Below are 72,089 nucleotides of genomic sequence, written 5' to 3'. Positions count from 1 at the left end.
AGAGCCTTGCTGCTCACTGCAGCAAACATATTGCACCAGAATCTTCTTCAGGAAACACCTTCCTCCCTGTAGCTGTTTTCGGCTTTTGTGTAATTGAAGACTGGATCCAGCCTACTTACTCTGTAGTAAGTGCAACTTACTACTTGACTGCAACATTTGATCTTCAGCACTAGTGGTCAGACGAAGTCCCGAAGTGCCTCATTTTTCTCCTACATCTTTTCCATGACATATCAGGGCCTGCTCATGGATATTCCTGCATCTACAGAAAGATGCCTGACTTCTCATGCGTCTGCAAAATAGGCAGAAATAGTCCTAGAGAGTTTGTGTTTGTTTTCTGGGGCATTACCAGAGTGTCTTCTGGATCAATCCTTAGTATCAATTATATTAAAACCAGCTTGTATTATTATTATTATTTATTTATTTATTTATTTATTTATTATTATTTTATTATTTACCCTCACAGAGCTCTTGTACAGAAGGGTGAAATCTGTTTTCATTTTCTTCCCTCCTCTCAGCACAAGCTGCACTCAGTGTTGTTCAGAAGCAGAAGAGCACATTCAGTGTTTCATAAGACATTTTTTTTGATTTTGCACAGTAATTTCCTTTCATTTTTCATTGGCTTGGAGGGATAGGCTAATTCAGTTAGAAGGGGAAGGCTGTGGGTAGTCTCTGCCCTTCTGACTACGTAGTGAGGAACATAAGCATGGATGGGGGGAAAAAACAAAGGCAGGCCTGTTTGTTTGTTTGTTTGTTTGTTTTCTAAAATGTTGTGTTTTAGCCATATCCCTGTAATGGAAGGTAGGGCCTATACCGCAGTGTTTGACATACTCACCTGACAGTGGGCAATACAAGCTCAGACCCCTACAACTCCCTTTAAAAAGCCTGTCACTGTGATAAAGCTAGCTTCCCTGGATGTGGCAGAATTAGGGTGGATGAGGCTCTACGGTGACTTGCACTACTACGACTGAATGGTATCTTTGCTGGTATCTGGTATCTTTGCTGATTTGGTTGTCTGTGCTGGCTCTGCTGCTGCACTGATAAACCCTTGTGACCACGCACCTGGCCCTCAACGTTACCTGCCACTGATTTGAGCAGAAGGTAGACATGTAACTACCTACCTCAGGGTCTAGGCCAAGTGCCTTCTTACGCTTATCAGTACATCTATTCACTCTGATAGTAAGCTTTTTAAAGCATTTCAAAAGGTTTGGGGGCATTAATTTCCTTCAAGGGGGTAATGCTTTTCTCTGGTGCTTTGATAGAGGTAAAACATGTTTATTTATTTATATATAGTTCCTTTGATAGGAGGTAAACATGTTTATATCTACAAGTAGCTTGAGGGAGAGAATTATTCTTACAATGTATGAGCAGAGGTTGGTTTGACAACAGTCTCCCATCTGATAGGAACAGATATCTGCGGTAAAAAAAAAAAATGTTACACTGGGGAGCATTGCTGAAAACATAGACCTGTGATGTGTTAAACACAGTTCAAGTATTCATTGTGAGTGGAATCAAATAAAGCTTGTTTTCATTTCTAGAATGTTTTGCATCAGCTGTATTCCTGCACCTTGAGAAAAGGGAAATGAGTTTGCAAAGCATCCTCTTTTCTGCTGTTGCACAGAACAGGGCTGCCTCTTCTTAGGGTTGACTCAGCGACTGCTTTCTTCACTGTCTAAAATCATTCTCAAGCCAGTGTCCAAAACCAAAACACAGGGTGCTGGGGATGATCAAAACACGGTTTGATCCCAGCAGCACAGTATGATCAAGCTGTGTGTTCCCACTGTGAAGCAGGAAAGGGAAGAGGGATTTGGATCCACTTTACAAGTAGTCAATGTTTCCTTGAGAAGGGAGGCAAGTTATTTAGATGCTAAAATCTGAAATAACATTTTCATTTTTTTACTTAAGTAAAAGTGGGTTCTTAGCCTTGGTGCAATCACATAAGCAAAATTACAGAAATGCAGAGAACTTCACTGGTGGCTCCTCTACCTAATTAAAACATCGATTTTCTCCTGCTGTGTCTGGTTGGGAAAGGGAAGGTTTTCATCAGTGTCCAGTCTTCCTGTGACAGACAGTTCAATGCCAGGCAGTTGGAAGAGAAGTATAACCTTCAATTGAGATGCAAAAGTTTCCATTTAAATTCCCGTGTATAGCTTAAAGATTTCTTGCCCCTGCTGCCTGGCTGTTTTGAAGAAGGTGTGCAGGGAATCCTTAATTAGTCAGGAACCAGCTCTCCAGCTGCAGGCACCTCAGTTGCTTAGGGCTACTCGGAGGATCGATAGCCAAAAAGAGGAGTGAGACAATGGCGTCAAGCTTCCAGCAGATGTCCCTGCTATGCAATAATGCTCTTTATATTTGACAGTAACCCACAGATTCATATAAAGCATATTAACCTTTTGCAGTCGTTATCCAAATTCTTGTAAAGGCATAAGTCATGAAAATGGTGCCTCATTTTTCAATGCAGTTTGTTTAATTCTCTTAACATCTCCATTTCACTGAACCCTTGTGAAATCATTTTGAGGTTAACAATGAAATTATTATTTCCCCTTTCATTAATACAGTTGCAGTGATAACAGCATAACGTAACCCAGCAGCTGTCCAGTCTACAAGTGAGATGAGATTTTCACAGGTCCCTCTCCCACTTCTCTACTCCAATTTCAGTTGGTCTGCATGCTGATAATGGCTTGCTATGATGTGAAAGAAAAAGTGCAGAGATCCCTTTTATTTAAGGGACAAGAAAGGTTTGGCTGGCTAACTGCGAGCTTCTCTTTTTGCTTCACCACAGTGCTGTTCAGGGCCGACATTGCAAGGCCACCAGCTGAATGACTGCCATGAGATCAGCTGTGCAGTCCCCAGCCATCAGCAGCCTGGTTTAGGGGGCCTGAATCTTGGCGTGGATTCATGTTGAGGTCTGGAGCACATCATTCAGCTTCTGCTCAGCTCAGGTATCCTGTGCAGAAGCAGGGATGGCCATACCATAGCGAATCTCAGGGCGACAGCAAAATGGATCGCTTGTACAACAGTTTGGTGGAAGCGAAGTGCTGCAAAGTACAACCTGGAGCAGAAGAAGGAGGATGCAACCGGGAGTCTCATAATCTGCATGAATCATGGTGGTGATAATGATAATGAACAAGAGTCTCAGCAGTCTCCCAGGAGGCCGTTTTCTCATTCACATTGTTGCTGTGTATATGAAATCCATACAGATGTCAGTCAGACTTGTCAATTTTTTCTATTAGGAATGACAACAAAAGGATAAGCAGAGGAATGCACTCAAATACAGACACTTTAGCTGAGTTCCCCAGGCCAAGGAAAAGAGCTTTTGCAACATGTTTGGAGAAAGAAAAGTCTGTTCTTCTTTTTGTGGGGTACTGACGCTAAGGATGCAAAATATTAATTTTATGGTGATTCTGTTCTTTGCTTGAAGGCATCACCTGGAGTATTTCAGTGGGCTTGTACACTGGCTAAGAAAACTTTTGGGCCTTCCTGGTGAATCAGTGACACAGATGATCACTTTCAATTATCTCTTATAAATAGTGTTATGGTACTCTAGGAGCAACCATGTCATGCCATGCCTATTTTCATGGAAGAGTTAGTCCCTGGCCTAAATTATTTCTAATCCAAGTATATGAGAGAAACACAGTTAAAAGAATAGATTGTTCTTCTTTGCACAGTGTGAAGTGGAGGAACACAGCAATTAAATGACTCAATGACTCAGGAACAGACAACGAGCCTGGAGGCCAAGTACAGTTTGGAGCAAGATGTATCAAGCACCACTCCAGAGAGCTCACTACAAAATCATCCTTCTTCCATTCTCTTAAGAAAAGGGATTCGTATCAAGGATGGCCAGCAAAGACCTAATGGGAAAGAAATGTCCTCGTTTATACATTTCTCTTTGAGCAAAGTGGTAATGGCATTTCCTAATTGCCTTTATAGTACGTCTGTCCTGCAGAAACCAGAGTTGGCATTGTTGTATGAATGTCCAGCATACTTCAGTGTAATCAATACATAGTTCAAATACGACTAAGATGTGAGCAAGCTCATCTAGCATTATACAAACTCAGCTTGGTTTTATTTCCAAGTGCAATGTGTGAAACCAATAGCACTTGACAGCATATCCCACAATGCCTCTTATCTACTCTAGCCCATCTGAAATGGGGAAAGAAATTCTGAGAACACAGAGAAAGAAAACTCAGGCTCATCAGCCTAAGTCACGGTCCTTGGTGTTGCTTCATACCTTCCCAGCACCTCTGGTCAATTGGCGTCTGCTTTGCATGAGTCTTTGCCTGTGCCAAGGCTTGCAACATACCTGCAGGGTTCTTAAACCTATTTCTGACAATGCTGATGGAATCATTCCGACATTAGTCAGATTACTTTTACAAGACAAGCAAAGATGTTAGCCACGGCATGTCTTCTTTTCTCAGCGTCATTCCCACCACACTGTCATGTGAGTAGCAAGTGTCTGTTTCGCCTGGAGAAAAGTTTGTTGAAAGCAGATACTATGAAGTGAGAGCCATTCTGGAAAAAGACTGCTTTGCTGCTGAAAATGATCCATCCACTGAAGCAGAAATGAGCCTTTCTGTGCAATCACAATAAAATAAAAGCCCTATGCCAGCTCTCTCTCTCTTTCTTGAATGATTGTGCTGTGTATAGGTCTGCTGGACTGCATCAATACCTTCGTACAGCCAATAATTCATCCCCATGCTTTTGGCTCTGTCCTGCTGCTCAGATATGCGAGTGCATGCTTTTGCCCATTTGAAAAATCGGCTACTGCATATGCAGACACCATCACAGTAGTAGACTTTAAAAGATATGTGAAATCTGCATGCCAGCATATTTGTGGGCACTGAGCCCTTAAGCTTCAGAATATTTTTGCAGAATACAAAATACTGTTAAAAATGCAACAGTATGTTTATGTTGTGGCACTAAGAAATGTTTTTGACTATGTGCAAACAGTCTGATTGGGCAGGGGCTGCCTTATTTTTATTTTTGCTCTTTTAGCACAGCACAAAAGGGACTGTGGCTGTCAGTATGCCTAGGTGCTCCCACAGTACCAACAATAAGAATTAAACAGTAGAGTGAGGGAAGGGAGGGATTTTGCAGTCTCAGAAGTATATAATAGAAGTATATTAATTTCCACTGAACTGTTGGGCCAGAGAACGTATCTCTTCATATGTTTTGGACAAGCCCCAGATATATCTGGTCTCGGTATAACAGCTCTTTTCTTGCTGTCAGTCAGTCCCAAAGTGAACAGAGCTGACAGATGTCGATTCTTTCAGATTTTCCCTTTCCTAAGGACCTTGACAGTTTCAGATGCAGGAACAACAAACTTAGTTCATTTTTTGCCTTACCTGTTTACTCCCACTACAGCTCTCTCCTCTCTCTCACAAGGAGATGTAGATTCAGTTTGTATCAAGCAACACCAATGCTTTATCCTCACTTCACTGAGAAAGATCCAAGAAACAATACAACGTGCTACCTGTCCTTATGTCTCTGCTGTTTGCTACAGCAACCAACATCATGCTTCATTTCAGAAACACATTGGTATGACAGGAAAACTGTAGGGTAGATATAGATATAAAACAATACACTGCTCAAAAAGAATGTAGTTAGGTGGCAGATATGTATCTATAATACCTGCAACATGTATATTAGCAAAATAAAACAAAAGCAAATGGTGAAGAAAGGTTTTGCAATTTCAGTGGTAATAAATAATCTGAACTGAAAGATCTCTGCCTGAATCCTTATTGCTATTAAATTCATTGAAAGCAAAACGGGAGTTTTATATCATGCAGGGTATGCACACAGAACTTTTTGAAGCTGTATTACAAATTCTTGCTGAATCTAGGGGAAATATGGCATGTCCAGATAGTTCCAAAGGGAATGTGACTGGGAGCCAAATGGTAAAACCTCTTTGGTAATTTGATTTCCTACAGTAGATCTTCCATAAAATAACATTGAAGTGACTGTTACCTGCAGTAACTGAAGGCTGGTAATTCACTGCCATTCCATTTCTTCCTTCTGACTTCTGTTTGTGAGTAGGGATATTATGGATTAGCCTGCTTCTGTGTGACTGGTGTATATATTTTAGTTTTGAATTGTGGAGCCCTAAAACCTAATCAAGACAAGCAAAGCACAATTATTATTATTTATTTTATTTTATTTATTTATTTATTTATTTTCTTCTGGAAAGTTAATTAGGCAAAAGCTTCACTAGCTTAAACTTTTCCCAGTTCTCAGAACTCTTTTTTATTTTTTTTTTTAATTTTTTTTTTGTGTGTGTGTTTGTGTGTGTAGATTGATAGATTTTAGCTCAAATGTATGATAAACTGTTAGGAGCAGAGCTCTTCCTGTAGAAGGCTGTCCTGAGAAAAATGCAGTTTAGTTTACGGCCTATGATAATCTTAATGAGATAATTCATGGAGGGTGTGTCAGGAAAATCAGCTTACCATCTCTAATGCCATTTTTAAACAACATATATTATATATCATATACTATATATCTTCTTTTTATTCTCTTTTGACAGAATTATGATGCTTTCTTTGTCCTATACTGAAGGATAGCAGAGGCAACAGAGAAAAAAAGAAAGTTTTATTTTTATACACAAACATTTTAAACAACTTTGGGGAAGTGATTGCTGCTGGGAAACTGATCCACATCTCTGCTTCTCCAGTCCACCTTCTCCATCCACCTTGGCCCTCTACAGTCCTCCTTGCACCCAAGCTCTGTGCCGCAGACAGCTTTGCAGATGAAATGCACTGACTCACCCGCCTGCCCCTCTGAAGGAGCACACAGTCCAGTAACAGCGTCTTCCCGTCCCATTTGGGAGTCCATTATTACTCAGCAGTTAACCAGTCCTTTGCAAACCCATCTATGCAATGATATTTAGAACTAGATGAAATTCAAAAAAACAGTTTTAGGAAAAAAGCTGTTCACGGTGAAGGAAAAAGACTGTATTTGTTGGATAGTGCTTTAACCACTGGCTGTTCAGCCTGCTCTAACCACCGCCGTGCCTTTCCACATCTATTTTCCACCTCTTATTTTTTTAGATATAGAATAAATGGTCCCAGTCTGCCATTACATTTAAGTTACTCTACGTGACTAAAATATTCTGCTTTTCTATCTGAGCAGGCACTCTTCCATACGAAGAGCAAAATGGATAGAGGATCACGGTCATTAGAGAAGGAGAAGCCATATTTGACTGGAGTCCATCATCCTGTAAGGGTATGCTATAATACCATGACAGAGGCTGTATCAGGTATTAAATTGATATCAATACAGAATTACCTGAAACTGTAACAAGAGACAGCAGCCCAGGTGTGGATTTCCCACTGGCGTGATAGCTGGGGACTGCCAGGAGCAAGAGGCCCTGCACAGGCACCGGCGCCACTCAGGCCTCGCTGGTGTCAGCCCCTGAGCCTAGCCCCACCGGACCCAGTGCCATGCCCTGCTCCGACTAGGAATGGGCAGATTCCATCCTTAGGGCTTGATCCAAAGTCCATCGGAGGCGAGGGGAGTGTTACCTTTGATTTCTGAGGAAATGGCAGCCTGTCACCCTGCCCCTCGGCAGCTCAGCCGCTGGCCCTGCAGCCTTGTGGAAGGCACTGGGTGCCTGGAGGTGGCAGATCCTGTGCAGGCTCTAAAGGTGACTCTGATGTCTTGCTGGGAGAATGAAAAATCCCATGGCATGTTTGCAGAGAAAGGGATATAAACCTTTTGGCACCCTGACTGGATCCAAAATGACATGGATGTTTACTACTTAATTCAAATTTCTCCTGCATTTTAATCGATGCAGCTTTAACTGATGTCATGCTTCCCCCAGACTGAAGAAGGCTTTGACACAGCCCTTTAACTGTCTGTTCCCTTACTTCCTCCTCCCCCCAAGTGTCAGGTAAAACATAGCATTTAACAGTGTGTGTTAAATTTGTACTGCACATTATACAGTAGTGGAAACTGGCACTGTAGAAATATCCTCTTTCATAACTATTTTCTGTAGATGTTTTTCATCAGAATATGAAACCATGGAAAAGAAATGCTTTTACACTCTACTGATGGAGATATAATTATGAGACAAGGAATATCTTTAGTGAAGTGCTTCAAACTCTCACAACATTTTTTTCTGTCAAAACGCTTGCAACAAAAATACATTATGCCAGGTGCCCTGGTTTCATTTCTGCATGCACTCTTCTCAGAGGTTTCACGTAGCTCAGAAATGGAAAGTCAAGCTACAAAGCATACATTTGCTGCTGATGGGCACAAATTCAGGGGTAGACTAATAAAAATACCACATTTCTTCTCAATACAGTATACATTTCCAGTGCTGAGTAAATACTAAACACAATGGCTGAGATACCCTGTTACTAAGGCAACCAACTCCCATGTTATCTTTAAATATATATATATATATGCTCCCTATGCTATTCAATAAAAATAAATGAATAAATAAATAAATAAAAGTTCCTGTCAAGATCTAGTGAACTGAATTCTTGATGAGATCTGTCTTATAAAAGACTAAATGTTGTGGATGCCTCAGACTGGACTTTCAGGTTTACAATAAGAGTAAGCACAGAAGCAAATACAAGGACTAAGGTCTTCTGATTTGCAGAGTATTGCCCCAGTTGTACAGAATAGGTGTCAGGACTAAACTTTTCTAGGGTTTATGCATGCCGTTACTGCTTTCACAGAATTTGTGTTATAATGTTCCATAGCATCTCCTTCTGAGACAGCTCTTTTTGCTCACTATATTTGAGAGACCAACGTATGTCTCAACTATGGTAATTCTTGTTACTAATAAGCCAAAGCAAGGAAATTTCCAGCTGCATGGAGTATAATATGTAGTCTCTTAAATCTTGCTGTTATTTTCTGTTTCCATATACATATTTTCAATAGTAGAATACAACATATAATAAGCAAGTGTGTACTCTGAGAGTAATTAAGGCACTACTTATATAGTAGTTCTTGTGCTCACTCTTGCTCCCTCTCTTTAACCCCAAGAGAAAAGTCTGTCTCTTCTCTCACATCATGCAGTAATGCCAGAAGGTCCTTATCCATGTCCCTCAGTAGCTTGGTCTCTCTCCATGGCTTGAGTCCAAGTAGTTTCATCTTTTTTCTAACATCTTAGAGGTGACACCATTCTGTCCCCATTTTTAGAAAACACCAGTGATACATCAAGACTGAGAAGAATCCTTACTCCTAAAGAAGCTGTTCCAGAAGAATCTCTTCTTGAAACCTCATTTCTTTCCCAGCCTTTTGAGATGTTTCCTGTGTGGTTGTAATGTCAGTGCTTTGAATTAGGGAAACCCTAAATTCCAAGCACAATTGATGCATTTCTTTGGCCAGTTACCCCCCAACAGGGATAATAGTATTTTATCACCCTTAAATCCAAAAGTTAAATGTGATGCCATCCTGCACAACATTCTCTAGGTGATCCTGCTTGGCAGGGGGGTTGGACTAGATGATCTTCAGAGGTCCCTTCCAACCTCAGCCATTCTGTGATTCTGTGATTTAACCAAAGTGCTCAAACCCAATACATAACAGCAATGTAAATGAGGTCTGTCCCATACAGTCCTTTCCTTGCTCACCAGCAGATGCTGGAGGAGTGTGCCCTCCCCTTTGAGGCCTCTGTCCATCCAGAGTTTCTAAACAGCCCTTAGGCTGCACTTCTTCCTTTTCAACAACAATAATCTTCTTGCTCTCAAAACCTTCAGGGAATGTGGATTACACTTGCATGGAAATGGGATTTTTAGTAACAAGTGGCCGAATCCTGAGACGTCTCCTCTAAAGACATTTGTGCTTCAAGTGAGGAGGAAAAAAAAAAAAAAAAAAAGCCTGATCCCAGTAAGGAATCTATTTCTAAATTAATAATAATTTTAAAAGCCCCTCAAGTCTGACATACTTTAAAATACAAAGTGACATTTGAATGCATACTTTGGGTCAGACTCTGGTGCTCTAAGGCACGTTGAGCACTGTTTTACTTGCAAGCAGTTCCATTAATTTCAGTGACCCAGTTATGGAGTAAGACACCACTCAGCAAGAGAAAAGAAGTTAAAAATCGGCCTGCAGTATTTGATGGTAATTTGATTTCTGTACTGTCTCCCAGACCCAGTCACCCCATTCCGCTTTCACCACAGCGCAGCGTCTCTTTCATAGATGCTGACATCTCTAGACGGCTGTCAGCCGGTGTGATGAAGAATATTAGAGTAACACTGTATCTATGTCAATAAAGCCCATATGCATCCATTCATGAGGAGGGTATTCTTCCAGCTATTCTCCTAAAATTCCTTGGCTTTTTTAAGTTTGATATTCGGGTTTCTGTGACTATGGTAACTTCTGTACATTTGCATATTGTAGGCTGTGCAGCCACAAAACTGCATTGGAGATAATTGATTTTCTCCACAAAGTAATTCGGTGCTCTTCACTTCAGAGATCATCCTTTGGATTATCGACTCCTTATTATCAGTCATTTGCAAAATTATTGCCATGGCTGTGAGGTTCATAGCCCTATCAGACTTCTGGCTTCTATTCCTCAGGGTTTGCTTCTTGACCTGGAAGGTTTTAATCCTCTTATACTTGTTAAAAAACAAACAAACAAAAAAACTAGTTCTGCTGGCACCATCTCCTGTAAGGCTGATATTTCAAATCAGTTCTTTACCAACACATGCTTCTTGCTTGCCGTTATGATAGCTTCAAAAAATGTTACAAAGAGCTTGGTCAGTGATGACAGTGTTGATAACCTCTGTACTCTGCGGAGTACTGACCCACTGCAAGGAGAGGAGTGTTTCCAAATGAGAACAGCATATTAGCGAATAAGTTTGTGCTTGCACTCGACTACACTATCACTATTTTTGGTGTTTCACAGTTGGACTAACACTTTGTTTATAATAGCTCCACCCATTTTTTGTTGTTTCAAATTAATTTATAACACCAGCATAAAACCTCACTGTAGGCTAAATAGTACATACACTGCCTGCCTGCAATTAATTGAATTATTTAGTCCAAAATTTTCAAATGATCAGATTAACCTTCAAAGATCCAGTGGGATTTTTTTATTTTTTATTTTTTGGTGGGGGGAGGATTGGATGATCTTTTAATGACAAAAGGTGAATTTTTTTTTTTTTTTTTTTTTTTTTTTTAATATTTTACCCATCGTCTTGATAGCTGTTTACCTCTTAAAGCACATTGTTTCTTTACGTTGATTTTCAAAGTATTTAGGACTTCACAGAAGTGGTAGTGGTAATGCAAATGTAAGAGAATATTTGAGTTTAAGGTACTGCTATTTCTCTGTGTTTTCATGCTATTTTCATAGCAAGAAAGTGCTGTTTATCAGTGCAGACGCTACAGTGTTCAAACACTGCAGGTAGCAGTAGCAGTGACTCAGTGCTTCCATTAGCATCTGTGGTTTCCCCTTTGGGGCCTTTGATGGTTTCTGGCTTACAGTTAAGGTAATCATTGAGTGGGAAGGATCTGGTTTAGTTGTGCTGTGGTATCTGACCTAGGCAGAGGGGTGAAAATGATGAAGCTACTGTGATAGCTTCCATGGCAGTAGTCTGTTAGCTTCCATGTTCCATGTTATTTTGTTTCCAAATCCAGCTCCAGCAGCTCCCTGCTGAGCTCATCATCCTGTGGGAAAATGACAGCAGAACTGGGACCTAAAAATGTAGGTACAATTTTAATAATGTCCCTGTCATGGTTTCCATAGCACTGGGGAAAGAAAGACTGATATGGAAGCATGGTGTTTTGGGACAAAACAATAAGGGATGTGACTACCAAGAACTTTTCTTTCCCCATATAGTGTTAATTTCAGCAATATTCATGCACATACTCACACATATGTTTATACACAAGCCTCTCATTTTTCTCTGAATGGTTTTCTGTTTATGGTGCCTCTGCCCCATCTGTATATGAGGGACTCCAGAAGATCCCTATGTGCTGGAGAAGGATTCTGAACTTCATTGGTTTAAGCTAGCCCTGACAGATGAGTGTCTATTCTCAGCCACATATTTCTCAGGTAGTGGCAATTCTGCAGTCTTCTCAGTAAACTTGTTCCGTTGCCTAACTTTTTAAATAGTTATAATGTTTTTCTAGTATTAAATCTAAATTCCCCCTTGCTGCATCTTAAACCTATTACTTCTTGTTCTGTCCCTGTTCTTTAATGAGAATAATTGGTCTACGTCCTTTCTATAACAACCCTTTACATATTTGTAGACAGTAATACTTCCCCTCAGTCCTCTTTCCTCTAGACTGAACAGGCCCTGTTCTCTCAACCTTTTCTCAGAGGTCTTATTTACTAACTCTTTAATCATTTTCGTTGCTCTCACATGAACTCTCTCCAATTTCTCTGTCTGTTTTAAAATGTGGTGCCCCAAAATGAATGCCGTTTTCCAAATGAGGCCTAGCAAATGCTAAGTAGAGCAGAATAATTATCTTGCTTGTTAAACATGAAGTATTCCTGAACATGGCTCTCACCTCTTCCCTGAGACCTTGGTGATCTTGACTCACATCCCATCTATTATCCTTTATAATCCCACAGAAAACAGGAGCTCTTTAATACAACATTTAGAGCAAAGAAAAACAAATTAACTTCCAGCTTCTGAATTATCCCCCTTTCCAAAGGAGAGGCTTTACCCTGCCCACCAGCTTACGCTGCCGACAAGCATGAAGAGGTCTCAGAGGCTTTGAGGTCCCTCACCCCGCGGCGCAGGTGCTCCTCACCACAAGACATCATGTTGCTGTCTTGCGCCCCTCCTTCCCACACTTGAGCGGGGCTATGGCCTCCCACTCCTTCCCCTCATGGTCCCCCGAGGCCTCTCTTTGCCACCACTGTGTGCTGCTGGCGGCAAGCCCCGTGGTGGGGACATGTTCCCCACGTGCTGCTGATGGAGACCAACGTTCCCCTGAAGTGCCGCAGCAGCCTGGGACAGTAACAGCTGCCAGCCCTCGGCAGGTTTTGCTTAGCATGGAAGTTTAAGCTTGGATTTCATTCTAATGCAGGTGCGCAGCTGGCGATTTCACCACTGTTTCCCCATATCACAGCACTGCTCACCATTACCGCTCAAGTGCAACCACATGTTGAGGCCAGGATGGCTGCTAAAAGCCCAGGTCACAGGGTGGTGCCTAGGCAGTGCTGCCAAGGGCTCACCTGCAGCTTCAGCCACCCACCCAACAATTTTAGTGAAGATTCACCATTGCTGTTGGGCTGCTTTGTACCCCACTGGGCATGCACAGCTATCATAAATCCAGGAAATACCAATGAATCGGGACCATTGTGTTTGAAAGAAAAAACAAACAAACAAACAACAGCAACAAAAATCCCCAAACAGAACAAAAACAAAACCCAACACATTCATTAAAAAGTAAAAGAATGTAGCCACAATAATGCACAGTTGCTTGCTTCTTTTTCAGATTGAAAAATGAGTTTGCACATTGGTGTATATTAAAATACACCTCCTCATGCTCCTAATTCTGTCGTGTTGTGATTACTACCGTGCTGCATATAGAGTGCAGGCTTTTAGCTGGGAAGCACAAGGCTTGTGTCTCATGCCACTGCTGGTTTTATTTTTGTTTGTTTGTTTATTTGTTTGTTTGCTTTCTTCTGGATCATCTTGAGGTTTGATTTTTAAGAGTTCCCGTTTAGCTGCTTGGGGCTGTGCAAGCCCTCCCTTTTGGCCTGCCAGAAGTCAAGCCTTGTGTCTTGCCCATCTGTCTTCCTAAGTCCACTGCAGCTCTGGAAACCTGCAATGAGCAGATGAGAAGAAGAGGCCTGGGGAGGGCTGGAGAGCTGCAACCAGCACGCTAGTGACAGAAATAGTAATTGGAGGATTGGAGGAGGAAGAAAATGCTAGTTTTTTGAGTCACACCCAGGGAGTGGAGGATGCATTTATCTTAATTCAGAAATGGTTACCAAGGGCAAGATTTCTTTTTTTTTTTTTTCTATTTTTTTTTTTTTTTGTCTGTGCCCTGTGTGCTTGAGCATCACTCCTGAAGCTTGTTTGGGCACTTAGTAGAAAAGGTTTTTCAGGAACTGCTCTGGACATTGTGGCACCGCAGTGGGTGGATGCCTTGCAATGGTAGGCACCTTTTCCAGGCTCTCTTGCAGGCAGGAGCTAAAAAATCCAGATCCTGCCCCAGCTTTTCCCTGGTGAGGGCTGGCATGCTGATGCCATCAGAAGGAAGCCTGGAGTCTCACTTTAATGCCAGCTGCCACCATTTAGCTTTGGAGCCTTTACCAAAACATTATCTCTTTCCGTTACAACGTACACATGATGCAGGGACAGCAATGCTTTCCAGGAGAGCTGTGTTACATGCATACTGAAATGTCTAACAGATTTGGGGCTGGACCCAGCCCCCACACCCCACCCTTCAGACATCCCCTTTGCTTTTGCTGAGCTTGGACTCAGCCCTTGAGATCCCCCGACTGAAGGCACTGCTGAAGATCACTTCTTTCAGAGACCAAGACCCTATCTGCTGACACACCAATTTGCCCGCAAAGAATTAAAAATGAATGAATTCTGCAGAAATGTTCCACTTTCAGGCTTCGAGGGAGAGTGCAAGCAGCACAAATCCACCCACCTCCCCGGCCCAGCAGTCAGCAGGGGCACTGGGCCAGAGCCTCTGCTTTGCTGAGTCTGTGTTTGCCAAAGCAGGATGAGGCACTGGCTATGGCTTCCCCTCTCTTTGCCTGGCTCCCAGCCCAAATTGCAGACTCCAGGGACCCGCTCCAGCATGTAGCATTTAGCAACAACTCCCAGGCCATGGCCGCAACGAACACAGGCCGACAGTGGTGTGAGCCACGTGTTTCCGCATGCCCTTCTTTCTCCTCCTTATCTCTGCCTCCCCTGCCCTTTAGAGCAAAAGGGGCAAAGGAGCAGTGGAGCACCTGGAGGCACGCATCGGTGCTGGCGATCAATCATGCGTGCATGCAGGTAACACAGCTCTCTGTTACCTCAGCACCTCTTAAGTGATGCAGAGAATGTGCCCATGATTTATGAGGCTCGTGCTGAGTGTAGCCGGCATCATAGACTGCTACATTTTTCCAGATCTGTGCACCAGTATGCTGTTTAATAGACCTCTAGCATAATGTGCAGCAGTAGAGCTCCGTACCTTGGAGCTAAAGCTGAGGAGACAGGAAGAGATGAACAACACAGTTGTTTTTCATACTGCACACAGTGAAATTACACAGGAAGTAAGTCACCTCCTGAAGAGACCAGATACCAGAGTTATCTTTCTCAGTTAAGTTCAAACGAGTGATTAAATGCCAGATAGTTAGATCACGTACAGTAGATACTCCGCAAGTGCTTTTCTTGCTAGGGAACTGACCACATAAGTTATCTTTTGATTTGAAATATCTGAGAAAGTGGAGTTATAAAAATCGCTACTGCCAATTTATTTTCTGACAGGAGTAGAAGAAACCAGCTTTGGTTACTACATAATGTATTAAAATACCGTGGCTTGTAAATAGCGCCTGAACATATGAGGACATGGTGTCTGCATTGCTCCGCGCTTGACTGATGAACTTGCATGGCCCTAACAAAAACCTCATGCACTGAGCAAGGAACCGCGACACACAAACCCAGCTGACCACAGTCTGCTCTCTCTTTTGGCTTTGCAATGAACTGCCATGGTGTGGGACGCTGGATGCACATAACCCGACTGAAGGCAGGAGCAAGGCTCCTCAAAATTCTGCTCAAATCCAGCATTTCTGTGGCATTTTTTGTTAGTGAGGGTCAATATAGCTGTCAGAGGAAATCCTTCTCCTGGGGCATTCTCTTGCCATCCAAACACTGACCCTGTTCTGTATCAATTTCAACAGCTAAGCTAGACAAGAGTGGTCCCCTATTGCTACATAACAAATATCTCTAAATCAGATCTTGTACACAATGATTTATTTATTTTGTTTGCCTTTCTGATTTTGTCCCCCTCATTTGTCACCAGATAGGAAGTAGCATATTACTCATATTTAAAGGATAAATTCAATTAATTTTAAAGGCCATCCCACTCTGTATCAAAACCTTTCCATTAATCTGAGCAGCTGTTGGCAACTTGCAATCCTAACTACTAAGGGCAGCCATATGGAGAGAAGGACTTATGCTATACATATTTGTCCCATTTCTAAACTCTGATTATGGAGTTTAGCAATTTCCTCTTTGCAAAGATTTGCCTCCTCCAAAAAGTACATGCCTGAATATTGTAATGGTATGGGGCTTAACTGGAACTGATCACCTGCACAAAGCCTTTCTCCACAACTCTAGTTTCTTCATAAACAGGAAAAAATGAATGTATCATAGCAGAGTAAAGTTGTCTGCACGGAGACCTGGTGCAGTATTACTGCCCCACATGGACTACTTCATGAAGTCAAGCCTTACATAAGGCCCTGACACCTACAGGCTCCCCACTCAGTGGGAAGTTTGGGGGAATTTCTTCATGGGCTCCTGCTCTTTCAGACTCCCAGTATTAGCACAGTTCAAATTCTCTGACTCAGTGGAATAGAAGTTAAAAATAGAGGGGGCTGTGATTGCCTCTGCCTAGTGTTCTGGGCCAGGGAGAGAAGCAGAAAAGCTGTGTTCAAATCAGCAGCATACTAATGTGGTTCTTCGCTTTTCGTCCTTGGTTACTTCTCTGGTTGCTGTCTGAATGCAATAAAGGAACGAGAAACACCACTGCCTACTGTTTTGAGTTCACATCAAAAGTAAACCAAGCCAACTTGGCCTGTTTCTCTCCAACCTTATAAATGATAGAGATAACTTTTGTAGGATAGGAAGGGATCAAATAATTGTTTTGATACCATGCGCCTTTGAAATTCAGTTGGCCATGTCTACTTTGATACTCAGTTCTTAACAACTTGATAGGCTATCCATAACCTTTTCTAAAAAATCTTTGAAGTATGAGTGGGACAGGAAGCCCCTTAATCATTTAGAGACCAACCCCAAAAGCAAATTCCATCTAAATCCACCTATTCCTGTTAGCAGGACTTGGCGCAGCCACTGTGTCTACTCTCCCAGACCTTAAAAGATAATTTATAACAGAACTTTGAATGTTTCCTGGCTCAATGCATTTTTTAATATACTGGATCATTTGCATCAGTGTCTCTGTTCACCTTATATTTCATGAGCAAGTAAATTGTGGAAGGTTAACCTTTTCTGTTAAAAAAAATAGGACTTTATGTGGAAGTCAATATTGGCACAGTCTGTGAAAGAACTGTGTCTCAGCTGTCTGGGTGAATGTTTTGTCTGGCCTTCCTTGCAATTCATTGGGTTGTATTCAGTATCTTTTTTCCTTTCTTTTTATTCTTAAAAAAAAAAAAAAAAAAAAAAAGAGGAGTTTCACAAACTAAGATTAGTATCAAATTTTCTAAATTGTCAAGTCATGCTCTGGCTAGTTTTTTCCCCTCAATAGTGCTTCGTGCCATGGTGAACATTTATGCTTACAGCACCTCCCTCCTGGGTAATTTATAGTATTTAAAAGCTCAGATGATCTTGTGGACTTCTTGGTTCCTCAGTGCTTAAGTGGACTCTTGGCTCCATAACAGTGATTCCTGATCTAGCAGGCATTTGTGTGCTGCTGCTGTGCTTGATTGCTCCCATACTCATCCAAGGACATAACTAGCAGTATGAAAGATTTCTCCAAAGACCGATGCTCGCAATTAACTGAATTACCTCAACAGGGTGTAGATAGGATAGATTTAAAGTGGAACCTGTTACTGTGCCAGTGGCTGGATGACGATCCTGCTGTGCCAGTCGAAGGAGAAAGAAATCCTTCTCTGCCAGTTCTCAATGAAGGAATTCTTGCTGTGACAGCAGATCTAGCTCACATGCTTGATTTAATGCCCTCAATTACCATATCTTTGTAATTATCATCCATGTCTGATAAGTCTTGTGGAAACTATCAGGTCTTGAGTAGAGGATCGAGGAGTATTGTAAGAATATAATGTCTTGAATTGATCCTTCTGTTTAATGTTTCATCACTCTGCTACCAATTGATCATTCTTTGAATAAAATGATAGCATAGCTGTATGCCAACACTTGTGATTCATTTTCACTTAGCTAATCAAAATGTTGTTTCACAAAACTCTGATGATGTTCAGGATGGCTTTTAGGAGGTATTACCTTACTCCAAGCTGGCTGATTCAGATTGTCTGTTTCTTATAAGTCTACCAGGCTAAACACCATGATTTACAAGGCAGATTTTCCTCTTGCAAAGAGTTCTGATGGAGGTACAAAACTGTTTAATTGCAAAGTTTTTCAGCCAGTGAGAAATTGTAGTAAATATATATATATTTTTTCCTGTTGAAGGAACTGCAGCATCTCAGCATATCCTGGATCAATAACTGTACATTTTCTCTTTTTACAATAAATTTAAGGATGAGGAACAGATTTCTAGCCTGGTCCATACAGATCAACCATTCATCTTTAGCTAACCCTTACAAGCATCTCTTTCTCTCTGTCATGCTGAAACCATAATGCTAAGATTCAAACACTGACTTTCATTGAGGAAGGCTTCTTTTAGCACTGTCAACAAAGTAAAAGTAAGTTTTTGACTCCTTTAGCAGTCATGAACAATGTTCATATTTGTAGCTGAACTTTGAAAGCACATACCCATCAGCCAAGGATCTGACTCTTTCTTGTGAAGATTAGTTGCTCTTTTGACTGATTTAGTGCTAGTAAGTCCGAGTAGTGTAATGGAGTTTGATGCTTGCTATATCAACAAAATGGCAACTAAAGATCACCTTTAGGAAGGTTTGAGCTCTGAAGCAGGAAGGGGCAGTGAGTCCGGATACTGTAATGTAGTTAAGAGACATTGTAGTTCTGAGTTTGCAATAATAAGCACGTGTTTCATAGGCCTTAGGGACACACTTGAATTTTACCCAGAAAAAGAAGCATTTTCCTACAGTTTTATGTCTGGTATAACTATGTTCTCAAGTTTTAGCATAGTTTTTGATATTGCATGAGCCTCAGTAGCAGTAGCATCAGGAAAATTGCACTGTAGCACTGAATGCTGTCTGCCTACAGCAAAGACAGAGTTTATAAAGGACACAGAAGGCACAGAGCCCCTGCTAACCTTTTGTGAATATATATATATATATTATTTTTTATTTTTTTAGTACACTCCAAGAAAGTAATCTTTTTCCCCCTAGGTCATTTTACAATCTTGGATGTTTTCTTTTCTAAAGAGAGAAGACACCACTGTAATTTTGTAAGTACCATCAGCATCAAAAAGACTCTAAAAGCATCTGTTAGGGCTAGAATTGTGATTCATGATGTCAGACACCTCCTTTCACATTAACAGCCTCTCAAACCCAGGCAGGTTGGATATCAGCCTGACTCAGTGGCTGGTGTGGACAGGCTGATTGTTGTGACTCAGTGGTTGTGGCTAGAATGGCCACCAGACCGGGTCATGTAAAATGATCAATAATTGATGCTGGGTTTTGTTTTTGTTTTTGTTTTTGATGATCAATGTAATTATTAATATCTGATAAAACAAGCATTCCTCTAAGTCTAATGTATTTTGGGCTGTATTTCCATGAGTGGAATTACAAATTGCACTCACTGGAAGTTGCATGTGTCTGCCTCTTTCAGAGACTGGTATGTTGGACTTCTCACCAATTGCCTTTGCTTTCTACAACATTAATGGTTCTTTGAGTTAGTGATGCTTGAATAATTCCAGATGAGAGCTTCCAGTACCCACGTGGTAACATTTCTTCCTGATTAAGCAGAACAAGTGAGCACCTGATTGACTTTTACCATAAATGCTGACATTCTGCAGCCAAAGGGGAGAGGGAAAAAAAGAAAAAGAAAAACACTTTGATAGTGTTTAAAGCATACAGGCCATTTTCAGCAAGGATTTCCATTTCAAGGGATTTGTTAGTGTAGTCTTGGATTAGCGTATACATTGAAAGCTCTACTTAGGAAGATTTTCATCCTCTGAGGCACAGACGTACCACAGCTCTTTGTTGTTCTGAATCCATGATTATATGCTGAATAATGAATATTTTTAAAAGCTTTATGCAGCCACTCTGTGACACCTTACCAATTTCATCCATTCTGACATTCTCGCTCTAATTTATGTTGTCATTTCCTAAAATAAAACTTTCAGCAAAGACTTGTAACTATTTAGAAATTCTTCCATCCCAGGCAACTGAAGTGCTGAGATGCTGATTAAAAAGAAAAAAAAAAAAAAAAAGCAAACGGTATCATATGCTGATTTTGTTTTAGAACAAGCTGACTAGCTGCAATTGAGGTTAATTGACCTTTATAATGGATACACAGGACAGTACTAAAGCTATATACATAAACTGCAAGTTTATTTGAAAGCAAATTGTGTTAATTGACATTCATTGTGCTTTCTGTTGTTTATTGCTAGTTACTTATGTGAATAGTTTGTTGATATTATAGATAGGGCAAACATTTGTTTCAGATAAATAGGATTTTCAGTTGAACAGGTTTTAATTAAATGATCTCCTGTACTCAATTTTGAAACTGTGAATTACTGTACAGTATGTAGTTAATCCTGTTATCTAGGATCTTAAATTGTTGAATCACGTCTCACACAAATTTGTTTATTTTTGGCAAACAATGTCTAACATCTCTGACAGTTGTGCAAGACTTAGGTCCTTCTCCAGAGTAAAATATGAAATTATGGTGCTGTAGGAACTGAGTTTATGCAAGAATTATAGGTGGCTTGTCCATCTCACAGGACAAACCAGAGCTGTAGTAAACACGTACTCACTGTTATATTAAAAGCATAAGTCAGAGTATAAACATCTGCTCTCATACATGGGTCCTATTCTGTAGACGCTCAGCTGTTGTCCTTCCTCTCACAGACCTCACTAACCACTTGTAGGGCCTCATCAATATAATTGTAGACTTAATGCTTTTCATAACATAGAGTATTTTATGATTCCTTAACTAAGTCCCACGTATGTCCACAAATTCTATACAAACCAGTTGATTTTCCCATTTTATTTCCTAATGAAGGGAAACCATAGCTGACAAACCACACAACCACTTCCATTAGCGATAGCTTTCCCTTCATTTTGAAAACAAAATGGAAAAGTACCCTCTCCGAAGCCCCAGATAGAAACCTTTTCTAGGGTAAAAAGTATGTTTTGCTTAACAAAGTTGAAGTGAGCAAAGATTGTTAATACATTTTATCTAAAAATGAAACCAAACTAAGAAGGAAGGTAGATGTCCTGCGGGAATGCTCATAGTATTCATTCACTGGTACTGAGCTATCAGTTACACTAAAAATCTTCTAGATCCTTCTGATCCTACTTCACTGTCTTTAAATAGTCACATAGCTAGGCATAGTGAAGAAAGTAAAATAAGTATTTGCTGTATATTTTTTCCCCACAAAAGTATTTAAAGGGAGATAACTACTCTTCTGGTAAATTACATTTTATTTTAATATGCCAGTCTAAAAAGTGATGCTAGTCATTCACCTCGAATTAGAGATGAGACCAAACTTAGAAGGAGATAAAATATTCAGGTAATATATAGAGAGATTTCTCTAAAAGCGTGCAAGTTCCTCAGTTTTGTTGTATTCATTTTTCTCTAAAGCATATTTTCCCCACACGAGTGGCTTTCTCTTACTGTTTCTTTTACATTTGTACTCTGTAAAGTGTAAGGTTATTGCTGATAGTATTTTAAGAGGTGCTTTCCCTGGAGGATTTTTTTTTTTTGATAGCCGGCAAGGGACTGCTCTCAAATATGATGGTGAACATTTCAGAGAGATTTGTGATATAATGTATATCACAGACACAACTTACAAGTACCTTGTTTCTTTTCATAGTGAAGTGGTAAAAGGCTGGGGCATCCAAAACAGGTCAGCAGCATCGAGCTGAAGGTGCCTAGAAAACTGAGACAGCAGAAGCAGCACAGGCTGGCTGTCATGACGACTGAATATATTTTGCTGTATTACTTGGGTCTCCAGTCCAAACGTGATCCTACCTCATCAACTAACTCTTAATGCTTGTATGTTAGTTTGCATTTAGGGTAACTGTGGTTTGTACAGTTTGGCTTCTTCTGCAGGAAAGCTAAGAGCTGGGAATGATTCATGTCGAAGTCCTTCTGCTTTCTCCCTCAGCGATGTGGACATGACTGGTAGCCAAATAGTGCCAAACAGCTTGCCCACAGTCTGGCAAAACTGCCCCATGGCCTTGCATGTTCTTGACCTTGCACAGTGGTTCTACACCCTTGACGTTCCACCCAAAAGACATGCATGGCACATGACAAGAGAGCCATGTGTGAGAGCCATATGTGGAGATCTCCAGAAACTATTGACTGAGGAATGGGGACAGTTATTCTGGAAAATTTGGGTTCTCCAGCTTCTCCAAAGGGAAACTAATGGGATAGTGGTAAGGATTCAACTAATCCTAACTCACTGCAAACACAGAGGACCCATGGAGAACCAAACTTTGAAATCTGAGATCTCTGAATGTGGATCATTTGAGGAAAAACAAGGTATCCCACAGCCCTGGGTCAGAGCACCAGTGAGTGGGAGCATTAATGTAGTTGGTTGGCATGGGGCATGGGCCTGAGGAAGTGAGGACACATGGCTCTGCCCAGTGAACAGATGAACTGTGGGACACCAGCCAAGTTCAAATTGAGCAGCCAAGGTATGTGGACTGGTAAGGCACACCACTTCCTCTCCAGCCCTTTAGCCCCTCATTTACACATGACTTCTGTCACAGGCAGATTTTCTGTACTCTTGCTCTCACCAGACAGATCTCATGCTTACCATGAAATCAAACCAACATCAGACCAAACTCTGCCCAACCAAAGAAAATGAAATGACCTTCTAGCCTATCATGGACCTCCTCCCACCTACTTCCTTCTTCTAGAGAATATGTATTTCCCAAGAGATTCAGGTTCATTATAATGACTGCTGTTTATTATGTGTAACTGATGTAACTGCATATTTACCAGTTGTATTTCCTTCAATATATTACTATCTCCCATTCCCTTTAGCTATGTGCTTGGAGAGGCACTTCTTGGCCTTTCCCAGACAGGAAGAAATAAAAGATTTTACACCGCTTTCGTTGGTGTTCCAATGAATAGACAAGCCCTTTCTCTAGGGCCAGGTAAAATACAGAGGTTGACAGAATCACTGGCTGATTGTCAATCTGCAGCAAGGATGCTAGCTAGAGAATGATCTGCTCATTACCAACAAGGCACCAAAGATCAGGGATGCAAGTGAACATGTCATGCAGCAGAAACTCTTAGAACAAAAGAAGACGCTTATACCCATCATAAGTAACATTCCCGGAACTGACCAAAAACCATCATTGCACAAAGCAGTTATACAACAACTACGTAGCCAGCAGGCATCAGAGAGTGATGCAAATAACCTCTTCAGTGGCTAATGTAACTCAAAACCTCAACTTTGAGCTGTGAAAAGGAGGCAGAGGTTTTGTCATGCTGTCACTAGACATGATGGAACCACTTCCCTCTAATAGTAGAGAAGGTGCAGCCATTCATCATGATGTATGAATCAGTTGGGAAACTGCCATCAAGACTGTATTAGGTTTGCTTACAAGGCACCAAAAAGGTCTGTTTCCTCCATTATATGTTTATATCACAGATTTGGGAGGAGGAAGGGGCAGAGAGGAAAGGCGTGTGTGTGTGTCTGTGGACTGAAAGAGCTATACTGACCTTGACCTGATGGAACAACCAGTTCCCAGGGAAAGGGTCAGGTTGTACTCATCCCATTAACCTAGTGACATCCAGAAACTAGCCTGCCTGGTCCACAGCAGCTGAGGTATCCCTTTTTTTTTTTTTTTTTTCTTTCTTTCTTTCAATATTGTCTTGGGCTCTCAGCAAAAACAAACAAACAAACAAAAAATCTGGCATGTGTTGCCTAGAAAGGCTGTGTGATTTCCAGTCCTTTAATAATTTGCGACTGCTGGACATAATTCTGAGCAAACAGATCCAGCTAGACTTGCTTTGAGTAGGGGGTTGGACTAGAAATTTCTAGAGGTAACTTCCTGCCCTCATTGTGCAATGAGTCTGTGACCTGAGAAAAAGTATAGGCAACCTTTGCATAGAGAATCATTTGTGGCAATCTTTGATACCAGAGGTACATTGGAGACCAAAAGGTGACGTCAACCTCCCATGCAAATTATTTTTTGTTGCTGTGGACCTTGTATAGCTCCATAATAGCAGGAACAAGCAATGTGCTCTTGGATAGTGAGAAACTGTATGAAGGGCCACTTGTACAGGTAGCCCTGAAGGACCACAGGACAAGTGAAGTGTGGAGTTGAGTGCAAGTAAGTACACAATCCAGTTTGTTTGTAGCTTATTTGGTTTTGTGTGTTGCTAGTAGTACTTGAAAAAGTGTAAAGGAAAATAGTCTCCTTCAGAATTTCCACTAGTATACCCACATCCATATATTCATTTACAACTTTGCAAAATTAATGCAAAACCCTCCTTGTTTCTAATGTCACACAGGTGCATTTATGGCTGCTCACCTTCAGAAGTTTGGTGGCAAAGCCTGTAGAATCATAGAATGGCTTGGGTTGGAAGGGACCTTAAAGATCATCTAATTCCAACACCCCTGCCATAGGCAGGGATGCCACCCACTACATCAGGTTGGCCAAGGCCCTATCCAGCCTAGCTTTGACCACCTCCAGGGAGGGGGCATCCACAACTTCTCTTGGCAACCTGTTCCAGTGCCTCACTACCCTTACAGTGAAGAATTTCCCCCTAATGTCTAATTCTAAATCTATCCTCTTTCAGTTTAAGACCATTCCCCCTTGTCCTATCATTATTTACCTGAGTAAAAAGTCCTTCTCCATCTTTTTTATAAGACCCCTTTAAGTACTGAATGGCTGCAATGAGGTGTCCCCAGAGCTTTCTCTTATTCAGGGTGAACAGCCCCAGTTCTCAGCCTTTCTTCACAGGAGAGGTGCTCCAGCCCTCTGATCATCTTTGTGGCCCTCTTCTGGATCCGCTCTAACAGCCCCACATCTTTCTTGCGCTGGGAGCCTCAGACCTGGATGCAGGATTCCAGGTGGGGCCTCACGAGGGCAGAGTAGAGGGGGACAGTCACCTCCCTCAACCTGCTGGTCACACCTCTTGATGCAGCCCAGGATGCAGTTGGCCTTCTGGGCTGCAAGTTCACACTGCTGGCTCGTGTTGAGCCTTTCATCCACCAAAACCCCCAAGTCTCTCTGCAGAGCTGCTCTCAATGAGTTCTTCTCCCAGCCTGTCCTGTCTGGGATTGTCCCAACCCAGGTGCAGCACCTTGCACTTGGACTTGTGAAACCTCATGCAGTTCACATGGGCCCACTTCTCCAGCCTGTCCATGTCCCTTTGGATAGCATCTCTTCCTTCTGTTGTATCAACCGCAACACTCAGCTTGGTGTCATCTGCAAAGTTGCTGAGGGTACGCTCAATCCCATTGTCTATGTCACTGATGAAGATATTGAAAAGCACCAGTCCCAAGACAGACCCTTGAGGGACACTGCTCATCACTGGTCTCCACTGGGACATAGAACCATTGACCACTACTCTCTGGGTCTGGCCATCAAGCCAATTCCTTATCCACCGGATGACCCACCCTTCAAAACCATATCTTTCTAATTTAGAGATTAGGATGTCATGTGGGACCGTGTCAAAAGTTTTAGATAGAATAGGATGTTGATTCCCAGGATCTTCAGGCTAGTCTGCCTGGGTTGCAGGACCATGGTCCACTGTGCTGCTACCAATTCTGGCAACAGAGCAGGCCTCCTTTAACGTTCTGCCAGCTGGGAACAGCAGTCAAACGGAGCTGAACATGAAGCAATGATGCAAAAAGCAACGCTAACCTTGACCAGAGGTGGTTCTTCCCTTGGGGCAAGGGGGCTTGTCACCACCTCAACTTTTCTGCAGCTCCCTTTGGCCTTTCTGAGTCACTGGCTGACTGAGGGTGAGTGGCAGCACACGTGCCAGCAGCAAGCCTGGCACAGCAACCCTATGGGGAAGTCCTCTGCACCTGCACCATGTCCCTCTGCAGCAGGGGAAATCCCCACCAGCTGAAGACTAGCAGGGCCACTTCTGGCTTCAGTGAGATTCGCCTTGTTGGCTTGGTTTCTTCTGTTACTGGATGTTTTTGCGTCTTTTTTGTATGCTTTATAATCGCTGGGAAGAGTGGACTCTCAGTTATTTCCAAATAAGAGGCTTAAAGACCTTATAGTCCTCCTTAATCACAGAGGAAAGTTAAAAAATGAACAGGGACTTGACAGCTGTGAGCAAGTGACAGAGAGGAACAAAACCCCTGCTTGCTTCTCGTCCCTGTCTCTGGTACATTTTAAAGACTCCTCAAAAGCATCTCAGTTCTCCATCAGACTAAGAGCTCCTAGAATAGGTACAGCTTTAAAAAGAAACATATATTATATATATATTATTATTAAGGTTAGCCAGCATAAAAGACAGCAAGAGGACTGTTTATGCTTAGATAGTTTAATCCACGATCACTGTGATTAACAAGACCACTGAGAGATGAAAGAAGGTTGGGTATGCTTCTTATAGGAAATACGCATTTTTTTCCTTTGTGGTATGATATTTCCTCATTCTTTTTCTCGGAATAGCTTGAGAGAACGGAAGTTTCTCAGCTTGCGATCTAATCTTCTCTGCCTTCACAGGAAGTTACAAATATGTTGAACAAGCTTTCAGTTGACACATTTTTTCTCAACAAGAAGCCCTTTGGACAGTCTTGCTGATTAGAGGCAGAAGTGGTTCAACCACAGCTCATGCTCATAGTTACCGACTAGTTAACCTTAGATGTTAGTTAACCTCTTGCCATCAGCCTAAATTTATGCAGGGTTTGATTATTGTAAAATAATAAGAGTAGTTGGGTATTTTGCTCTGCTTGTCTCGCTGTAACTAATTAAGGAGACCTATTTTCATTTGCAAACTAACGCAAATAAACATTCCTCAGAGTATATCATGGCACATCTCTGGTCTCTCAGGTTGTTAGTCCTTGACCCAGCTAGCTTAGCTGTTTCTTGACAGTCATAATCCCTGTCATAATCCATAAAGCTCCTGTTAGAGGAAGTCAAGCAGACTTCAGTCCTTCCCTAGAATGAGGAGATGGTAGAAGCTAATTCAACAACATTTTTTCAGAAAAAGTTATCAAAATCATATTAAGTACCACCTGTGATGACACACTAATGGTTAGAAAAGCATTAAGAAAAAAATATAGCTATTTGATACAAGCTGACATGTACTTCATCCCTTCATAGGCTTGTGCATCCCCAAGCACACCTGGAAATATGAGGTCACTGCTGCTAAATGATAACTATCGTTGCCAGCCAAAGCATAAAAGGTAAGTTAAAACCAGAAACAAGTCAAGCATCTCCCATGCTTCTTTACTTTACTAAACCAAGTTTATTTACTTCAAGTCTTTTGAAATGTAATATATGTAGTTTTCTAAAATTGCTGTTTTGATACTATAACCTTCAAAGCAGATCTGTGTATTAGGAATCTGACAGCAGGAGCCATATGAGGGAACTACAACCACAGGAAGCATTTTCATTAGGGAAGAAAAAAAAAGTGGGGGGGGGGCGGGGGGGGGGCAGGGGGGAAGAGTTTTCCATTTGTTTACAAATTCTTCAGAAATACTATTTTGAGGGTGGAACTTTCCATGTTTCATCTCTTCTGAAAATGATTTGTCATCAATCTGTGGAAACTATTTAACATGAATGCAAAATGCCTTAAATTATGAAAATTGTGTGACTAATTGGTGAGCATGAAGTTTCTGTATTGATTTGATACCCAGGTGATTATGCATGATAAAAATATTAAGTGGATTTGCCATTTACTGTGTTAGTGTTAGAACAGAGCCATCTTTGCAATGTAATGACCGCATTGAAAATCAAGTAGTTTATAAAGGGCTCAAACATATGATTTTTTTTATTTTTTAAGGAAGTACTCTAAAAGAAGACAGGCAGATATAATGTGTATTCCAGTGCAAAATATACTGGGAAATGACAATTAAATCTCATATAAAAGACAATAATGCACAATAAGCATATTAGCTTCTGAGTTCTGTACGAACAAATGCTCATTTAACAAACTTTAAACCACACACAAAAGGCAAGAGTTTCACAGAAGACGTTCATAAAAGCATAGTATTGATACAAATTTTTTTTTGTTTGTTTCAAGCTTTCATTGTCTTTATAATGCTTGGAAAGAATGAGAACAGTTGTGAAATAACAATATACAAATTGCCAGTGCATAAAGAATTCAGATGGCTATGCTCTCTAAAAGATGATGAACACAAAAAGCTTGATTCAGATTCATACTACAGTTCTTCTGTACCTCCAGGATAAAGTGTAAGAAATAGTCTACTTTAGAGACCATTTTGGAGAAGAATGGTCTGAAATAGCTTTAATATTAATGAGAATTAGGTTGGTACTTTTTGAAGTAGAATGTGAATGTATCAATTTTTTATTGTGATATTATGTCAATGCAAACATTTTCTGTACAAATCTCAGCAAAACAATCTGAAAAAAGAGACAGTGTGATTAATCCATATCTTTTAAAAATAAATATATACAATATTTACATTTGAGACAGTTCCAGAAATTAACATCCAGGTTATGTACCACTACATGAAACAATTATCTATTATCATAAAAAATGCATTTGCTGTACAAATATATATATAAATATGTATGTATAAACTTTTTCAGTGAAATGTCTGTGGATTCATTGAAAAGAAAAGCATGAGATATTCATATTATCAGCTAAGATTTAGCTCTCAGGTGTCCACACATGTAGCAGTCTAGAGCATCATACATCAGACAGAAGTAGATTTTCAGTGTTGAGAGCATTTTGTGTTCTGCTTTTGTGCCACCATACCAGCAAATCAACTTCACTTATCTGTTTGCCTTTTCTGAGCATCTGCAGAAATACAGCTTAACAGAATCAGTTTGACTCAGTGATTGTTATTGACTGCACCATGTCAGACAGGGTTTCTGCGTCTACTTCTTCTTTACCATTATCTGAATTTTCTGATGAGATGTAACAGCCAGAATCTCTTGGGCAGTCATTTAACTGTGATTTGTCAAAACTGGGCTGAGGGCTTAAGCTCCGCATCTCCTGACCCCCCTCACTTGTCTGCTGTTCAACTAGAGAGAACAAAATAAGAAAAAAAATGTCAAAATAAGTACTCTGTGAAAGAGTTTGAGACAGCAATGTGGCTGATCTTGAGAAACTGTAGAAAAAGAGTAGGTAATATAAACATGGCTTGATCAATATCTTCTGTCTATCAGAATCAGAAACCTCAGCATCAAAGAACTAAAAATATGATGACATGAGCATCTAAGTTGCTGTTGAGGTTGGCATTGATCCCGTACTATGTTGCTCAGAGATGAATGCCTGAGACTTTGGCCTCATCCTTCAGACTGTACACAGGTGCACCAGTCACCATGCATGGTCACCATGCCCACAATAGAGTAAGTAGCCTTTCCCCTCCCACACACATGCATTCCCGATCCTGCTCATGCAACATCCTAGTTAACCATGCAGCATACTGTGCCTTGTTTATAATACATGAATGACAGGTGCTGTGTCTTTTGAATGTAATTCCCACCATTTCACCTACTCTGTGTATTGCATGGCAAGATATAATTGGCTGGTCTTTAGAAGTGCTCAGCCTAAAGATATGGCAATCAGATTTCCTAAAGCACTTGATTTTTCAGTGGGAGTGGCTGGCTGATGGAAACTTCCTAAACTTAGCTTGGTAGCCAAAAGGATATTTTCCAAAACACAAAGGCCTCAGAGAAAGCTTAGATGCTTAATTCTTGCTATGTTTTTTGAACACCGTTTCAAAACTAAGTAGAAGCAGAAAATCTTGCAAATAATGTGTCCTTGTTTAGCTTGCTGCATAACTAATCTGTTCAAACTCAAAAATCTGCAGGCCAGGAAGAGTATCGGCAGACCTCTCAACAGAGCTCAACAAGCTGGTGTGTTGCAGACAGGATATACCTGTATATCATGAATCTAATGTATCCTGTGGTTAAAGTTCATGTTTGTATTTTCTGGCTGTAAAATACATGATGTTTACTCACAGTAAATTTCTTCAGAAAACAAGGTTTAAATCTAAAATCTCTTTCTGTCATTCTCTTTCTTTTCCTATTGCTCTCCAGTAACTGTGTTTTTACTTCAAACTGTGGCTTACTTTCCAAAGTATGAGGAACAGATCCTACAGGAATAAAAGGTTTTACCTCAGATTTTAATCCTCTGAAAAATGGTACCTTTTTGCTTTTGCAAAGAAAGTTCCCGTATTTCACCTGACTTGTTGCTCCATGGCTAAATAGTTCGCTTTGACTCTTTGGTCAGATTTAAGTTGTCTCAGTCCAAATACAGGCAGTATGGAAGTCCTAGTTCATGAAGGATTTCATCCTTCTTGGAAATCTAGATCTAGTTTAGTTCCAGGGTAGCAGCATGGAATTATAAAATTTCCAGAAGGAAAATTTCTACAGACATTTGTTTCAGCTATTAGACATTATAAACTTTTGCAACATGAGAAAGATTTTCACTTTTTTTTGTTTTGTTTTGCATGACAGAGGGCACCTTTCAGAGGATTTAATTGATATCTGTAACTGTTTGATCTCCTCTCACCTTACAGAATGTAGTTTGCTATGTCAAATGTTATCTCTGTAGGGAAAATATTTGATTGGGTAGGGTCCAATTGATTTCTGATATAAGTCAGTAAGGAATTACAAAAGGAATTACAGCAGAGAAGGTATTACTGCTGCTATTAGTAGCAACAGAAGTAGTTTAGCCCAAACAACGGCAGATGCCCCAGTAAAGCCCTGTCTAAACTGTGTCATTAGCTTCTCGCACCCATCCCGCCAGTGCCAAGAGGACCCAGGTGACCCTTGGTCGCTGTGGGCTGACAGAGCCCAGCTGGCGGCTGCATGCAGACCTCCTCAGCGGCAGCAGGCTGGGCTCCCCTTCCCTCTGCTGTAATCCCCGACCAGCCCTAATGCCACTCGCTGGGACTTTTATCAGCTTCTGGGGCATCAACTGCTTCCCGGGCAAGCAGTGACCTGAAAAGTGTTAATCCTGTTTACATTTTCAAGGTCAAAGAGGAATCTCTATCCACTTTGCTTGTTTTACAGCGGGAAAGAAGACCAAGTAACTAGTGGATTAAAAAAAAAAAGAAAAAAACTGCTTCTGTTAGTATTACAGTAGTGCTCTGTTAATGGTTGTGGTAGCTTAAGCTAGTTCCTATGTGAAAAACATCTTATACTATTTTGTAGCAGTGTCTTTCCCTTGTGTGTTCCAGGGACAGAGACACAAGCAAGCATGGAACTGAGATTATTTTTTTTTTCAGTCTGAATTTAGATCAGTTTTAGGAGAATAACAAATTTCTATTTAGGAAACAGAAATGTAAAACTTCTGTCTCCTCACTAGAAGATTTTTTTTGTTGTTACATTGAAAACTGAAAAACAATAATGCTCAGGTGTTTGGGAAAGTGAACATATATTTTCTATTTTTTGTTCAAAACAGAAAAAGTTGAAGAAAAAAATCATATTTAAGAAGAAAATACTGAAATCAATCAAGTTATTTTTCTCTTTTTTATGAGCAACTTAAATATTATGCAGTATCTACTAAACCACTTAAACAGGATATTGAGTATTATAAATAAGCATAGCATACAGCTTTAGATGTTCTAAAAAAAACAACTACTTTTTTTTGGTTTGTTTTTTAAAATTTCTTTTAGCTTTTGGTTTTCGCATTCAGTTCTACTTAGTTCCTTCTTCTAACAAATACATGTTCAATTTCCCCATTAGTAAAGGTAAGTTTACTGTCTTAATCTTTTGGACATCAGAAGAAAGATACAATGCACAGGAAACATGAATTGATAAAAATTAAACTGCCATTAAATGTTGCAGAATCATCGGAAACTACTATCTTATCAACAAATGGAAGTTCTATTATTTTTCTACAGCAAAGCAGTTTCATATAAGATACATAGCTTTCAGTCACTGTTGTCTATGGTATGGCCAGAGGGTCCAAAATATGGATCATTTTGACAGATATTCTAATACTACTTTAGACTGTAGTATTATATGCAGACGACTGAATAAAATGTTAGGCTTTCAGACTTGATAATGGATATGTGATGCATATGTATCTTCCTCATGATTTAGATCTTGGAAGTGAACATTTTTTATTCAATGACATAAATGTTCATAACACAGGCAGAGATAGATCTTTTTTTTCTTTCACTAGCGTTCCCCCTCTTTTTAATCAGTTTAAAGTCCTGATTAGGAAAGCACTTTAAGCTTACGTTTAAAGCAATTCCACTCAAGAATGTATTGAGGTCACGCTGACTCCAGTGTCATTATGTTCAGATGAGTGGTTGAAGCTTAGATTTTGTCTTATGAAAGAAAAAAAAAAAAGGTCAACCCAACAGCAAGCCGTACTTCATGAGCATGCCCTCAAGTCTGCCTTCATGAGATTTTCCCAGGAGGTGAAATGGGCTAGGAGCGCGATGCTTTAGGCTGAGTCACTTGTGTGCTTTCCTGGAAGGTGATGCAGTGCAGCACAACTGAACAAGTAACTAGAATGATGTGCATCTTCAAAACTGATGTTAGACCTAGCCAGGTGTGAAGGAGGTCAACCTATCAACCTGGAGTGCCTGTACCCATTAGACCACTTAACTGTTAAGATGAAACAAAAACTCATAGTGCAACAAACCAGAAAGGATCATTGTAAAGCAGTAAATAGTGATACTTCTTGAAAAAGAACGACCCAAAGTGGGTCTGTATACCTGCAATACTTCAGAGAATCAAAGGAGTAAATCTTTAGTGGATATTTACAGACACATAAGGTGAAAAATAGCACTCGATGAGTCAATGACATAGCTTCTGCTTTCAATAGCAGAGGTTGCATTGACATCAGTTGGGCCTTCTCTTCCCACTGGCAAAGATTCTCCAGCACTCAGAGTAAAATACAAGTGGGAGAGATACTGAACAGGTATGAGAGAAGAGTTTATGCTGAAAACAGAAATAAGCTTATTTTTCTCTAAAATCAGAAAGCAAACAGATGTGTCTGAAAAAAGTGAAAAATACTAATATTCATGCAAGGGAGAGCTTCCTGGAATATGGGAATATTACATACAGGTCAAAGGGTTGCAGCTACCACAGTGAAGGAGGGGAGATCATCTTTCTGCACCATTTGACCTTTACACGATATTGTGTAATTCCACGGATTTAAAGGGACAGCCCTGTGTAAGTAGAACTCTTGATGCTAGGTCTTCATGTAAGGAATACAACTAAGAACTGAAAACTGTATCATCAGCTATTTTGCTGTCCAAATAAAATAAATAAGAAACAAACCTTATGTGATGCTGGCAGTGGGATTTAGAGTATGATCTGGCACTTAGATACAAAGAACATGCTAAGGAAGTGGATTTGGGGAGATAAGGGTAAGATAATTATCCCCAAGATTGCACATGTGTACCTTTTTTTTTTTTTTTCCCCCTATACATGAACTCTATGCACATATTCAAAGTCTAATTCTTCTTTCACTCTAAATAGTTTCAGACTAATATAACCTACTGGACTTCAGGAATGAACCTCTTGACTTCCATCACCTAAATGAGAAGACAATCAAGCCTATTTCACACACCCACAAATGTGTGTCCTGGGAAGCAGTCATGAAAGAAGTTGCAAACTTCTTTTATTACTTTATTCATTAACCATTCAGCAACTGCTTCACTTTAAAAATAGCATCCTACAAAAGCACAGACATCCATCTCCTGTCTAGAAGCCATCTGGGAGAAGAATGGAAAGCTATTAAGAAATACTTTATGAAAATGGGCTTTTTTTCTTTTTTTTTTTTTTTCCCTCCGTAGACATGAATTCATGGAAACCAATCATTTTTTTCCCCAAATATATAGGTCTGATCAACTTACAGTAAATCTAAAAAGATATTTGTGGAGGGTGGAGAAGGTCATGAAGTGCTTCAAAGACCTTGCAGTTTTAGAATAGTATTGCTACATAAAGCACTTGAAGATGGTGAATTTGGGCCTTGACTCACAGGAAAGGTAGAAAGAATATAGCACAGTAACATGAAGGAAAAAATTTTAAAAAACAAAATAAAACAAAACAAAACACTATTCGGTAGCATTTCCTAAATAAAACTCAGTTTTTAATTCCTGATGTGAGATACGTAAAATCTTTGCTCTTAAATTCATTGAGGTCTAAATCAAATGTAAGATGAAAATATTCTTACTGCCAAAAATCATACATTTTGGGTGGCTTTGAGAAGTATATAATGTGGAAACTATTGCTGTGAGTCCTTTTGTTACAAAATTCAATAGCTGTTTGCTTATTCTGCAACATGAATTATATAGTCTCAGGTATGTGGCATGAAGAAACCACCTAGTGTAATGCAAAATAGATGTCAGGGAAAAAAAAAAAAAAAAGGAAGAAGAAATGAAAAGCCCTCTAAAAACATCTGGACATTTAGCAATATCAGGTATTGCATTAAAGAAATATAAAATCATGTTTTATCATTACATTTATAGCAGAATCAAGTAAAATGAGGCTACATTCCAGGATACTTGGCTTTTATGAATAGTATTAGAGTCACAAACACTCAGAAACCCTTGCATTTCAGCTCTGGAGCATATCTTCATGGATGAGACTCCATTCATTAATCAAACACATGCTTTGTGGAAACATGGATCTAATGCAAATACACGGAACTATTCCAATCTGTGTGAGAAAGATGGGATTAGAATAGTAAATGTGATCTATGGTTTTATTATTATTATTTTCTCTCACGAAGCTTATAAAGAGAATGAACTTTTACCTGGTAGAATGCTAAACTTCTATCTAGAACACTTTTGGCCAGTAAACAGATTACCTTGTAACTGTGGGTAATTATGCTGCTCACTTCTAAACAATGCAGAAAATCAATTTTAATTAAGAAATCATTTATGCTGGACTCAGTCATGCTCATTTAGGAAAAAAAAATATTGACCTAGGAAAGTTCACTTGAGATGCAGAATTCACTTTCACAATAGCACTCAGCTCTTTCAACCCAATTTTCCAATTGGGTTGACAGAATCACAAAGAGGTCAAATGATTTGGACAAGGTCAGACACATGCTGAGCTTATGCCCAAACTTGACTCCCCATCTTTCATTATAGCTACTTAACAGATGACTTCTATCAATTTTAGTCTTTAATATCTTCCTTTTCAGAGCAGGTTGTTAAATTTTGTTCTGTCACTACTGGTCATGTGATAAGCACCATCAAACTTTGACAACCAGATGAGGGAAGGATTTGATTCAGTCCTTATTCAAGAGACCATGCTTATTTATATAACCAAGACCTTATTTATTTGTGTTTTATCTTAAAATATACAGGAGTCTTATGACACCCAGACTGAAATGAATGCTTATAACTGGGATGGCATTTAAAGATGTCTTAGTTTTGGTCCCTGTGAGTATTCATAATTTCTGGTAAAACTATTTTATTGAATTTGGATACTCTAAAGATTGTTTATACCTATCTCAAGTGAATGTGAAACAAATATTCATTTCATCTCTTGATCAAAAATCGTCACTGATTTTGAAGCATGGGCCACTCTATAAGATCTAATGTTATTTTCTCCAGAACCATTATAACAATTTAAAGTGTTAAACTGCCATACAGACATAATCAGGGTTACCGTTTTACCTGGAGAGAAGTGACTTAATCCCATGCTGCTAACCGGGAAGAACCCTATTTAGGTAGTTAAGGTGAATTTTCCAATATTCAGTGTATGGGACATGTCCTTCACAGATTTGCTTCTTGCAAAGGTTTATGTAGAAGATAAAGTTATTAACACATCTTCAGAAAATGAAAACCTTGTTGTTATCTTCTAAAAATATTACGCGTCTTCTTGCTATGCTTTTTGCTATGTAAGAAGCATAAATAGTAAACCATATCCTCAATGTCCCAGAATAGTTTGACACTTGCATAGCCTGATGAAAACCATTATGTTTTGGTTTTGTTTTTCACCCTGATGCAGAGCTCTGTAAAACTACAATCTATCATTTTTCATTAATGTTTTTTTCTTGTTAAATATCGATATAGAAAAACATATGCAATAAAAGGTGCAGAACGTGTGGCAAGGCTAATTACCTGGAAATATACGCAAAGATACATGTACACAATTCATGGGAAAACTAAGGAAATGAATGCATTTTCATATGATTTCTAGCTGGATACCTGCAACACAATTCTTGGAAAATGTAACCTTTTCTTTCCCAGATTCATTCTTTCAATCACTACCTCTATATAGACAGCACTTCAAGAGTCCTTTTCTAGCCCCTCATCTCAAAAAGTACTGATAAGAAAGAAGTACTGGTCCTGCTGGGCAAAGAAAGCCTTTTAAATGTTTCTCCAATGTGTTTGCAAGAAACTTACATTTCAGTGATGCTGACTAAGAGAACAGGAAACACTGTGCATTGAAATGGGTTTCAGAAAAAAACAAATGTAGAGTGAAATACAAGGAAACAAAAGGGTGGATTAGAGAACATCTGCAGGGAAAGTTGAATGGATGAGACATTCTTAGAAACTAATGTACAGAATTCATGTAAAGAAAGATTAGGACATATGTGTCCCTGCAGGTATGTGCATATGTATGTACATGTGCTGGAGTGACAAATGGAGAGCCACCTATGCTGAGGAGAGAAAAACTGGACAGCTGACAAGACCTGATATTAAAATAAAACAGGAAGGCAGAGATACCTGTTCTTCCAGGTATCCTTTTTTTTTTCTCTTTTAGATGCTTCTCAATTGAGAATACACATCTGATGAAGTAACTGGTCAGGATAGGGGTGAATTTGCACAAATATTAGTGGAGAAGAAAACATCTTTTTTTTTTTTTTCTATTTTTTTTTCCTTTTTTTTTTTCTGAGTATCTAATTAAGTAGATGCTTAGCTGAAGTTTCTCAGAACTTGACCTAAATTCTTGTTGTAGCTCTCATTGTAGCTCTATTTTTTTTTAGTACTTGACTACTTTTTAGCTTTATTTTTTTAAGTACTAGCCCAGAGTTTGGGAAGTTTAATTTTCTGCTCTTGCACAGACCTTGTGACTTTTGGCAAGTCATTTAACCTCTCTTGGGGTTGGTTTTACAATCATAAAAAGGGTTGCTCTCAAGCAATAGTTGCTATCAATGTCTAGTTTAGGACCTATCAACAGGAAATCTTAAATCATTCATGTTTTACAAGTATAGTAATCATGTACATGTCTAGAAATGATGTACAGTTAGCCGTCTGGACAAATTAAGAAACCACCAAACTCAATGTTTCATGTTTAAAAGAAAAATCATTAAACAGATCAATGTGGGGATCACTATTTCTTTAAATGTCTTTCTTCAGTTAAAATGTTCACATGACTGTCAGAGCTTAAACACTTACTGTCATAGTCCTGTAGATTTTCAATTGCTGATAACAATCTCGTCCTGTCTTCTGCGTTTGAAATATTCAATTCAATCAGGTGGCTCTCCTGTAGATCCTTTAAGTCTTCTAGAGTTTCATAGCCATTTAGCAAGAGCGTTGAGGCGTATTCCTATGAAAAGAAATTTGCAAATCTCTCATGTAAACAAGCACTATTTTTTAGTAGAGGAATACGAACAATTTCTCCTTTACTTTTTCATCAGGTTGAATGGACTCCACTTTTCAGTCTGATGATCCTGCCTTTTGTACAAAACTAGAGACTGAGAATGAGAGAGGTAGAGATATCTTGAGGTCATCTTGGCCAGCCCAGCACCTGTGGCTGAGTTGCCTGCCAGAGCTTGGCAACAAATTGGGTCAGGATAGAGGTCTGTCAAAAATGATTTAATCTACTGACCTTCTGGACTTTCACGGGTCACCCAATAGAGTGCCTTCCATACTGGGTCCAGGAAAGCCTCTGATGTAGGGTGTGCTCTGCCTTGGCACAGAAAGAGCCCTCAGATAAAAATGTGAGTGTGAGAAGCTGAGGGAGCCCTCAGCCATGCTGTGTCACACATGGTCCCCCTTCAGCTGTATGTCAACACAATATGAAACTCTACATCTCTCCAGGATAAGGAGTGCTTGCATCAGCACAAAAAGCAATAACAGCTAATAAAAATATTACATGTAAATCACGACCTAAGTATGCTTTTAAACTCAGTCGGGAACTAGGGATCCAGAGAGGGAGAAGCACAACATGAGCACAGGGCAAAAAGAATACTGTTCCCAAAGATCATGCAAAATTAGAAACCTAAATTCTGAATGTTGGCACTTGGGTCACATTGCAGTCCTGTCCCTGAGATTTCCACATACTCACACACCTCCTGCCCAAAGGCACACAGTTACAGGCAAGTTACTTGACAAGTCATCACTGTGCCTCTCTGCATGGAGCCTTTTGGCCTAACCAAATCTTGTGGTAAAATGCAGTTGTATAAACCACTGACATCAGATAAGAAACAGACATTAAACTTATTTGTGTTACTGACTTCAAAACTGCTGAAACCTGCCATTCTACAACTGCCTGTAAATTACATCAAAACCCAAGTGCACTGAAATTAGAGATTTCAAACACAACAGGGAAATGTTTGCTGACCTGCAGATGGACACATTCCAAGAGTTCTTGCAACGTTTTAGGCTTGGTCCTTTTGCTTCCTCTGTGAGCCTTTATCTTTTTGGGTGCAGCGTCTTCTTCCAAAATAATATCCACATAAATGAACTTGAAGTTTCCTACTTTGTTGTTCAGCATGCCTGTCCATATGCCCATGGGGGTTTTACAGATGATATCTATAATATCTCCTTTCTATAAAATAAATAATAAAAAAAAAGCACATCTGGTTTGTGATATGTGGATTTTCCTCTATGCACCAAAACCAGCACAGAATCTTAACCAGTCAGTGTGAAGTAACTTTTTAAAATGACCTAGATTTAGCTCCTTCGCTTTTATAAAATCCCAGAAAAATGCAGTCACAGAAAATGGAGCTAGACCTTATCTCCAAAGCTCTGTGAAGGAGAGGTGAGCATAAGCAGCACCTTTCAACTTCTAGTGCTCCACTTGGACCCTGAAAGGGCATAGGGTTTCACCCTGCTAGCAACTTTTGCAATGGATACTGGGCATAGCTTCGGCAAAAAGCAAGAGAGCACTGTGAGGTTATTTTCCATATACACGCTTTACACAGCTTCTCACCTGGCTCCTTCACTTTAAGCCACTTACACAATAATCTTATTACCCATCATCCCAGAGGTCTTCAAAAACTAATAGCTGAGCTAGATGAAAGGTGAACTCTTACCCATTTTACAGTAAGAAACACTGGCTACATTTCTCAAAGGCAATAAAGAACATTTAACTCCCTTAATATCTTCCTGTCAGTCCTTCCCAAAGGACTGTCAAATTCTCCCATTATTATTAACCCTATTGACTGGGAAAATAGTAGAAACACCTTAGCAGAGAGAACTAAAAGCTTCAGTTCTCCACACTTGTGTGTGTACTCACAAAGGCAAGTGCAAAAAAAAAAAAACAACAAGTGACAACACAGCAACTTCAAGGAGGCTTGTTGATAACGGTGCTCTCACCAAGCTGTGGGAACTGATGTCTCAGCTCAGTACAACAGTCATTCTGAGTAATTCTGGTAGCAAAAAAGTCATACCTTCTATGCAGCTTGCACCCATGACATTAAAATTGAGTCCTCTCCTCTGGTGAGATACTATAGAACTTACAAAACCACTGGAAGTCTTTAAAGAGTTCTACAACAAATCCCTACATACACAATTTGTCATTCTGTTACAAAACAGAAAAATTAAACTCAGTTTGTTAAAATATCTTATAACAACTCTGAGATTTTTAAATGTTTTCTGATCTGGTCAAGAAAATGCAAGTAAACCTGTCACCCTAGTTTGGTTAAAACCCAAGTATGAAATTCACTGTGTTTAGATAACCTGATTTCATTAGAATATGAAGCTTAGAGCTATGAGCATGTTTGAAATGGGAACTAAACAAACATTTGTTTAAAGCTCTATAAGCATATATATTATTCTACACACTTATGGAGGGCTCAGGAACTTTAGATATGGATGCACATCAGGATTAGGTAGCTCTAAGGCAGGCTGCAGTTTTAATTCAGATTCAGGGCACTGAAATTTATTGTGGTATTCTTAGGGGTTTTCAAACCTAAGTATTAGTTTTTAATTGTAAAATACACCACCTTAGCAACTTTAAAAGTAACCTAGGTGCGCCAGCAGAAATTTGCCATTTCATTACCTGATAAACTGTTTTGAAAGAAATACCCTAGGTGTGTGTAGAAGTGGAGGGCAAGTGTTGAAAACTGCAAATACTTGTGAGCAATTGCTGTAATACAGGCCTGAGAGGAAAGGAAGGAGACTGCAGGGAGATACATATGAGGATTTTGACAAGAAGAGGCTGTGAAAAAAATAAAAAGATGAGGCATGTATACAATCTGGATAGGAAGGTGTTTACAGAGAGGGAAAAGGAAGATTTTCTTTTAGAGAAGAGATAACATAACAGATGCAAGTAGTCTGGAGAATGATGATATTGATTGTATCTGTGCATGGATGGAGAAGAAAAGGGCTGGACCTTTTTAGTAATGTTGAACTGGTGCCATGTCTGGAGCTTCTTTTTCTCACTCCCACAGCATGGACACCCCTGCCATGATGCCAGAGCCAGAGGAAATTCATAGTTCAAAAGTGTGAGTAAATAAAGGCCTAATGGAAAAGTGAGCTGTTTCCATTAAAGACAATGAGTGCCAACAAGATTTTGACACAACCTAGCTGGGGAGGGAGCTTCATGCCCCATGAGACTCTAGATTTTCTTACTTCAGATCTCCTAGGGAAGCAACACGCGTTTTACTGTGAGGAATTATTGTACTGTACTCCACACTGATGAGGTACCTCCCTGGAGGCCTATGCCTTAAAAAGCCTTTAGCAGCAGCTGACTTAGCAGCATTGTCTGAACTAAGTCATTACAGAAGCACTGCAAAAACAGATCTGTATTGCTTTTAGAGTGATGCATGTGCTTAACAGTTAAAAATATTGTAGCAAGTACATTCTTCACATCTAAAACATGCCTCCAGTGGTCTTACTGGAAAAGAAGAAATCCTGATGGTTTTCTTACCTTAATTTTCAGGGAGTCAGTGTCATAAGGACTTGGTGTGAAGTCGGTGTGCACTTTGGCTCGACCACAGAATGGCCCACTGTAAGGGACTTCATCATCAAACCGGAGGCTATCCCTGTTGCTTGTTCCATCAGAGCAGCTGGTCACCCCACCTTAAAGAGATTCAAGTGGAAGCTGAGATCTCCTGCACCTAGGGCCCAGGCATTCAGTTCTGCACAGCAGCAGAGAGGAAGGCGTTCAAAAGCACGGAATTAAGAAAGAGCATACCCCACATGGTTTTGACACATTGCAGGAAAAATACATTCAAGAAAAAGCATACTACAACAGACTGAAGAAAATAGGTTGGAGATCTTTCATTAACATCTTCCCTACAATAATCTTTTTCTGGTGATGATACTAATAGACTACACATTTTACTTACAGACTTTTTTGAAATATTACCTCTGCAGATTAATAACATGTACTCTGAAAGTGCAATTTAGAGAATTAATTTTGCTGAACTTCTCCTGTTTATTCAGAGAAATGAAAACAAGTACTGTAGAAGTTATTTTATTTCATTACAGAGCTAGCTAAAACATCAAAAGAACCTGCATTGCAGAGCAAAATTTTAATCTTATCAACATTTCTGCCTGTCATTTTATCCAAGTTGAGCAATAAAATATCAGCAGAGCAATTCAAGCAAATTTGAGCAAGCTCTGCAATATCGCATCCAAATATGTTTTTAGATAAGAGCAGCAGTGTGTTGGAAGTAAACTCCCATATATAGTTTTCACAAATCACATCACAGAAAATGACCATAAAAATGTTTTTTTGTTTGTTTGTTTGTTTTTGTTTTTGTTTTTGTTTTGAGGTGATTGCTTAAGTGCACGGCTCCATCTCAGGGCCAGATAAACAACTAAGTGGAAACAGCCAGGACCCCAGTTCAAGACCCCACTTATGGCTCACGTAACGTCTGCAGTGATGGCACAGCAATATCGTCATGGACGGCTGTGACCTGCTGCCCAGGGGCTGTCCACAGCAGAGCAATTGAAGATATGTGGAGGTGAACTCCACCTCTCATCAGAGATTCGTTCATCCTCCAGTTGAGAATACTCCGTTGGGTGTGGGGGTTCAGTGGGATTTCAGAGAAGTAGACTGCATCTCTGCATCATGATCTGAAGCTGCCAGGTCAGGCTCCCGTCACCTGTCATCTCAGACAGACATCTCACATTGTCTGTCTCACATCCACAGAGTGAAAAATGAACTCACAGCCACTATCCGCAGAGAGGATGCTTGTGTGGTTGCACCCAGGAACTGCAACTCTGTGGGTGCCAGCACCCCAGCAGTGCTACCCCCCCAGAAACATTCATGGTGTATGTACCAACATCATTCACTGTAATCCATGTTGTTGTTGTTGTTGTTAGTGTTATTATATTTTTACTTTTAATATCTCCACTCTTAAAAACACTCAGCTTATTTCAGGCATACCTTAGCTGCCACCCATTTGATCAGATTATATTTTTGTCTGCCAGACTGAAGAGCAGTCTACTACCACATTTTTGATCACCAGCTCTGATACCTCAGACTTAAGCAATAACAACATTGAACCAGGGACTGAATAAGAAGTATGGATATCTTGTACTTACTAGATGAGCTCTGACCACTGTTCAGACTGTAGAGACTTTCCATAGAGTCACTGGCTTTTATGGAGCCCTTCTCAGTGTGTATTCCACCACCAGGATCACTGTCATCTTTTTCTTCTTCATTCTTTAAAAGAAAAATCAGATGTTAACCACCCTAAGATTTATTTTAGTCAAACTTTTTTTTTTTTCTTTTTCATTTTCAGTCATCATTGCACTTGGAGATTTATTCATAACTACATTTTATTAAGAACCACTCCAAGAGAGAAGGCATTTTAGGAGCTGATGACTAGTACTAAGGATACCCAATCCCAACACTATGATCTTGGAGAAATCACTTATCTCCTCTGTGCCCCACTCACTTAATTTCACTTCTTCTCAAGTGATTCTCCATCTCAGAAGACTGCAATATATTACAACAGAACAAAGGCTTATAATGAGAAATTTGTAGGTAGCCAAATAAGATGTTTTTTTTCTGATTGTCTGAGGAAGAAATATAAACTTTAATTCTGAAAGCTCATGGTGAAGGCCTTGCTGACACATCTATGTTTTGTACTGAGCCTCTGAAAATCATGGGCACTTAGAGGTATGTTGGCACACAAGCAAGGGCATTCCAGAGACGGCTTGCACATGTACAGCATCAATATGTTTTAGCACCATACTCACTACCTTGCTTAACCTACACATTGGCCTCAGAATCCCATGCATTGCAGAATTAACAGATGCATTTTTCTCTCACAAAATCTAATGGTGTATGAAATCTGCTCGAGGGCAGGAAGGCTCTGCAGGAGGATCTGGATAGGCTGGAGCGATGGGCTGAGATCAACTGTATGAAGTTCAACAAGGCCAAGTGCCGGGTCCTGCACCTGGGACGCAACAACCCCAAGCAGAGTTACAGGCTGGGAGATGAGTGGTTGGAAAGCTGCCTGGCCGAGAAGGACCTGGGAGTATTGGTTGATAGTCGGCTGAATATGAGCCAGCAGTGTGCTCAGGTGGCCAAGAAGGCCAACAGCATCCTGGCCTGTATAAGAAGCAGTGTGGCCAGCAGGTCTAGGGAAGTGATTGTGCCCCTGTACTCGGCTCTGGTGAGGCCGCACCTTGAGTACTGTGTTCAGTTTTGGGCCCCTCGCTACAGGAAGGACATGGACGTGCTCGAGCGAGTCCAGAGAAGGGCGACCAAGCTGGTGAGGGGTCTGGAGAACAAGTCTTACGAGGAGCGGCTGAGGGAGCTGGGCTTGTTCAGCCTGGAGAAGAGGAGGCTCAGGGGAGACCTTATCGCTCTCTACAGTTACCTTAAAGGAGGCTGTAGTGAGGTGGGGATTGGTCTGTTCTCCCACGTGCCTGGTGACAGGACGAGGGGGAATGGGCGAAAGTTGCGACAGGGGAGTTTTAGGTTGGATGTTAGGAAGTACTTCTTTACCGAAAGGGTTATTAAGCATTGGAACGGGCTGCCCAGGGAGGTGGTGGAGTCACCATCCCTGGAGGTCTTTAAAAGACGTTTAGATGTAGAGCTTAGCGATATGGTTTAGTGGAGTGCTTAGTGTTAGGTCGGAGGTTGGACTCGATGATCTTGAGGTCTCTTCCAACCTAGAAATCTGTGTCTGTGTCTGTGTCTGAAATCTGTTCCTGGAATTTACGACATTAAATCACACCTCAGAAATCACAGCTTACACACTTAACAAATTCAAAATAAGAAGGCCTGTATTTCAGTCACCGGTAAGTTAGGGATGATGTAACAACTAAGTGAAATAATGTTGAGCTCTCAAAAGAAGGAATTTCTTCAGCAGATTGCATCACATTTTCAACGTGCGTACTACCCTCTTGTATTTAGGATGTTACATCACATTTGCGGAAATGTTAATCATCCATCAGGTCACTGATGAAGTCAAGTGAATATGACACTGCATGTACGGAGACCCATACAGGTACATAGAAGGCATAACACTGAAATGAAAGACTATATTGGTTTTCAGCAAGGACAGAGCTTGTTACACCAATCATCGGTATAAGCCATAGATTAATCAGTGGACCAATATCATTGGTCATCATCTACTGCAGGTATGAAGATCACACTATATGTGAGTCCAGCCAGGTAATTCATTGAATTTCTGTCATGTGAATAGTTTCTGTAAATGTGCAGAAGGTAAATGTTGAAATGAGTTTTCTTTCTCATAGTATAAAATTCATGGATTGCAACTTGCTGAATTTTAGCAAAAAATAGAAATTAAGGTAACAAATTAGGAATTCTTGTCTTTGACCTCCAAAACTGTTAAACTTTTTATTTATTTTAATTTAATTTAATTTAATTTTATTTTATTTTATTTTATTTTATTTTATTTTATTTTATTTTATTTTTTCTAGTTGGGAAGTTTCATGTTTATTTTTCCTAGTTATTTGATGTTGATACATGTATGAGATAAGATGCAGACCACCTAGATTTTTTAGGGATCCTTTTTCCTTATGTGTTTTAAAATTTGGAACTCAGTGACACAAGATACTGAGGAAACAGGGTTTACAGTGTGTAAAACAGATTATATGTTTTTTATATTTAATAAAGATAGCTTCACATAGTAGATAAGAGAAAAGCAGATAAAGCATATGAGTTGTCATGCTGTAGGACGCTGGCTGAACTCTACAAAATGGACTTTGGAAAAAAATCTTGTATTCAAAGACAAATTCTCCAAATGAAGCGTTTTGTACAGGCTGAGTATCAGACTGATGACCGGGTTCATCCAATACTCCCCTATGTTCACATCAAGAGATGTTTTGTGATACTTATACAAATTCTCCTTGATGACAAAGCAAAATTCGATGACGTAAAACTTCTAGGTCTAACTTGAGCCCTTACTGTGTGATGCTGTACTTGTTTATGTGCATGTGTGTGTACATTAGCATGCACAGGAAAGAAAGCATACATAGTAGAAGTTGTTTTAACTCAGTACGTTTAACCATGTTTTCATAGAATCTCGTAACTGATAGATGCTTGAAACAAGAACAGGAAAAAATGTACATAACGTTACTTCATATGCATTATCACCAAATACAAGATTCTTAAGCCGTGTTTACCATCTCCTCAGAGAGTGCCTTGATGTACTTTTTGCCCATCTTTTTCTTCATGGTAAGGGAAATGGCTCTCATCTTCTTACCCAGGCTTCTTCCATTACTTGCTGCTTTGGTTTGTACTGCATCTCCAACATCACTTACAGTCTCCAGTTCAGACACCTGATTTGAAATAAAAATGTAAGAAAGAACTCACCAAGAAAATATAATTTGGTACAGAGGAATGAGAATTACAGAATAATATTAAGGACACCAATGCAGTTAGGATGACAAAAGTTAGTCACAGCCATTTTCCTGGCAAATAGTATACCTAAAGAGGTTTGCAGCACACCCCTGCACTGCAAATGACAGAAAAAAAAAATATATAAAATATATATCTTTCTGGAATTGTTGTTTCCCTCTGTTAATTGTCTTTAATCCAAACAAGAATTGAGGGGATTTATACAGGTTGCTTGAAAACAAAAATGACACATCTGCAGTCTGCATACATGTGTTGGTTACTTCGGGAACACACCAAAATGAAGTGCACTTTTGTCTTTTTTGAAAACTTGCTTCTAATCTTCACACCAAAGTAAGAAAGTTTCAGCGTGATTCTGTTGTTCATTTTGGCAAAAACTCAATCATCCAGACAGATCCAGGTACATAAGACAGGTTCTCACCAGTGTAGAATTTATACAAGAGTTACCCAATGTTTTTTGCACAACTGTTATGGGAAAGAGATTTGAAGAAAGTAAAAATTTGTGTGATACAAACCTCAGCTGAATCATCTGTCTTTGATACTGAGTGATGTCTGAAACGGTCAAAGCTTCCAAAACTACTTGTGCGCTGTAAAGAAAGAGAAGACAAACCTGGAATCACTGATGGTGGTTTTATTTATTTATTTATTTATTTATTTTCTGTTTTGAAGACTTAAATACAGCTGTCAAGTCACTGATTTATGTTAAAAATTCCTTCCAAGTCATTGGACTGAGAACTGCTATACCCAGTGGAAACAAACGAGGAGGTGACTATATGGAAAACAAGTATTACTGTACTGCTGGAAACAGAAAAATCAATAAGAGAAACAATACTGCTTCAAATACAAATTAGATAAAGGGTATGATTCGAGTTCTTTACATCAGTTTCACATAAATATACACAGATATCTGTGAGTTACTTCTGGGTTAGATTGCTGTCTGTGAGCTTAGAAATAAAAAGCTATTTCCATAAGTATTATGTGAGCCATAGAGCTGGTTATGGTCATGGAAGCTTTTCAACTTTTATAGTTTACTTTCATGGCTGTGGAAACTGTTCAGGCTTCTTTACCAACAGGAATAGTCAAGAGCCACTGTGTAGTGTGAATGCATTTTGTCCAAAATGTGTATGTTGTGGAGGAGTAACAGAATAATCAGGCAGGCCCCACAGTTTTGTTGATGACAAGTCAGAGACGCCTTTAAATTTGCTCCTAGTATCAGCCAGAATTTGGACATTTATCAACTATACAGAGTCCTTAAGGGCTTGTTTTTACATCTGCACCAGTACTCAATGCTAAGTCTGGAATAAATCCTTTTTTTTAAAACTCTTTACTCTTACATACAAAACGAATGTATTTTAATGCAGTGTCAGATTTCTTGAGTGGGCTTACTATTATACACAATGCAATATCATCTCAGTTTATTTCTAAGTGCTCAAAATTCCTCCTGGAGGAAAAGAAAAATCAACATTGAACTAAATAGCAAACCACGAACTGTTTGCACATCTTGAATGATTTAACAAGTGATTTCAGACTACCTGGTTACAGACTGTTCTGGATTTATTCATCCATTTACTTTGCCTACATGATTTCAACCAAACTGATTCCTTGCTCCATTGCCTACATTCCCCCCAGCCACACGAGCCCTCTTTTCCTCTTCCCCTGGTTTCTAACATGCCTGTCGTGCCCCCTTCCCCTGGCATCTCCAGCTACCTCTTTTCACTGTTATCCAGGAAACCTGCAAGCCTGAAAAGGACCTGCTAGCCCCTTGCATTGCTCTACCATTTCAACTTTCACATCTTCTCTACCAGGTAAGGTAGCTTGAGAGGATACTGAGGTGGATCATCCATTGGGCAAGAAAAGAGGAGGAGAAAAAGACTTGTTTAATAGCTGATCCAATTGCCTGCGTTTGTGTTGCAGACATGCTTAATGCTGGTATAAACCTGCTTCCAGTGAAGCTAAGGGGAAATCTCTCCACAAATGTAAAAGGAGCAGAAAGACACAAACACTGAGTGCTTTAGGAAATGCTGCCCTTACTTTGCCTGTCCTCCAGGTCCCTATCCAGATGACTGGGTTAGTAATGCTGTTGAAGTGACGTGCTCTGAAATGCTGGAAGACCACAGACCTTTTTGAGCTGACACCTAAGTAAAAATTTCAGCTTCTGGGGACTTGCTGAGTGCTGATACAATACTGTGCCTGCTCTGCCCCTCTGCCCACAGTCACCAAGATGCTGTTCACTGCTCTGTCTCCTTACACTCTCCTTTCCTGGCAGTAGTTAGTCCTGTGAGAGACTCAGCAGTAATGCTGCCATACTCCTGACGCAGTACAGGGTGACAAGTTGATATTCAGTCTTCACAGCTGTGGTCTGGTCTTAAGGAAGGAGTTCATCAAAATGATACCAGCTATGATGAGCACACACACACCTCCCCTGAGTATTTCCATCTGGGAAGGACCCCATGTTATTCTGTCCCTGCTCATAAATCACAAGGTTACTACACGTATTAGCTTCTTTATCTCTTACACACAGTCACTTTTAAACTAAAAATAGTTTGCAGAGGGGAAAAAAATAAGACAAAGAAAAGCAACGAGAAGCCACGTGAAAATACTTTGTCTTAAGTCTCTATTTCTGAAGAAGAAAATTTGCCTCTCCTGGAACAGAACTGAAAACAAAAACTCCCCACTGTTTCATTTCCCTGTTTTTCCACCCACACTTATTTATTAACAACCCCCCGCATCCCCAGATAAATAAATAAATAATTTGGACATAGCAGTGGGAGAGCCCTGAGTACAACCAGATAGAAGAAAGTGTGCCCACATTTTGGGTCAGTGTTTTAACCATTGCAGCTTGAGAGGAAAAGAAATAACACTTTTTTTTTTTTTTTTTTTAACTAACATTTCTAGGCCTATGTAACCTGAAATATATTTCCAGCCAAAGGTTATTTGAAGAAGCTGACCCAGATTTGTGAATATTTTTGGACAAGTAAAATGACATTTACTATTCACTGAGGTGAAAAAAAGAAAAAAAAGGAAAAAAAAAAGAAAAACTGCACCTCTGCTCTTAATTGATTGTAATCTCACAGAAAATCTCTGTTGGGTAAACATTGTGATTTATTTGTTTGTTTTTACCCTGTGAAGTTGAAAAGGACCATTTAGACTGTACATTTTAATTTTATCTAAAATTCCTGTATATAAATTTGGTATTAACTAGATGGACAATATCCTGTGACAAGAGGTTAGCTCAATAGTATGATATAAAAACACAGCCCTAAGGATTATGGTTCTATTAGACAGGATTAACAACTTTCACTGGCTTGTCAACCCAGCCAAATATGCCCTGAAGCATGGAGCGAGAGGCTGGGAATCACAGCAGTATTGGGAAGGTATAAAATAGTCTCACACAGTGATCTCTAAACATACACTGACCTTTCTGTTGCATTCAATCACTTGAAGATGTCTAGTAGGAATAACTGTATATTAAAGTGCAGATGTGCTGCAAATACTTTAAAAGGAACAAGAGCAAAAACATTGTTTATTGTTGGTCTTACCTATAAACAGCTTGAGCACAGGGAAATCAGTTATTTTTTTTTGACCCTTGAAACAACCCTATATCCTACGTGGGCAGAAGCCTTGGGCTATTTTGTAGTATACTTCAGTGTTGTTTCATCCCTATTAAATATTAATAAGGGTTAGAGGATGATTTCCACTCTTCTAGATAATGGTCTTGTTGCACTAAAGTGAGTGAGAGTACTAAATAGGGCTGCTTCAGCACTTCTCTATACTAACTTTTTCCATTAAGTAATCAATAGCTACCACCTTTTAAAAATGTATTCAACCCCATTATACTGATAACAAAAGGCAGATTTAGGAGCTATGGGCTGCAGGGGAGCAGGACGATGACTTTCAGTAGTTTTAGTCACTGCATTAGTGTCAGGGAACACCTACTCTGTGAAGATAACGCCAGGCCTTTTTTTTTTTTCCAGCTGAGGGGAAGCTTTTAAAGTAAATGCAAAGCTGCTAGGAGAAAATACGCTATTGACTTTTGATACCAGTGTTCAGCATCCTATAAGATTAAGTGATTTTGCTGGCTGGATTCATGGAAGAGCTACCAATGGATACGTTAAGCAAATATTAATTTGCTCAATAAAATCTAATGGAGGCATGGGCAGGGACCTGGGGAGAACACTTATTTTTCCACATAATGACCTATCAAATAATTTCTACAAGTCAATGCACTAATTTTCATCCTTTCCCCTCTGGTATACCTAATTAGCATAATGGAAAATGTCACAGACATTTCGATATTTTAAATCCTTCTTCAATCTTTTTCTTATCTTCAGTTCCCTGAAATTTGGGAACTTTATTTAATCATTTTTGAGGGGTAAACAGCATCTAATCACTGTTTATTTTAATTTGCACAGTCTGCAGTTTGTGATCTGGTTTGTCTGTAAATAGACTATCATTTTCCCCTGAAAAGGGTATGGTATACAAATAGAAAAACAACAGCAAAAAGAGGTGTTGCAAAACATGTCTTTCTGTTATAAAACACCCTTCCATTGTAGAGGATATCATCAGAAAAGTCAGGCAGCTCTTATGATAAACTAGTCAGAGCTTCTCCGTCTCTAAGGACAAACTTTGAGCCAAAACTAACAGCAGTCATCCTGCTAAACAATCATTCTGGGTGCTATTCATCTCATGTCTTCCTTTGGACAATTTAGACTGCTCAGAGATCTCTATCCCTGCTGTGAGAAATTCTGGCTCATTACATTTTACTTCAAGTCCTATTCAAAACAGAATTTCAGTCCAGCATGATGCAATGGCTTTGTACTGACCCTTTTGCTCAAGTAAATCTCTTCAAATTCCTCCATGCATTTTCATTTTTAGCTTCCATTCAACCTTAGACTACCCAGATCATGTAAGCTGTGCAAGGGCAAATGGAGTCACTGAGTAACAAAAAGGGAGCTCAGTGTGTTGCCCAATTTACTCTCCTGCCTTATACACCTGTATTCTTCCCTCTCTGCTCAGAAGAAGCCACAGCAGCTCCCAAGAGGACAGTCTGTGCTTACTGCTTTGCTCAATGGTGATAAGTGGAGCCCAGGATCTGATTCATTTCACCTGTTCTCAGCTGGTCCCAGTCCCTTCAGAATCAGGATACTCTACTGGGAATGAAATAACAAACTACCAAAGTGGGGATGAATATAACCACTCTGCTAGCTTATCTTACTTCTTGCACAGATAGTCAAAGAAAATTCTCTCCTACTTTCCCAGAAGGCAAGATAGTAAATTTTAGCTTTTGGGATTTTCTGTGTAAAACAACAACAACAAAACCCCCTCTCACTTCCGTATAAAGAATGAGTATTTGCATACATGATTCAGTAACTCTTAAAAGTGTAACAAAGAAGTAAAAAAAAAAGAAAGGACATCACAACCTCCCTACCTCAGGGATTTTTCCTATTTACACATTATTTACACATATAGAACATCTGACCACTAACCAAGCTATTAATATAACTTTATTGCCCACCGAAACATGGCCTAAACCTTGTACTTCGACAGTCAAAAGCAATAAAAAAGATACAGCTTGTTCTTCCTAACTCAAATAGGGCAATCTACTGAAATGGCATTTTTAACTGGCTTAAAAATGACTCTGTAAAAGACTCTGGTAGTTAGCATGGCCAGCTATTCGTGGTCTGCATGGAGGTGGGGAGTGAGGAGAGCAGGGTGGGCTTTGAGCAAGGCTCCTGCCTTGAAGCTTCAGAGCAAGCACCCTAATTTTAACAGCAAAAAATAACTAGAAACTTAAAGCTGTGTGAAATAACGAGTCAGTCGTACTTAACACTCCCCCAGGTCAACAAACGTCACTCGTGGAAGTAAATGCTAAGCAGCCCTGTTATAAATGCCCCTGGCTGGCACCAGCCTCGGCCTCCGCAGCCCAAGCCGACGGTGACACACAGCAGGCAGTGCGGCCAGGGACCTGACCCAAGGACACCCAGTGCAGGGCAGAGAGCCAGGGGCCACTGCCATTACAGCAGGGTGCAGGGCTCCACAAGGTGGGGGCCCATTTCTGCAAGCCATCCTTGGGAAGAGGCAGGCCACATAGGAAGTCTGAGCAAAAAAAAAGGTGATTTCACCTGGCAAAAATAAAAATGCATCGTGCTGGTGAAGAAAGTTTGTGAGGAAAGAAGTAAGAAGGCAATTTAAGAAAGGTTTTTAGTAGCACCTACAATATCTTTTCTGCAGCCGAGTTCTGCAAAATGTACAAGGGGGGATGGGAGGGGATACAACTCCTCTTTCTTTGAATTCTCATTTACCACTGCAGAACTTGGATCCTTGCAATCAGTGTTTGGAGCCTGTGACTGGGGATATAGATTTTTTTCTAGCCCTTTTTCTTAACTTGGAAAAGGAGATAAAACAACCGACTGCTCAAGTGTTCCTGCTCAGGTCAGTGAGTGACAGCATCCAGCACCCTGTGCGGTGGGAACTTTTACTGGAGATACAGAAAATGTACATTTTAAACAGCACCATTGCTGCCCAGTTGCTGCACAGCACTCTCACCCCCAGTGAGAAAAGGCTCCAAGTGCTCTTCTGGCAACCTGGCCAAGTCTGGGAGCATGCATACAGGTATTGGCAATAATTATGTAATTAAGACTTTATTATTTATATGACATTTAATTAAAAGTGACTTTCAGTGGCACACAAAACCATGAAAAGAAAATGACTTTAAAAGAAGGTTAAGGATGTGTGACAAACTTGGAGGAGCTATGAAAATGACAGCTAAGGACTTGGCGTGATGTGCACCTCTACTGCACTGTTATCCTTTTTTATCCTTCACTTACACACAGGCAGAAACTCTGAGGGACAAGCTTGGAAATCTACCCTCCACAAAACAGTGACCACAATGAAGGGGAGTGTTATGTGAGCAAAGACTGGTTAAACACTGCGTAAGCACTGCAGGCTTTGGTCTTTAATCCCTTAAATAATAACATCTTTTCTCTCCTGAACCTTCCTCCTCCTGAACCACAGCAATTTGCATACAAATTCTGGTGTTTTAAACATGAATTGCCTTGTTTCAATTAAAGTCCTTTCTGTACTTCCTTATACACCATGCTATTATTAATGCTGGGTGTTATCCTGGCCCTGACCTTGCAGGGCTCAGTTGGATTTCTCTTGTGAGAGAAATCACTCACATGTGTTGGTCTGCAGGATGGGCTTTAAGAGAAGATGAAAATTCGTATGCCAAAAGGTGAGCCAAGAAGAATGAAGTGCCCGAGGAGTCAGTTTTGCAGGGAGACCTGAGCCCATCCTGCACACATGGAGTGGAACAGGCTGCTTGGCCAGCATCCCCTCCCAGAAGAGGCAGGGGTCTCCTCTGTGTGGCTATCAGGGGTATTCCCCCATTAGCAGAGAAGCAGCAGCAAGGACCCCCACTGCCTCATCATACTGTACAAAGACCACAGGTGGAACAGCGCAGGGAGCCACAGCATGTCCGACGGCCTTGCTGTCCTCTTCTGCACGGCTGAGAAGCGGCTGCAGCTGCCGATGGCCAGCCCTGCAGTGCAATGGGAAGGATGACACTTTCATCAGAGCCTCTGTGACTCGCCTGTCGTACCACAGCCATACGAGATCTCTTGCAAGTGTCATTACGGTGGCATCAAGAGACTCCTTGCCTGTCTTGCACTTCATTCAGGCACAATGTGGGAGCTGGTCCTGCTCCCATGGGAGTCACCGTGAATGAAATGCAGCTGCTGCATTCCTTGCTAAGGAGAGGCACATTTTGAGCAGAAGGTATTCCCTCAGATGACCTTCCAAAGGGAAACAGGATTAAAAAGTAACCTCTAAGTCACGGTTAAATCTGACCATTTCGAAAGCTCGTTTGGTTTTTTGAAGAGTAAGCAAACTTTAGAAAACCCTTGTACAAGTTTTACTGCAGTCCTGCAGCCTTATCCTTGACAACAGGTAATGACCAACAATAAGCTAATTCTAAGAAACTTGGGGGGGAGGGAGGGAGGAGAGGGAGTTAGTTTTTATTACTTTTAAATGAGTGTTTGATACATCATGTTGGTTCCTCTGATTAATGTTCACAGCAAACTCAGCCATTGGAGTTGTAATGTTTCTGCAAGCTTCCCTACAGCAAAGCTTAGCCATTAATTCAGTGGCATATGTCAGCTCAGCAGAGCAAGGTCACTCTTCTCTTTCAAGGGGAACCTTTTTAGAAATAATAAAACTGACAGAAAGTTCTTTTTTGCATGCTTTATATCACCTGAGGTTGAGTGCTGCAGTTAATATCACAGAGCTTATAAACATTCCCATCTTCAGCAGTCTCCAACCCCACTGGGCTCTTGGAACCTAAACTTTTTTTTTTTAAAGTAATATAGTGACAGCTTTATGTGGGGCAGATATACTGTATGTAATCCTAAATGAGTAAAAAATGAGTAAAAAATGAACAAATCTTTTCTTAGGCTCTTTAGAGGAGAAATTTTGGAAGTCACTAAGAGACTGCAGATACTGCAGTATGGATTTAGGATGTTAGTGCTTAGAGGAAAAAAAATAAAGACTTTGATAATTTGTCTCCATGGATTCTTGTACCTTTGGCTAAAGGGTGGTGGGGGGGATGATTTTAAATGTTACTGGTCCACCTTATTCCCATTTCACTGTTAACTAATACTGCAGGCTGGAAATCTGTGTAGACATGTAATGTAAAGGAGAACACAAAGTTAATTGATGTATTTATGGAATCATTTTGAACTTGCAAGTAAATAGAAATGTGTTAGTCATCTGTTATGACAACTAATTGCAACTGGAACTCATTTATCGGGATACAAATATTACAAAGCATGATAAACAAACTAACTACTGGAGAATAAGATCCAAACAATAGGTCAATTTCCCCCCCTCATTATCTTCCTTCAGACATCCTGACTGCACTTGATTAATGAATCCATAGTGAGATTAGCTGAAATTGCCTTAATGGAGATGCACTGCAGTGGAGAAGCAAAATTCAGTGTGGTATCTATCATCAGTCATTGTGAATTTTAGTGTTTCATCAAATCTATATGTCCATTTATTTACATTATTTTTATCTTGGAGAACAATAAAAATCAAACAAAAGACTATACTCATTACAGTGGGTTAACTTTTGACTCCTTTAAAATGATGACCAGTGTCACCATGCTTTTTTTCCTTCATATATCCTCCCTTGTCAGAAAGCTGAGCTCCAATGTTGGCTTATTGCCATCAACTGGCCAAAGTTATCTTCATCGTCCAGTTGAAGAAAACATACTTTGCATTTCATTGCAGCCTTGCAAACTTCAAAACCCAGACATGCTTACTTGCAAAAAATATGCATGGGAATCCTAAATGTTTGTTAGAAATTTGAGTATAAATAAATAAATAAAATGAGCTTCTTGTTTTGGACCAGTACATAAGCTGAAATAAGGTTTCCAATTCAGAGTTTCCTATTGATTTAGAACTGTCTAAGAATACCTCTTAGTGTACACGATACGGTATGTGAAATTCTGGGCTTTCTTTGTAGCATAAGTCCTATCACTGCAATCCTGGGGCGAGGGGGTGGGGAGAGAATAAATATAGTTCTCTGAAGGCAAGATAGCATCCTGATTCTGTTCAGGTCATTTTTATATCAGAAAGGAACAAATAACAATCAACAGCTCAGTGCGGGTACTGGATATGGCAAATGGTACCCATCTAGTATCATCAATTCCCCTTTCTCTGTTTGATTATCTCTGTGGCAGTGGGGTTACTGTGACCACAACTCAGTGGAAGACTGAGATTTCATTTCATGAAAAACAAATTCACTAGACATTTGGATTGTGTTTTCTTTCAGATGCCTGACAAAATTGAGGCTAAGCCCTTGCAACCTCCATGAAAATTGTGCAGAACTGAGAGACACCAATGAGATGATGCTATCAAGGAACAGGTAGCAATGAAAGCTTTGAGGAGTTATATGAAGCCTCAAAACAAGGTCATACTCCAAATCCTTCTCAAATCTGGCCTATGGCTGCAAAGGAGGTTGCATTATCTACAAGATTTTAAACTTTCATGAATAGCAGGAACATGTCTACTTCTCCCATTCCTTCAGATACTATCCAAAATCCCAAACACATAGTTTTCAAGCATTTTTTTCCAGGTAGACACAATGACCCAGAGACTCTCACTAATCAAACAAATATAAGCTCTATCAGAGAGACAGGAAGAAAATCATGGGAGTACCCCAACAGGCTATATCAGAAGAGCTTTGCCATGTACTTGTGGTTAGAGCTGGATGACTGCTGTACCATCATCATCTATTACATGCACTCACTACACAAGCTTTGAGCTTTTCATCCATCAGTGAACCAAGTCCCCTTTTCAGTTCTGTGAAGCACTTTTTAGACTTAACATATGATCTTTAAAAGGAGGCAGACAGAAAGAGGAATGAGAGAAATACAGTTCAGCTGTGGAGAATGAAAGCAATTTGTGAGTGGTAATGCTCAACATCAACTTTGCTCAGGTGAAGGCAGCAGAAAGTCAAGCTTTGTAAACTCATTCAGCTGCCTCGGTTACTTTGTCATCTGTTCTTTACACATTTGGCTGTGCTGTTGCTAAGTGAAGCTGATTTCTTTATCTTGTTACTGCAGGCTGACTGACAAAGCTCCATCTTGATCTTAAACGTAATGGCAGAGGGAAAACATGAAATTACACCATAGCTTTTCCATGCTTTCTAGTTGAATGGCAGTCCTACAGAGCTTCTATTTTTCCTGAAGAAGCCACCAGAAACCCTGCAGAAAATCTTAAACCCAAGTACTCAAGTATTTCACTAGCCCCAAGTATCACTTACCTTTCAACATGCCTGAAAGAACAGCAAACTTACCACACATTCTGAATGAGGTCAACATGACCAAGAAGAGGAACTCACTACTTCCTACAATTCTCAGTAAAAAACAAGGACAGATATGTCAGGTTACCTGGTTGTTCTTGTGAAGATGATAAAAGAGATGAAGGTATAAAAGGTATAAGAAAAGAACTAAAACTCCATCCATAAGACATAATGGCACAAAACATTAGATGGATCACAAAATCTATGTCCCAGAGAAGGGCTTTCTTTTTGGCCTAAATGCTGGATGATGGCTAGGAATGACAGACCTTTTGCAGCTGATGTTCAGCATACCAGAAAGATGCCAGTAGATGTTAAGACTGGCAACTAAGAAGCCTAAAGTCTGTGTACAAGTGAAATCACCATCCAGCTTTCTGTGTATCCTTAGAATAAACATGCAAAGATATACTGGAAAAAAAGTGGCAGTACGATGCATAATACATCCAGTCAAAGAAGCAGCTTTATGGAAGTAGTTCAACATCTCCAGATTTCTCTTAGGGCTGGAATTTCAGCCTCAAGTTTGGAAAGAAGAAAAAAAGTAAGATGATGCTCTTCCGCTGTGTAAACGAAATAAGATATAAACACCTAGAAAGGTAAGAGCATGCAAATACAGGAAAGATTTCCCTTGGGAAAAAGATAGGTGGTCATTAATCATCCTCTGGAATATTAACACACATGCACACAGACTCCTTCATCTGATGTATGAAACAAAGTTTTCCATTACAATGGATTAAAGGATTGCTAAATATTCAGAGCATATATAATCTGTAGCCTGTTGCCAAGCAGAAAAATGTCTAGAGCAAAACCACAGACATTGCTAATTTGTAGAAATGAGTGAAACTGCTTCTAACAACTGAAGTAATTCTGCTGTCTCTGTTACAAGCTTTCAGAAGATAAAGCTTACAGGATATTGTGAGTACAGAGGCCCAGAAGACTTCTCTTCATTTCCTGGTGTGGGTTTTGCCAGGGATTTCAGCCCAACAAAGCAAGAGGTTCATTCTTCTGGCTAAAGTGTTTGTAGCCACCCATAAATTGCTTATACCTGCCAGCGACAGCTTTATAAATTCAGTCTGGATTAATACATAATACAGGTTACTAGAAGGATATTGAAACCTCCAAAGAACTTTAGGCCACATCCTCTGTCCTGCCCCTACACAGTTACTGTTTTTTACAAACAACGACCTGGCCAGTGTTTGATTTAAGAGTATTTTGGGTTTTCTGGAAACACAGTATTGAAGTAAGTTGAATGCTTTATAAAGCTAGTTAAAGAATTAGAAGGCAACTAATGCTGATTTATATCACCTTGGTATTTGTGCTCCAGTACTTATCAGAGAGTACAGTTATAACTGTTGTGGTTGATAATCAGATTTCCAGAAATGACTGGAGAATGTAGTTCAGACATGTTTCTTGAAATGTCCTTCCTTGCTTAGAAAAACAAAGAAATAATTGCACTGGTTTTGTTTGTTTGTCTGTTTGTTTAACTTTAAGCAAAATTCACATTAATGTGAAAATATTTCCTTCAGGAAATTTGCTCTCATGTGTTTTAGAATATCTTGTTATCTAAGTGCTTAAGCCTGGGTAGCGAAAGTAAATCAAGTAAGGGAATAAATAAGAAATAGCCTGAATTTTGAACATTTTATTTTATTTTATCCTTTTTTTTTTTTTTAAATGCAAGCTAGTCAAGAGCTGTGTGAGTCCTTAATGATCCTTTGTATTGATCTGAGAATCAGAATGTGGAGTCTGGATATCCTACTCAGCCTCATGGCAAAGGGGAGGAGAAAGATAGTTGTTCCTTCAAAACAAAGACCCTGGACCTTTACTTACTCTCTGGTGAGAAAACAAAATTCCAGAAATTTCAAAATCTTATTTTGAAAGAGGTATGCTATCATGTAAGTTAGGAAACAGTCTGAAAAAACAAACAAACAAACAAACAAAAATCTTTATGGGCCTGCTGTAAACCAAAGGAAAAAGAAAATTTTGGCTGATAATCAATATTTAGAAACAAGATGTTGATATGAAAAAGGAAGAAAAATAACAGAGGTAAGGGGAGCAGTAATATGATTGCAGAACTTTCCACTCACACAAGAAAAATACCCCAGGGTTAACTCTAACCTTGTTCCAGCTTTTTACGAAGTCTGAGGGAGACAGGAAACACCTTCTGACGTGTAACCTGCAATCCCTTTTTTCCCCATCTGAACATACATGGTTATTACTAGTATAATTTTTTCTTTCTCTGAACCCTTCGTTGATAAAGGCCCACAGATATTTCCACTACGAACCAGTTTCTCAAAACTACTTCCCAGATGTCATCTGTTTCTGCTTATTTAACAGAGTTCAAATGGATTTTGACAAACAGTGTTTCTTCAAGAGGCAATGGAGTAGAGACCTTTAATGACAGAACTATGTGTCATCTTTGCCTACAAGCATAAATTTGCACAGCGGGCAGTATGGTGAAAACAGCTTATCATCAACTCATCACCTCTCATCATTGTTAGAATTAAATGCAAATGGAAATGAACATCACTTCAGTCATGGCTGTGAAAATTAGCATCTGTGACATTAGCAGTGGCTCATTTATTATACACTCAAAATTTCAGGGAGAAAGAAAGAATTTAAAACTTGCTATTTTCAGAACTCTACCAGTCTTTACCTTTGAAATAAAATTAAACCCCTCAGCTTTCCCCACTCAAGGATAAATCCTAGTTAATATTCATTAGCATTGCACAATCTCTTCACTGCAGATCTTGTCCCACAGATGATCTAATTGTCTTGAATTATTTTTGGTATTTAGGTTTGCTGTACTTATTTTCTATTTTATTTTCTTCAGTAAATATTCCGCATTAGCGAATACTGCACAAGCCACTGTCTAAGAAAATTGCAGCACCAAAAAACTTGTTTGTAATATCTGACTGCACTACAGGCTTCAAACACAGGCAAGTGATAAACTTTACACAGATGACAAATCCCATAGAAATCAATAGGATCACAGCTAATTTGCTCATTTATATGTTTTTCAGGATAAGTATCAGCCCTTCTGTGAAGAATATATACAGAAGAGAAATCCCGGACTCATTAAATCTATGGTAAAAATGTGCATTGATTTCTGTGCAGGCAGGGTTTCAAATAATGCTTATAAAAAGGAAAATTAATGATATAAAATACTACTAGGGGACAAAGTTGTGCAGTAAAATATTTCCCTCCATCGGATTTGCCACTATTTTATTATAGCCCTGAAAATAAATAATAGTTTATCCCCTTAGTAAGTGAATATTGATTTAATTAGAAGCTTGGACATGTTTTTGCCTAAACAAAATACACAGACATTGACCCTGAATTGTCTTACACCAGAAGTAAGCCAAGTTCCACACATAGAGTATGTTTGGAAGCAGAAAAGGAAACAAAAATGTCTCAAACCTTTAGCATAAACATAGATCATCTGTCATGTAAAATAATGACACAAGACTTTCCAGAAAGTAAAGCCAGGAAAAAAATGGCACAAAGTCGTGTTTGCTTCAGCTTGAAGTAAAGCCAAGAATCATCAGGCAGTTCTCAAGTTTGCTATGTCTGTAGGAATTTGAGAGAAACATAAGAATAGCTTCTGCACAGCACATTACATTGTGTGAAGTGAGCAGCACAGTGCAGGGACATTTTACTGATTAGTTTGCAACTTCCATTGTCATTTACACCTGGTCAAAACTGTAAAACACCAAAAAGTGGAAAGGGGAGTAGCTGAAAAAATGCTGTAATAGTGTGTTTTTTTTTAAATTTTATTTTATTTTATTTCTTGTATGGTACTGCATGAAGCACATAAAAAAGAAGACTAGAGCCTGTATAATTTCTTCAAATGATTTTCTTACCATTTTTTAAAATCTACTTTGTGCCACTCCCCAGATACACAGAGATCTGTGATGCCTCCATAAGGGCCAAAGAGGATAAAATCCAGGCGATTTCAGGGGTCTTTGGTTTATCCTCTAAGTCAACTGCCCTCCTCCTCCCAGCTCTCCAAGCGGTGGTGGGACAGAGTACACCACCTCATGGCTGAAGCACATCTGGTAAAAGCATTCACTCCTGCTCCTTGCTACAACACTCTGCTGCTCTGCACCTGCCCCTCCAGCAATGCAGGGGACCAGCTCTGGCTGCAGCGAGCTGCCGGGGCCAAGGCGGACTCTGGCGATCAGTGCCACAAACACGATCATGCTATGTGCAAGTCCTAGTTTGTTTGACCTCACCTGCCCACAAGTAATACTGAGCTGTGGATCAGAACAGCTGCACCACGTAAACCGAGTCATGTCCAGGCTGACAGAAAAGTGAAGGGGACAGGTGAGTTCTGAAAGGATGCGCTGAGAGTGCTCTTCATGGGAAGTGCTCATGCTGTACTGTGATAGAAAGTCATTTAAGGACCTGGACAGATGGACAGGTTGGATTAGAAAGAGGACAGGCTTGAAACAGAGAGCTTAACCCCTCAATAAGTTTGAATTTCTTCAATATTAGGCAGTGTATTTTTATTCCTTAGGACTGTTCCTTTAAAATTCAACTGCCTAGGTTCTCAGCTGCTGTACAAGGTGTAAACGTATAAATCCACAGCAGTATGTGCAGCTACAATGACAAACATTAGCAAATGATCAGAATCCTTTCATTATCTCTTTTGAAAATATTTATCTCCCCATGTTCTCTGGGATAACACCAGGTTTAGATTTATTTTTTTTTTGCTCAAAAATGAATGTTTATTACATTCATTATTTACTTTACATACAAATCATATAGTAGTTACATACATATCCACGCATATACAAAAGCTGCCAGATATGCAAAAAAGTTATTAAGCATGTCTGCAGTGCTATAATAATCCTTGCTGTATAAGGAAAAGCTGCAACACTAGTATTTCATGGCAATGGACAAATATCAACCTTTGGATAGAAGACACTGAGAGCTGCAAGATGATATTTCTTATCTTTGTAGCACCTAGCACATTTGCAGAATTCTCTAAAATGCCACAACAATAAATTAAATGTATTACAAACAGAGAATTGGCAGTTAGATAAGTGAAAATCTGTATTAGTCCTCCACTGGCCACTGACCTGCCCACCGCTACTAGTGGCTCTATAGAGGGACAGTGAATTGCCAAGGGAAAGGTTTTAACACCAACTGTGCACGGTATTCCTTCATCTTTATCAAAATGCATAACCACATACTCTTCATGGACATTGGGTAATTTCACATTAGAATGTAATAAAAACAAAAGGATTAAAAAGAAAATCAAGGTGAAACACTTGAATTGACACACAAAAGTTCATACAAATATGATAAAGACATATAAAGGTCACAATGGGTAAGACTGAGTTGCCTAAACAGATGTTTTGGTTGTCCTGTTTGTGGGTCTAAGGTGGCAAACCACATTTTCACTTAACACTCCTATGGCTTTCCCATAAGTCTTGTGTCATATGTGTCAGCCCCATATGTCTGCTCTGGAGACACTAGGACATCTGAGACAGCCACCTAAAGTTGAGGAAAGGTAGCCCAAGACCTCCACAGTGACAATGACATCCTTCCCTGTGAGTATAAGGTGATGTCAAATCTTGCCTATGCAGAGCGGGGGTTGCCAGGAAGACATCTAGAGTAGTCACTTATGAAATTCTGTAACTTCTGTCGGGAGGTGAACACCTGCATCCCATGTTACCCAATTCTGTATTGAGCAAGTTAGGTATTTGCATTGCTTACACAGTGCATGTTTCGAAACATGCTACATCAAATGAAAATTTCTATTCTGTGTGAAGGAGGTGGCGGAAGCTGTCTTCTCCCACAACCTTTTTGTGAATAGCATATTCAGCAAAAGATTCTCATAGTGGAAGGTTTACACAGTTCTTTGCAAAAGTGGGACTATAGTAGGTGAACTGTTTCAAAGTATGCTATTAAGGCAGAAGGAGATCCTGAGTTACTTCACAAAGACTTTCCAATTTTTGGTAAACATTTAAAATAAGACTAAGTCAGCCCAGCAATGTCAGGAGGTTTGACAATCAGTCAAGTGTTTAGACTCTCTTTATCTCTGCTTTACACACACAGTGAATCCATATATATATATAATGTTCACAGACTTTCATGTGTATATATACATATATATATATATTTGGATTCACATAGACTCAGAGATTTGAGAAGCCACAGTGACAGGATTTTAATAGCATGGAGTACATTCATGAATGAATAACCAACTGTGTGGAAAAAAAAAATCAGACCATTTGTTAAGAAAAGTATTATTCTGGAACTAGAGAGTGACCAAAAGTGAATTTTGCAAATAATGAATGGACAGGGTCTCATGATCCTCTCTTACTTATAGTGTAATTCAATATTAACTATACTCCTTCCCTGCCTTTAAAAAACAGTACGATGATGGAACAGAAGCAAATAGATACCATATAAACAAATGAAATGCTTAAAAAATATACAAATCCATGGAAAAATGACTTCAAAATTGTTTAAAATCCATGGAACATAACATTAATTGTTAATGAATCAGAGACTAAAGCTGCAAATGTGATATATAAAAGCCAATGCCATGTAAAACCAGAAGACGTTCCTTCTGAAAAACTGTCTTCAATAAGCTTTTGGGGTACAGAAGTCACAACATGAGGTGTGTTCCCAAACAATGAGAAGATGGGTCTGTAAACTAAGAGACACTGAGTTACTGAAATCAGAGGTATACTAAAAGGGTTTTCTAGTCTCTTATTTAAATTTTAAGCGCTGAAAAATTGATATGGAAGTGCTCACATCTAGCAGCATCCATTTCTCTTAAGGCACAACACAATTTGAAAGGTTATTCTACACACAGTCCAGGGACTTAAAGTAAATTTGTAGGGCAGGAGATACCCTTATGCATCTTCCAAAACTCACACTTTCTTTCTTGCAATTCCAGATTGCAGAAAGTGTCCAGTGTAGCAACTTATCAATTTATTCAGAGTATTTCTTTCAAGCTGAAAGTATAATCATTCCCAGAAAAGTGAAGACGACAAACACTGATTGCCAAGTACCATCTCCTCCTCTAGTTATGATAATGCAAAAGCAAATTTATTAAAACAAGGAACAAATATAGTTCTTCTAATCCCTCACTACTTCTCACACTCTTTCTTGGGACATCGTCTATTTATTACAAGTGCAAGGGAGAAAGGGAGCTTTTGTGAGAGTCTCTGATAAAAGCCTAGTGCAGAACATACGCAGATAGACAACATCCAGTACCAGGACCCTTCAACACAGCTACAGCAGCTTCAGAATTATGATTTCTTGGATCAGATCATTACATTTATAACGAGAGTACATAAAAATAAATTCTTGAAATTATACTACAGAGGGACTTGCTGAGGAAATCCTGAATTACTTGAGGTTTTGGTTTTCAGCTCCACATTTTCTGTAGAGGCTGCAAAATCTTAAGGGCTACTCCACAGAATTACAACCAGTCCTAGGCCTTTCAAGTACCTAAATATTCCTTTTAAAACTTGTTAAGAATTCCTGTCATAATTCATTGACAATAACAGTTAAACATTCTTACCTTTGGTTTTTGGCTTTTCTCCTTATCAGACACATTGGATGGTTTTCTCTTCAACATTTTAAATTCAGGTTTATCCAACTGAGTTGCAACTGCTACTGGCTTGCAACTAAACTAAGCACAAAAAAGTGTATACCACACAAGGGCACATCAATTAATGCAGTTCCTTATTCTGTCAGGATGTGACCACGCAGCTGCTTTGCAGAATGGGTGAGCAAGCTGAGATGGTAGTTTGGGGAGGGAGTGAGGAAGGAGGGGAGGAAGTGACAGGAGAGAGAGAAGTGCACTAACGAGATGAGTTGAAAATGAGGACAGGGTGCAGAGTAAGAAATTCTTTAAAACTTCTGTGTTAACATCAGGCCTCAATAAGACATTGTACAACCTCAAGAAATCATTCTCTTTTCCTCTCTCATTTTTCCCACTCAACCTTGTGGCACTAACTGCACCCTTCATTTCAGCTTGTGCTGAGACTTGAATGTGAAGAAGGTGTGCTGCTCTTCTGAGCACCAAGAGATATTTTTTCCCAGCAGACCTGCACTGCACTGTGGCACACAGTCAAGCCGCTCCCTAATGTCTCCCTTTCTCTCTTAGCTATACAGTCATGCAATAAATGCAAGACGATTAACGGCTAGTGTTTGGGAGAGAAGGAAGAATTTCTAAAGCCATTTTCTTGTTTCGCACGGTAGAATGTTTTTTTTGCCTTTCATCACAGAATTTGGACACCTGAAATAGCACTTTTCAGTCTTCCACTGTTGTTGATTCGGTGGCAAAATAGAAGGGAGCACAACCAAGTCTAACAGAAGGCTTACAACAAAGAGTCGGGGGAGAATGACAAATTAAAGTTCTTTTTACCCCCTTTAAAAACAACTCAGAGGCTAAATGAAAGTGGTGGTACCAGGATAGCTTAGAATTTCTGCTTATTTTTGTTTGATATAATTTGCCAAAGTCAAACACATACAAATCTGGACTATCCTAAAAAAAAAACTTATTTGTTGTGAATCATAAAACATAAAATCTGAAACCATGAAAAAAAAAATCAGCTTTTTGCTGAAAGATGGATGAAAATTCTCAATTACAAACTTAAAATCTTTGGGCTACCCAGAGAACTTCAATGAAACCCTACCATTAATACAAATTAATAAAGAAATCTATTTTTAAGTGAATTGCAGAACTGACAAAATGAAGAAAAAAACTTTGGTTAAAATATTTTTTTTTCAACATTTTGTTGACATTTTTCCAAAAAGAAAAAAGAAAGCTTTCAAAAATATCCGATTTAAACAACTTTTTCTCATAAGATTTGCACCAGTAAAACCTCTTTACAAAAAAAACAAGTTTGTGAAAATCTCTTGCACCAAATAACAATTCACAAGTCATTGTGAATCCAAATGCTGAGTGCACACACCCTAGTAAAGCCCAGTCTTTTCTTTCTGAATGTCATCATTTTAATAGTAGATCTGGGTTAACACAGACTTCAAGAGAAGCTAAAACAAGAACCACCTGAACTGAACAACAGAAGAACTGATAGTCGAAAGCTGATAAGAGACACACAGGTCTGATTTTTTAGGATTTTCTTTCCCAGCCCCAAGCACACTTCTAATTTTTTGAAGCGTAAATGAGGAGACAATGCTGGATAGGCAGGCAGTCACTTTGTTTAATTGCTCTGTTCATCCTCTATCGCATGAATACTGCAAGGAGGGAAAATACACTATTCATCAGATGAATTCCCATTTCAGTTTGCTATTTGGACTTCTAGTTAAATATATAAGAAAAGTTTTGAAGGCCTTAGATTCTGATGGATTTGCAACTGAATGGACTGAGACTGATGGGTAAGATATTATATGCTAATGGTAAAATGAGGTTTTCCTTTTCAGAGCTTCTAAGAACTGGGTGGTTAAGAAAGAGAGGAGGAACTGGGCTTAAGATACAGAGATTATGCCAAATATAAAGCAAGATTGTTCTTCAGGTTATTGGGTTGCAGTGAAATACGTGTTGAACCTCAGCCCATTAACCAAGATGTTTCACTTCACATTTTAATCAGAACTACTCTCATTTAGAATAGAGCTGAATTTTATTATCAATAATAAGATATCTCTCAGAGTTCATCATCATTATTATTAATTAAATATGGATTAATATTAATAATAACAATGACAAACTCGGAGGGATATGTTATTCATAATTATTAATAATTAAAATCATTATTTGCTATTAATAATATTGATGAACTATAAGGTATATGTTTCTTCCATACATCTGTTACCAACACCCAAAAAGTCCATTTTAATTTTACCCTCGAGGAGGTTTTACCATGGATATTTAATCAACCTTAGTAATTCAGTAGAGCCATATGTTGTTACAGTAGTTGTATGTATGTTTTACAGTGATTAAACCCGATTATTTATCTACATAGATATACATTGCAGTATATTGCTTTTCTTTTTAATCTGATCCAAACCGGAGGATTAAATAAGACTGTGCTGATAATTAGACTGTGATTTCCTGTCTCAGGCCACTGTTAAAATCTTCATGATTAATAAAATGAGAACTCATCCAAAGAGTAATATATGAGCTTCCTTTCTGTAGAATATTTATTGTTAAACAGGAAGAAAGAGGCCATTTCAAGAGATATAGTACCCACCCATATCTATTTCCTTTCCTCATCCACATATCAGAAAAATTATAGCGGCTTGAAAGCTGACCTGATTAGGTTCTTGCCCTTGGAAGGTTGACCCACACTAGTTTTAAAAAGTAACAAAGTGAAGAAAATCAAACATATATAACAGTAAATTCATTTAATCCAGTTAACCAATACATTTAAAAGAGGGCTCTTCTGTATTAAAAATTAATAATAAGCCTGGTGCTTATATCCTCTGTATTTCAAGCTAATTTTTCAAAGGGGAATGAATACCTATGTAAAATTAAAATAAAAATTCTTATATTTAATTTTCTGTTGGACATGATTACAGGTAACCTATTCCATTTCCTTGTTGGTTTTTGGAACTGATCCAAGCCACAGTGAAATCAACAGATTTTTTTCAGATTAATTTTATGAGGCTTAGATTGGACTCCATCCTGAAATATCTAGGCAATGCCACTCTTCTCTCTCTAAAGTCCAATGGGGAAAAAGGTTTTCCACTTAAAAATAATTAAGATGGCCCCATGAGAATGATTCCCAATGTCGTTATATTTATAAAAAGCAATATACATTATAGCTTATTATCGTTATTCAGTTTTAATGAGTGGACTATGATGAAAGATCCTGGATACTCAAGTGCTTTATGTGTCACCCTCCCACACAGTATCAAGTGTCACAACAGTATCAAGCACCACACTCCTCAGTGACTCCATCCAGTTACCTTGCCTGAAAAGAAGACACTACTTCCAGTCTAAACTGCAAGTATAAACTCATACTTTCTGAATCTGACTATTTTTATAAATCTACAAAGTAGAGTTAAAATTAGAATTAAGGGTTTGGCATAGTGGTCACGTGTCAAAAAGCAAACAAAATGAGATATTTTTCATATTAGCAACTCATTTTTTACTGCCTGTCAGACAAATCTGGCCCAAGTTTAACTGAAGACTCAGAGATACCTGGGGTCTGTACATTGCTTTCCCTTATGCTAAGTGATCCCAAAGTGTGTTAATCTATTTTAATTAAATTAAGACTTGTATATTTCACAAGAAAAGAAAGGTGCCTTCAGCCTCTGCTTTTATGTCCATGCCTCTCCCTGTATGATCTAGCTTGCTTAGGTATTGCACAAATCTCAGAACAGGAAGTGGAGCTGAGTAAATAATTTGCCATGAATAATTTACTTAACAATTTTAGTCTTTATTTCCTCAAGGAATGCTCATGACCAGAACACAATTTCCTCAAATGTACTAATTACTGGTCAGAATATAGCTAGATACTTCCCTCTCCTGGTCTAATCTGTGCAAGGGCCAGCTACAGTGCAGTCACTGTTACTTGTCAGCATAAGTAATATGCTTATGCTATAAGCATAAACTATATATAAACTATGATGGCAAAGAGGCTACAGAAATTAAAGGAAGAAGAGTGAAAAAGTGAGATCTCTCTCCGACTGGAGTGAGGATCCCTCTCCCTTTAACAAAAGAAGCCAGATGTTGTTGGCTGGGCTGTCTTTATAAGTATTTAAACTAAACACTGACTTCTTATTTTAACTCTGAAGACTGAAGCTCTGCTTTTTCTTTGGAATTCTGGGGAATGGAGCTGGAGCTTAAGGTCCCATTTTCAGAACTCAAGCATTCACTGCAGATTCATCACTCTGAACACCCAAAACTTAGCACTCAAAATTGGTCCACAACACTTATGGGCTTTTCTTCACACAATGAGTTGTGTAATTTCTCATTGAATTGGCTCCCATGTGCTTTTTATCAGGAGAAAAAAATAAAATAAAATGAGGCAACATAAACTCAGGTTCTGTGAAAGACAAACAGGATTAAGAATATTTTAAGTTTACGCCCTTGATTTGTCATAGGGTTGACACTATATCAAGAAAATTCCTATCCTGTATGAGGCAGAATTCTTATGAAGACTGCAGAAACTGGCTATTCCACAAAGCTAAGAACCAAACATCTGAAGGTTGCTTCAAAAACTTGATCTTTTCCAAATAATTTAAATTGGGAACAGGGGGGATTTTTAATGCTACACATCCACTGAGACAGCATCAGGGAACAAAAGAGTGGAGTCCAAGCTTGTTAAAGCAACAGTAAGGGCACAGATAAGCAAGATTATCGCCATTATGTTGAGTCCCAGAAATTGTGAATTCAGCCTCCCTGAGACTCTTGGGCTTCCTTTTCTTCCTGAAAAAATATTTTTGCAATTCTTTCTTTCTGTATGCTAATCCTTTGCCACTAAGGTCAATGGAGTCACAAAGAAATATGGCAGGGACAAGCTATAGAGCATCACTACCAAAGCTCCTACTGAGTTTAGGGACGTCTGGTACAAAGAACAACTCCTAGTGGGTAAGAAAAAATGTCTTATTGCCAGGCCCCCAGACTACGTCTTTGGCATGCTCCCAACATCACATGGCCTAAAGGGAAAATGAAGTACCAAGAACTTATCTCAAACTTTGCTCCCAGCACATTCTCTTGTATTAGCGGTAGATGAACAGATCAGTCATACCTACACTATGTCAAGTTAGCACTAAACACTAATAAAAATCTATTCTATTGTGACAGAAGGATTCTCAAGGAGATTGGCTTTCACCTATTGAACAAATCCCTTTCTTATTACCTTGAAGAGTAAGAGCCAAAGTTGCATCTATATCTTCTAGGTATGCCTGTTGGGAAAGCTCAAAGTCAGTAAGGTTGGTATCTTGTAAAACACAGCCACAGGCTTATCCAGTATCCGTGTAATAATTTCCAACAGAAATATGTGCGTCACTGGTGGTTTTCCTGTATAGTTTATTGTAAGCAGAGCTCATTTTACAGTCTGTGATGAATAACAGAAAGCAACTGACAAGATGCTGCTGCTGTGGGTTCAGGCATGTATGTGAATAGGATGCTGTTTCTCAGAGTGAATGTTAAGTGGTAGCTCAAAGCTGCATGGCAATGTTCGTGCCTCAGATATCTCAGTGGATTCTGTTAGTGAACACTGGGATTGCTAATCAGATACAAGGGCATTTTATCCCACATAATTTGCAGGTTTGTATAACTGTTGTTTTGTAATTATCCAGATGAAGCTCAGCCTCCCAGAAATGCATTTAAAGATAAAGAATGACAGCTGCCTTGCATATCTATTCAAAAAGCCCAAACATGAAATTTGTGATGAAGGGAACTGATGCAAAAATAAATTTAGGCTCTCTGTCTTAATCTTACAAAACGTGACATGCTTCATTCGGCATTTAGAAGACCAGCTTAATGCAGCGGCATTGGCAGTGCTGCAGGGGATTTTCTCAAGGTATGTACATGATGTCTGCCTGCCTATCTCTGATTAGAATCAAGATCAACGAAAGTAAATTCTGATTAACTCTAATGCGCAACCTGCTGTCAGGAAACTCTTTGTAGTTTGAGCTGTCTTTTACCAGTAAACATCTCCTGCTGAATTTCTTTGCTGATGTCAGAGTGTCAAGTTTCTATGCCATCACAGCATTAGGACTGCTCTTCAGATGATTACATGAAAAGGAATGAAGACTGGCATTCACTTGCAGGGTTTCAGTTTCATTTTGCTTTGAAAGGAAAAAGCTACTCTTTCTTTTTTCCTGGTTTGAAGTGGATGAAAATCAAAATTTGGAAGTGACAGAGAGGGACAAATTTGCTTTATTTGCAATTGTTTTATAAATTTTCCTTCAACTCATCTAACTGATGTGATAGTCAGCAGAAACACAAAATCACTTCATTGCCAAGAATAGGTGATTAGTTTCAATCCTGTATTTGATTTTCTTCTCCTTGAAACACTCTGCACTGGAGTTGTGGGCTTATCTGTTGCAACACTTGATTCAGGCGCTAACATCTATGGCAATACCTTCAAAATCAAGCAGTGTGTGGTCAGGTTAGCTCTGTCAGCAGACCTGCCAAATCACATATACTGGGAATGAGACTTGAGCAGACGATTTGCTCTTGCCCTTGCTTCCATCCAGGCCTGAATCTCCCTGCAGGAAGGTCTGCCTCCTGCTCTGGCAGGCACAGGTGGTTAGCCCAACCCGTCAGCCTCATGCTCCAGTAAAGGGGTGATCCAGGGCGGGCAAAATGCAGCCACACTGAGCTCCACCATACAGAAGATAAGGTGCTTTTTCTGATGGAGTTCAGCACTGAGTCCCTCTCAGGGGAGGACTGGCCAGGTGATCGCTTGCCTTGCTCGGGCCTTCAGGGGACACTTCAGACTGAATGATCATCATTGAGCAAGTTGCCCCAGGCCAGCTGAGCCTCACTAACAAGGTGGGAAGATGCTCTTAGCCCATCACCAAGATGAAGTGAAGCACATTCTCATAAATTTATTTCATTAAGGATTTAAGATAATGTGTATTATCTCAGGCTGTCTGTGGACTAAAAGCACTCACAGGGACGGTCACGGTACTCAGCAGTTGTAAGGTAATTACCTACATATCAGTAACTTGTCTTTGGGGATCGAAGGAATGGACAGAGGAGGCTGTCTGCAAAACTCTGCTCTGTGGAAAGAGAGATGGATGCTTTGCCTCTTTACAAACAACCCACTTTCCTTTAGGATTCCCTGTGCCAACCTTGATTTTTTTTTTCAATGTGTTATCAAACTCTTTCCCCTCTCACTTCTCCATGAAGTGTATGAGCTTTTTGACTCAATCTTTGTATATCACATTTCTAGAGAGTCTTTTACTACCTCTTGCTTTCTCTTATGTGATCCCTGTTACTTCTTTCACACACACTGTCTTGGGTGCTTCCTATTTCCTTTTTCTCGCTGCTGCAAAGGTAAGCAGATGTTGATGAAAAACTGACAAAACCTTTCCCTACAACAGCTCGATGATCTGCTACAAGCTCTACTGAGCTACAGATTAGGACAGAAAACTGGAGAGGTGTCTCACCCCAGGAGTAAAAAAACTCTGAAAGGTAGATACAGGCCTGTTATTTTACAGGAAGTAATTTTTTTATATATGTACAAATATAAATGGTCACCCAAATTAATTGATTTAATTCTTTTCCACTTGTACAAATCTCTCTGTAGGATGTGAGCTGTCATCTGT

At 39.5% G+C, this 72,089-nt stretch overlaps 1 protein-coding gene across 1 annotated transcript; it reads right to left on the bottom strand.

Moving 5' to 3' along the window:
* Positions 1-27,338: 27,338 nt before the first annotated feature.
* On the bottom strand, positions 27,339-64,677 carry SAMSN1 (SAM domain, SH3 domain and nuclear localization signals 1). The gene is made up of 8 exons (XM_040566270.1): positions 64,417-64,677; positions 46,531-46,602; positions 45,784-45,939; positions 42,724-42,844; positions 41,099-41,250; positions 38,567-38,773; positions 37,399-37,549; positions 27,339-29,095 (listed from the first exon to the last, which is right to left on the bottom strand). The coding sequence occupies exons 1-8, from the start codon at positions 64,471-64,473 to the stop codon at positions 28,893-28,895; spliced, it is 1,119 nt and encodes a 372-aa protein (XP_040422204.1). The 5' UTR covers positions 64,474-64,677; the 3' UTR covers positions 27,339-28,892.
* Positions 64,678-72,089: the final 7,412 nt, after the last annotated feature.

Source organism: Cygnus olor, chromosome 1 (genome assembly GCF_009769625.2).
Source record: "Cygnus olor isolate bCygOlo1 chromosome 1, bCygOlo1.pri.v2, whole genome shotgun sequence".
Classification (NCBI taxonomy): domain Eukaryota; kingdom Metazoa; phylum Chordata; class Aves; order Anseriformes; family Anatidae; genus Cygnus; species Cygnus olor.
This window is presented reverse-complemented; position numbering and strand designations above follow the sequence as displayed.

Bases quoted from the DNA above. Each gene is read 5' to 3' on its own strand.
- SAMSN1 (XM_040566270.1), bottom strand. From the start codon at position 64,473: ATGTTGAAGAGAAAACCATCCAATGTGTCTGATAAGGAGAAAAGCCAA. The intron at 41,251-42,723 runs GTAAGTACAAGA...AATCTCTTTAAG, and splicing joins CAGTGGTCAGAGCTCATCTA to GTGGGGTGACCAGCTGCTCT. The intron at 37,550-38,566 runs GTCAGCAAACAT...TTCTTTTCATAG, and splicing joins TGGAATGTGTCCATCTGCAG to GAATACGCCTCAACGCTCTT.